Source organism: Camelus bactrianus, unplaced genomic scaffold (assembly GCF_048773025.1).
Source record: "Camelus bactrianus isolate YW-2024 breed Bactrian camel unplaced genomic scaffold, ASM4877302v1 HiC_scaffold_41, whole genome shotgun sequence".
Taxonomy (NCBI): domain Eukaryota; kingdom Metazoa; phylum Chordata; class Mammalia; order Artiodactyla; family Camelidae; genus Camelus; species Camelus bactrianus.
In genome coordinates this window covers 155,360-227,448 of record NW_027413957.1, presented here as the reverse complement: position 1 = coordinate 227,448, position 72,089 = coordinate 155,360, and the positions used below count along the sequence as shown (strand labels likewise).

At 41.8% G+C, this 72,089-nt stretch overlaps 1 long non-coding RNA gene across 1 annotated transcript; it reads right to left on the bottom strand.

Moving 5' to 3' along the window:
• Positions 1 to 36,920: 36,920 nt before the first annotated feature.
• On the bottom strand, positions 36,921 to 71,800 carry LOC141576834 (uncharacterized). Its single transcript, XR_012505269.1, has 7 exons — positions 71,245 to 71,800; positions 67,564 to 67,749; positions 64,866 to 65,090; positions 61,638 to 61,809; positions 58,500 to 58,699; positions 58,074 to 58,197; positions 36,921 to 41,155 (listed from the first exon to the last, which is right to left on the bottom strand). It is a non-coding gene; the product is annotated as an uncharacterized LOC141576834 (long non-coding RNA).
• Positions 71,801 to 72,089: the final 289 nt, after the last annotated feature.

Sequence of the window (72,089 nt, the reverse complement as noted above, 5' to 3'; positions counted from 1 at the left end):
CCTAGCTTTTTGGGAACACAAAGTTTCTTTTCAGTTGCAAATTCCACTCAATAAATATATATGGGGATGTACTAGCTCCAACACGGTTTTCCACTGAAAACTGCAGGAACTTCAAAACGGCACTAGGAAACAGACTGAGAAACCACAGTAAAATTTTGTCCTGCAACCCATTCCCTTTGTGGTAGATGAACGAACGTCTATCCATATGCTAAGTTCTGAGTTATAAGTGTGTGTGAAAGCTGTCCTTCACCTAGCTTGTTGGGAACACAAAGATTCTTTTCATTTGCAAACTCCACTCCATACATATGTATTGGAAGAACTAGCACCAACTCGGTTTTACAGTGAAAACTACTGGAAATTCAAACCGGCACTAGGAAACAGAGTGAGAAAGCAGAGTAAAATTTCTCCTGCAAATCTATCCCTTTGTGCTAGATGAACGAACGTCTCTCCACATACTCAATCTGTGTGATAAGTGTGTGTGAAAGCCGTCCTTCACCTAGCTTGTTGGGAACACAAAGTTCCTTTTCAGTTGCAAACTCCACTCCATACATATATATGGGGATGTACTAGCTCCAATTCGGTTTTCCAGTGATAACTGCAGGAACTTCAAAACGGCAGAAGGAAACAGATAGAGAAACAATAGTAAAAGTTTCTCCTGCAAAACTTTCCCTTTGTGCTGGAAGAACGAACGTCTTTCCACATGCTCAGTTCTTAGTGATAAGATTGTGTGAAAGCCGTCCTTCACTTAGCTTCTTGGAAACAAAAATTTCTTTTCAGTTGCAAATTCCTCTCCATACATATATATGGAGAGGTAATAGTTCCAACTCGGTTTTACAGTGAAAACTGCAGGAACATCAAAGCAGCACGAGGAAACAGACTGAGAAACCAGAGCAAATTTCCTCCTGCAACCTATCCCTTTGTGCTACATGAACGAACGTCTCTCCACATGCTCAGTTCTGAGAGTTAAGTGTGTGTGAAAGCCGTCCTTCCCCTAGCTTGTTGGGAACATAAAGTTTCTTTACAGTTGCTACTCCAATCCATACATATATATGGGAGTTACTAGCTCCAACTCGGTTTTACAGTGAAAACTGCAGGAACTTAATACCGGCACTAGGAAAGAGACTGGGAACCCAGAGTATAGTTTCCCCTTCAACCCATTCCCTTTGTGCTAGATGAACGAACGGCTCTCCAAACGTTCAGTTCTGAGAGATAAGTGTGTGTTAAAGCCGTCCTTCAACTAGCTGGTTGGGAAAAAAATTTTCCTTTCATTTTCAACTCCACTCCATTCATATATAAGGGAAGGTACTATCTCCAAATCGGTTTTACAGTGAAAACTGCAGGAATTTCAAACCGGCACTAGAAAACAGACTGAGAAACCAGAGTAAAATTATCTCCTGCAACACTTTCCCTTTGTGCTAGATGAACGTTCGTCTCTCCACATGCTAAGTTCTGAGAGATAAGTTTGTGTGAAAGCCGTCCTTCACCTAGCTTGTTGGGAACACAAAGTTTCTTTTCAGTTGCAAACACCACTCCATAGACACATATGTTGATAAATAGCACCATCTCGGTTTTACAGTGAAAACTGCAGGAACTTCAAACTGGCACTAAGAAACAGATTGAGAAATTAGAGTAAAAGTATCTCCTGCAACCCGTTAAATTTGTGCTAGATGAACGTTCGTTTCTCCACATGCTCAGTTCTGAGAGATAAGTGTGAGTGAAAGCCGTCCTTCACCTAGCTTGTTGGGAACACAAAGTTTCTTTTCAGTTGCAAACTCCACTCCATACATATATATGGGGATGTACTAGCTCTAACTAAGTTTTACAGTGAAAACTGCAGGAATTTCAAACCGGCACTAGAAAACAGACTGAGAAACAGAGTAAAATTATCTCCTGCAACAATTTCCCTTTGTGCCAAATGAACGTTCGTGTCTCCACATGATCAGTTCTGACAGATAAGTGTGTGTGAAAGCCGTCCATCACTTTGCTTGTTGGGAAAAAAATTTTCCTTTCATTTGCAACACCACTCCATACATATATAAGGGTAGGTACTAACTCCAAATCGGTTTTACAGTGAAAACTGCAGGAAATTCAAACCGGCACTAGAAAACAGACTGATAAACCAGAGTAAAATTATCTCCTGCAACACGTTCCCTTTGTGCTAGATGAACATTCGTCTCTCCAAATGCTCAGTTCTGAGAGATAAGTGTGTGTGAAAGCCGTCCTTAACCTAGCTGGTTGGGAAAAAAATTTTCCTTTTATTTGCAACTCCACTCCATACATATATAAGAGTAGGTACTATCTCCAATTCGGTTTTATAGTGAAAACTGCATGAAATTCAAACCGGCAGTAGAAATCAGACTGAGAAACCAGAGTAAAATTATCTCCTGCAACACGTTCCATTTGTGCTAGATGAACGAACGTCTCTCCACATGCTCAATCTGTGTGATAAGTGTGTGTGAAAGCCGTCCTTCACCTAGCTTTTTGGGAACACAAAGTTTCTTTTCAGTTGCAAATTCCACTCAATAAATATATATGGGGATGTACTAGCTCCAACACGGTTTTCCACTGAAAACTGCAGGAACTTCAAAACGGCACTAGGAAACAGACTGAGAAACCACAGTAAAATTTTGTCCTGCAACCCATTCCCTTTGTGGTAGATGAACGAACGTCTATCCATATGCTAAGTTCTGAGTTATAAGTGTGTGTGAAAGCTGTCCTTCACCTAGCTTGTTGGGAACACAAAGATTCTTTTCATTTGCAAACTCCACTCCATACATATGTATTGGAAGAACTAGCACCAACTCGGTTTTACAGTGAAAACTACTGGAAATTCAAACCGGCACTAGGAAACAGAGTGAGAAAGCAGAGTAAAATTTCTCCTGCAAATCTATCCCTTTGTGCTAGATGAACGAACGTCTCTCCACATACTCAATCTGTGTGATAAGTGTGTGTGAAAGCCGTCCTTCACCTAGCTTGTTGGGAACACAAAGTTCCTTTTCAGTTGCAAACTCCACTCCATACATATATATGGGGATGTACTAGCTCCAATTCGGTTTTCCAGTGATAACTGCAGGAACTTCAAAACGGCAGAAGGAAACAGATAGAGAAACAATAGTAAAAGTTTCTCCTGCAAAACTTTCCCTTTGTGCTGGAAGAACGAACGTCTTTCCACATGCTCAGTTCTTAGTGATAACATTGTGTGAAAGCCGTCCTTCACTTAGCTTCTTGGAAACAAAAATTTCTTTTCAGTTGCAAATTCCTCTCCATACATATATATGGAGAGGTAATAGTTCCAACTCGGTTTTACAGTGAAAACTGCAGGAACATCAAAGCAGCACGAGGAAACAGACTGAGAAACCAGAGCAAATTTCCTCCTGCAACCTATCCCTTTGTGCTACATGAACGAACGTCTCTCCACATGCTCAGTTCTGAGAGTTAAGTGTGTGTGAAAGCCGTCCTTCCCCTAGCTTGTTGGGAACATAAAGTTTCTTTACAGTTGCTACTCCAATCCATACATATATATGGGAGTTACTAGCTCCAACTCGGTTTTACAGTGAAAACTGCAGGAACTTAATACCGGCACTAGGAAAGAGACTGGGAACCCAGAGTATAGTTTCCCCTTCAACCCATTCCCTTTGTGCTAGATGAACGAACGGCTCTCCAAACGTTCAGTTCTGAGAGATAAGTGTGTGTTAAAGCCGTCCTTCAACTAGCTGGTTGGGAAAAAAATTTTCCTTTCATTTTCAACTCCACTCCATTCATATATAAGGGAAGGTACTATCTCCAAATCGGTTTTACAGTGAAAACTGCAGGAATTTCAAACCGGCACTAGAAAACAGACTGAGAAACCAGAGTAAAATTATCTCCTGCAACACTTTCCCTTTGTGCTAGATGAACGTTCGTCTCTCCACATGCTAAGTTCTGAGAGATAAGTTTGTGTGAAAGCCGTCCTTCACCTAGCTTGTTGGGAACACAAAGTTTCTTTTCAGTTGCAAACACCACTCCATAGACACATATGTTGATAAATAGCACCATCTCGGTTTTACAGTGAAAACTGCAGGAACTTCAAACTGGCACTAAGAAACAGATTGAGAAATTAGAGTAAAAGTATCTCCTGCAACCCGTTAAATTTGTGCTAGATGAACGTTCGTTTCTCCACATGCTCAGTTCTGAGAGATAAGTGTGAGTGAAAGCCGTCCTTCACCTAGCTTGTTGGGAACACAAAGTTTCTTTTCAGTTGCAAACTCCACTCCATACATATATATGGGGATGTACTAGCTCTAACTAAGTTTTACAGTGAAAACTGCAGGAATTTCAAACCGGCACTAGAAAACAGACTGAGAAACAGAGTAAAATTATCTCCTGCAACAATTTCCCTTTGTGCCAAATGAACGTTCGTGTCTCCACATGATCAGTTCTGACAGATAAGTGTGTGTGAAAGCCGTCCATCACTTTGCTTGTTGGGAAAAAAATTTTCCTTTCATTTGCAACACCACTCCATACATATATAAGGGTAGGTACTAACTCCAAATCGGTTTTACAGTGAAAACTGCAGGAAATTCAAACCGGCACTAGAAAACAGACTGATAAACCAGAGTAAAATTATCTCCTGCAACACGTTCCCTTTGTGCTAGATGAACATTCGTCTCTCCAAATGCTCAGTTCTGAGAGATAAGTGTGTGTGAAAGCCGTCCTTAACCTAGCTGGTCGGGAAAAAAATTTTCCTTTTATTTGCAACTCCACTCCATACATATATAAGGGTAGGTACTATCTCCAATTCGGTTTTATAGTGAAAACTGCAGGAACTTCAAACCGGCACTAGAAAACAGACTGAGAAACCAGAGTAAAATTATCTCCTGCAACACGTTCCATTTGTGCTAGATGAACGAACGTCTCTCCACATGCTCAATCTTTGTGATAAGTGTGTGTGAAAGCCGTCCTTCACCTAGCTTTTTGGGAACACAAAGTTTCTTTTCAGTTGCAAATTCCACTCAATAAATATATATGGGGATGTACTAGCTCCAACACGGTTTTCCACTGAAAACTGCAGGAACTTCAAAACGGCACTAGGAAACAGACTGAGAAACCACAGTAAAATTTTGTCCTGCAACCCATTCCCTTTGTGGTAGATGAACGAACGTCTCTCCATATGCTAAGTTCTGAGTTATAAGTGTGTGTGAAAGCTGTCCTTCACCTAGCTTGTTGGGAACACAAAGATACTTTTCATTTGCAAACTCCACTCCATACATATATATTGGAAGAACTAGCACCAACTCGGTTTTACAGTGAAAACTACTGGAAATTCAAACCGGCACTAGGAAACAGAGTGAGAAAGCAGAGTAAAATTTCTCCTGCAAATCTATCCCTTTGTGCTAGATGAACGAACGTCTCTCCACATACTCAATCTGTGTGATAAATATGTGTGAAAGCCGTCCTTCACCTAGCTTGTTGGGAACACAAAGTTCCTTTTCAGTTGCAAACTCCACTCCATACATATATATGGGGATGTACTAGCACCAATTCAGTTTTCCAGTGATAAATGCAGGAACTTCAAAACGGCAGAAGGTAACATTTTGAGAAACCATAGTAATAGTTTCTCCTGCAAAACTTTCCCTTTGTGCTGGAGGAACGAACGTCTTTCCACATGTTCAGTTCTTAGTGATAACATTGTGTGAAAGCCGTCCTTCACATAGCTTCTTGGAAAGAAAAATTTCTTTTCAGTTGCAAACTCCTCTCCATACATATATATGGGGAGGTAATAGTTCCAACTCGGTTTTACAGTGAAAATTGCAGGAACATCAAACCAGCACGAGGAATCAGACTGAGAAAGCAGAGCAAAAGTTCCTCCTGCAACCCTATCCCTTTGTGCTAGATGAACGAACGTCTCTCCACATGCTCAGTTCTGAGAGATAAGTGTGTGTGAAAGCCGTCCTTCCCCTAACTTGTTGGGAACATAAAGTTTCTTTTCAGTTGCTACTCCAATCCATACATATATAAGGGAGTTACTAGCTCCAACTCGGTTTTACAGTTAAAACTGCAGGAACTTCATACCGGCACTAGGAAACAGACTGGGAAACCAGAGTATAGTTTCTCCTTCAAACCGTTCCCTTTGTGCTGGATGAACGAACGTCTCTCCACATGCTCCTTACTGACAAATATGTGTGTGTTAAAGCCGTCCTTAACCTAGCTTGTTGGGAACAAAATTTTCTTTCCAGTTGCAACTCCACTCCATACATATATAAGGGTAGGTACAATCTCCAACTCGGTTTTACAGTAAAAACTGCAGGAACTTCATACCGGCACTAGAAAACAGACTGAGAAACCAGAGTAAAAGTATCTCGTGCAACACGTTCCCTTTGTGCTAGATGAACGTTCGTCTCTCCACATGTACAGTTCTGAGAGATAAGTGTGTGTGAAAGCCACCTTTCACCTAGTTTGTTGGGAACACAAAGTTTCTTTTCAGTAGCAAACCCCACTCCATACATATATATGGGGATGTACTAGCTCCAACTCGGTTTTCCAGTGAAAATGGAAGGAACTTCAAAACGGCAGTAGGAAAAAGACTGAGGAGCACATTAAAAGATTCTCTTGCAACCCGTTCCCTTTGTTCTAGATGAACGATCGTCACTCCACATGCTCAAAGTGTGTGATATATGTGTGTGAAAGCCGTCCTTCACCTAGCTTGTTGGGAACACAGAGATTCTTTTCAGTTGCAATCAACAATCCATACACACATATGGAGATAATTATCACCAACTCGGTTTTTCAGTGAAAACTACTGGATCTTCAAACCGGCACTAGGAACCTGACTGGGAAACCAGAGTAAAGTATCTCCTGCAACCCGTTCCCTTTGTGATAGATGAACGTTCGTCTCTCCACATGCTCAGTTCTGAGAGATAAGTGTGTGTGAAAGCGGTGCTTCACCTAGCTTGTTGGGAACACAAAGTTTCTTTTCAGTTGCAAACTCCACTCCATACAAATATATGGGGATGTACTAGCTCCAACTCTGTTTTACAGTGAAAACTGCAGGAACATCAAACCGGCACTAGGAAAAAGAATAAGAAACCAGAGAAAAAGGTTCTCATGCAATCCGTTCCATTTGTTCTAGATGAACGAACGTCTCTCCACATGCTCCTTACTGATTGATACGTTTGTGTGAATGTCGTCCTTAAAATAGCTTGTTGGGAACACAATGTTTCTTTTCAGTAGCAAACTCCACTCCATACATATATGTGGATAATTACCAGATCCAAATATGTTTTACAGTGAAAACTGCAGGAACTTCAAACCGTCAATAGGAAACAGACTTAGAAACCAGTGTAAAAGTTCCTCCTGCAACCCGTTCCATTTGTGCTAGATGAAAGAACGTTTATCCACATGCTCATTTCTGAGAGATAAGTGTGTGTGAAAGCCGTCCTTCACCTAGCTTGTTGGGAACAAAATTTTCTTTTCAGTTGCAATCACCAATCCATACACACATATGGGGATAACTAGCACCAAATCGGTTTTACAGTGAAAACTACTGGAACTTCATACTGGCACTAGGAACTGCCTGGAAATCCAGAGTAAAGTATCTCCTGCAACCCTTTCCCTTTGTGCTAGATGAAAGTTCGTCTCTCCCCATGCTCAGTTCTGAGAGATAAGTGTGTGTGAAACCGTCCTTCACCTAGCTTGTTGGGAACACAAAGTTACTTTTCAGTTGCAAACTCCACTCCTTACAGATATATGGGAATGTACTAGCTCCAATTCTGTTTTCCATTAAAAACTGTAGAAACTTCAAAAGGGCACTAGGAAACAGACTTAGAAACCAGAGTAATAGTTTCTCCTGCAACCCGTTCCCTTTGTGATGGATGAACGAACGTCTCTCCACATGCTCAGTTCTGAGAGATAAGTGTGTGTGAAAGCCGTCCATCACTTAGCTTGTTGGGAACACAAAGTTTCTTTTCAGTTGCAAAACCCAATCCATACATATATATGGGTATGTACTAGCTCCAACTCGGTTTTCCAGTGAAAACTGAAGGAACTTCAAAACGGCAGTAGGAAAAAGACTGAGGAGCACATTAAAGATTCTCTTGCAACCCGTTCCCTTTGTTCTAGACGAACGAACGTCACTCCACATGCTCAATGTGTGTGATATTTGTGTGTGAAAGCCGTCCTTCACCTAGCTTGTTGGGAACACAGAGATTCTTTTCAGTTGCAATCAACAATCCATACGCACATATGGAGATAATTAGCACCAACTCGGTTTTTCAGTGAAAACTACTGGAACTTCATACCGGCACTAGGAAACAGACTGGGAAACCAGAGTAAAGTTTCACCTGAAAACCGTTCCCTTTGTGCTAGATGAACGTTCGTCTCTCCACATGCCCACTTCTGAAAGATAAGTGTGTGTGAAAGCCGTCCTTCATCTAGCTTGTTGGGAAAAAAATTTTCTTTTCAGTTCCAACTCCACTCCATACATATATAAGGGGAGGTACTATCTCCAACTCGGTTTTACAGTGAAAACTGCAGGAACTTCAAACCGGCACTAGGAAACAGATTGAGAAACCACAGTAAAAGTTCCTCCTGCATCCCTATCTTTTCTGCTAGATGAACGAAAGTCTCTCCACATGCTAAGTTCTGAGAGATAAGTGTGTGTGAAAGCCGTCCTTCACCTAGCTTGTTGGGAATACAAAGTTTCTTTTCATTTGCAAACAACACTCCATAAACACATATGGGGATAACTAGCTCCAACTCAGTTTTACAGTGAAAACTGCAGGAACTTCATACCGGCACTAGGAAACAGACTGAGAAACCAGAGTAAAAGTATTTCCTGCAACCCGTTCCCTTTGAGCTAGATGAACGAAAGTCTCTCCACATGCTCAGTTCGGAGAGATAAGTGTGTAAGTAATCGGCCTTCACCAAGCTGGTTGGGAACAAAATTTTCTTTTCAGTTGCATCTCCACTCCATACATATTTAAGTGTAGGTACAATCTCCAACTCGGTTTTATAGTGAAAACTGCAGAAACTTCAAACCGGCACTAGAAAACAGACTGATAAACCAGAGTAAAATTATCTCCTGCAAACCGTTCCCTTTGTGCTAGATGAACGTTCGTCTCTCCACATGCTCAGTTCTGAGAGATAGGTGTGTGTGAAAGCCATACTTCACCTACTTTGTTGGGAACACAAAGTTTCTTTTCAGTAGCAAACTCCACTCCATACATATATATGGGGATGTACTAGCTCCAACTCTGTTTTCCAGTGAAAACTGCAGGAAATTTAAAACGGCACTAGGAAAAAGCCTGAGAAACCACAGTAAATGTTTTTCCTGCAACCCTTTCCCTTTGTGCTAGATGAACGAACGTTTCTCCACATGCTCATTTCTGAGAGATAAGTGTGTGTGAAAGCCGTCCTTCACCTAGCTTGTTGGGAACAAAATTTTCTTTTCAGTTGCAATCACCAATCCATACACACATATGGGGATAACTAGCACCAAAACGGTTTTACAGTGAAAACTACTGGAACTTCATACTGGCACTAGGAACTGACTGGAAATCCAGAGTAAAGTATCTCCTGCAACCCTTTCCCTTTGTGCTAGATGAAAGTTCGTCTCTCCCCATGCTCAGTTCTGAGAGATAAGTGTGTGTGAAACCGTCCTTCACCTAGCTTGTTGGGAACACAAAGTTACTTTTCAGTTGCAAACTCCACTCCTTACAGATATATGGGAATGTACTAGCTCCAATTCTGTTTTCCATTAAAAACTGTAGAAACTTCAAAAGGGCACTAGGAAACAGACTTAGAAACCAGAGTAATAGTTTCTCCTGCAACCCGTTCCCTTTGTGATGGATGAACGAACGTCTCTCCACATGCTCAGTTCTGAGAGATAAGTGTGTGTGAAAGCCGTCCATCACTTAGCTTGTTGGGAACACAAAGTTTCTTTTCAGTTGCAAAACCCAATCCATACATATATATGGGTATGTACTAGCTCCAACTCGGTTTTCCAGTGAAAACTGAAGGAACTTCAAAACGGCAGTAGGAAAAAGACTGAGGAGCACATTAAAGATTCTCTTGCAACCCGTTCCCTTTGTTCTAGACGAACGAACGTCACTCCACATGCTCAATGTGTGTGATATTTGTGTGTGAAAGCCGTCCTTCACCTAGCTTGTTGGGAACACAGAGATTCTTTTCAGTTGCAATCAACAATCCATACGCACATATGGAGATAATTAGCACCAACTCGGTTTTTCAGTGAAAACTACTGGAACTTCATACCGGCACTAGGAAACAGACTGGGAAACCAGAGTAAAGTTTCACCTGAAAACCGTTCCCTTTGTGCTAGATGAACGTTCGTCTCTCCACATGCCCACTTCTGAAAGATAAGTGTGTGTGAAAGCCGTCCTTCATCTAGCTTGTTGGGAAAAAAATTTTCTTTTCAGTTCCAACTCCACTCCATACATATATAAGGGGAGGTACTATCTCCAACTCGGTTTTACAGTGAAAACTGCAGGAACTTCAAACCGGCACTAGGAAACAGATTGAGAAACCACAGTAAAAGTTCCTCCTGCATCCCTATCTTTTCTGCTAGATGAACGAAAGTCTCTCCACATGCTAAGTTCTGAGAGATAAGTGTGTGTGAAAGCCGTCCTTCACCTAGCTTGTTGGGAATACAAAGTTTCTTTTCATTTGCAAACAACACTCCATAAACACATATGGGGATAACTAGCTCCAACTCAGTTTTACAGTGAAAACTGCAGGAACTTCATACCGGCACTAGGAAACAGACTGAGAAACCAGAGTAAAAGTATTTCCTGCAACCCGTTCCCTTTGAGCTAGATGAACGAAAGTCTCTCCACATGCTCAGTTCGGAGAGATAAGTGTGTAAGTAATCGGCCTTCACCAAGCTGGTTGGGAACAAAATTTTCTTTTCAGTTGCATCTCCACTCCATACATATTTAAGTGTAGGTACAATCTCCAACTCGGTTTTATAGTGAAAACTGCAGAAACTTCAAACCGGCACTAGAAAACAGACTGATAAACCAGAGTAAAATTATCTCCTGCAAACCGTTCCCTTTGTGCTAGATGAACGTTCGTCTCTCCACATGCTCAGTTCTGAGAGATAAGTGTGTGTGAAAGCCATACTTCACCTACTTTGTTGGGAACACAAAGTTTCTTTTCAGTAGCAAACTCCACTCCATACATATATATGGGGATGTACTAGCTCCAACTCTGTTTTCCAGTGAAAACTGCAGGTAATTTAAAACGGCACTAGGAAAAAGCCTGAGAAACCACAGTAAATGTTTTTCCTGCAACCCTTTCCCTTTGTGCTAGATGAACGAACGTTTCTCCACATGCTCATTTCTGAGAGATAAGTGTGTGTGAAAGCCGTCCTTCACCTAGCTTGTTGGGAACAAAATTTTCTTTTCAGTTGCAATCACCAATCCATACACACATATGGGGATAACTAGCACCAAAACGGTTTTACAGTGAAAACTACTGGAACTTCATACTGGCACTAGGAACTGACTGGAAATCCAGAGTAAAGTATCTCCTGCAACCCTTTCCCTTTGTGCTAGATGAAAGTTCGTCTCTCCCCATGCTCAGTTCTGAGAGATAAGTGTGTGTGAAACCATCCTTCACCTAGCTTGTTGGGAACACAAAGTTACTTTTCAGTTGCAAACTCCACTCCTTACAGATATATGGGAATGTACTAGCTCCAATTCTGTTTTCCATTAAAAACTGTAGAAACTTCAAAAGGGCACTAGGAAACAGACTTAGAAACCAGAGTAATAGTTTCTCCTGCAACCCGTTCCCTTTGTGATGGATGAACGAACGTCTCTCCACATGCTCAGTTCTGAGAGATAAGTGTGTGTGAAAGCCGTCCATCACTTAGCTTGTTGGGAACACAAAGTTTCTTTTCAGTTGCAAAACCCAATCCATACATATATATGGGTATGTACTAGCTCCAACTCGGTTTTCCAGTGAAAACTGAAGGAACTTCAAAACGGCAGTAGGAAAAAGACTGAGGAGCACATTAAAGATTCTCTTGCAACCCGTTCCCTTTGTTCTAGACGAACGAACGTCACTCCACATGCTCAATGTGTGTGATATTTGTGTGTGAAAGCCGTCCTTCACCTAGCTTGTTGGGAACACAGAGATTCTTTTCAGTTGCAATCAACAATCCATACGCACATATGGAGATAATTAGCACCAACTCGGTTTTTCAGTGAAAACTACTGGAACTTCATACCGGCACTAGGAAACAGACTGGGAAACCAGAGTAAAGTTTCACCTGAAAACCGTTCCCTTTGTGCTAGATGAACGTTCGTCTCTCCACATGCCCACTTCTGAAAGATAAGTGTGTGTGAAAGCCGTCCTTCATCTAGCTTGTTGGGAAAAAAATTTTCTTTTCAGTTCCAACTCCACTCCATACATATATAAGGGGAGGTACTATCTCCAACTCGGTTTTACAGTGAAAACTGCAGGAACTTCAAACCGGCACTAGGAAACAGATTGAGAAACCACAGTAAAAGTTCCTCCTGCATCCCTATCTTTTCTGCTAGATGAACGAAAGTCTCTCCACATGCTAAGTTCTGAGAGATAAGTGTGTGTGAAAGCCGTCCTTCACCTAGCTTGTTGGGAATACAAAGTTTCTTTTCATTTGCAAACAACACTCCATAAACACATATGGGGATAACTAGCTCCAACTCAGTTTTACAGTGAAAACTGCAGGAACTTCATACCGGCACTAGGAAACAGACTGAGAAACCAGAGTAAAAGTATTTCCTGCAACCCGTTCCCTTTGAGCTAGATGAACGAAAGTCTCTCCACATGCTCAGTTCGGAGAGATAAGTGTGTAAGTAATCGGCCTTCACCAAGCTGGTTGGGAACAAAATTTTCTTTTCAGTTGCATCTCCACTCCATACATATTTAAGTGTAGGTACAATCTCCAACTCGGTTTTATAGTGAAAACTGCAGAAACTTCAAACCGGCACTAGAAAACAGACTGATAAACCAGAGTAAAATTATCTCCTGCAAACCGTTCCCTTTGTGCTAGATGAACGTTCGTCTCTCCACATGCTCAGTTCTGAGAGATAGGTGTGTGTGAAAGCCATACTTCACCTACTTTGTTGGGAACACAAAGTTTCTTTTCAGTAGCAAACTCCACTCCATACATATATATGGGGATGTACTAGCTCCAACTCTGTTTTCCAGTGAAAACTGCAGGAAATTTAAAACGGCACTAGGAAAAAGCCTGAGAAACCACAGTAAATGTTTTTCCTGCAACCCTTTCCCTTTGTGCTAGATGAACGAACGTTTCTCCACATGCTCATTTCTGAGAGATAAGTGTGTGTGAAAGCCGTCCTTCACCTAGCTTGTTGGGAACAAAATTTTCTTTTCAGTTGCAATCACCAATCCATACACACATATGGGGATAACTAGCACCAAAACGGTTTTACAGTGAAAACTACTGGAACTTCATACTGGCACTAGGAACTGACTGGAAATCCAGAGTAAAGTATCTCCTGCAACCCTTTCCCTTTGTGCTAGATGAAAGTTCGTCTCTCCCCATGCTCAGTTCTGAGAGATAAGTGTGTGTGAAAGCCGTCCTTCACCTAGCTTGTTGGGAACACAAAGTTACTTTTCAGTTGCAAATTCCACTCCTTACAGATATATGGGAATGTACTAGCTCCAATTCTGTTTTCCATTGAAAACTGTAGGAACTTCAAAAGGGCACTAGGAAACAGACTTAGAAACCAGAGTAATAGTTTCTCCTGCAACCCGTTCCCTTTGTGCTGGATGAACGAACGTCTCTCCACATGCTCAGTTCTGAGAGATAAGTGTGTGTGAAAGCCGTCCATCACTTAGCTTGTTGGGAACACAAAGTTTCTTTTCAGTTGCAAAACCCAATCCATACATATATATGGGGATGTACTAGCTCCAACTCGGTTTTCCAGTGAAAACTGCAGGAACTTCAATCCGGCACTAGGTAACAGACTGAGAAACCAGAGTAAAATTTCTCCGCCAACCCGTTCCCTTTGTGCTAGATGAATGAAAGTCTCTCAACATGCTCAGTTCTGAGAGATAAGTGTGTGTGTAAGCCGTCATTCAGATACCTTGTTGGGAACACAAAGTTTCTTTTCAGTAGCAAACTCCACTCCATACATATATATATGGGGATGTACTAGCTCCAACTCGGTTTTACAGTGAAAAATGAATTAACTTAAAAACGGCAGAAGGAAACAGACTCAGAAACCAGAGTAGAAGTTTCCCTTGCAACCTGTTCCCTCTGTGCTACATGAACGAACGTCTCTCTACAAGCTCAGTTCTGAGAGATAAGTGTGTGTGAAAGCCGTCCATCACTTAGCTTGTTGGGAACACAAAGTTACTTTTCAGTTGCAAATTCCACTCCTTACAGATATATGGGAATGTACTAGCTCCAATTCTGTTTTCCATTGAAAACTGTAGGAACTTCAAAAGGGCACTAGGAAACAGACTTAGAAACCAGAGTAATAGTTTCTCCTGCAACCCGTTCCCTCTGTGCTACATGAACGAACGTCTCTCTACAAGCTCAGTTCTGAGAGATAAGTGTGTCTGAAAGCCGTCCTTCACCCAGCTTGTTGGGAACACAAGATTCTTTTCAGTTGCAAACTCCACTCCATACATATATATGGGTTGGAACTAGCTCCAACTCAGTTTTACAGTGAAAACTGCAGGAACTTCATACCGGCACTATAAAACAGACTGAGAAAACAGAGTAAAAGTTTCTCCTGCAACCTGTTCCCTTTGTGCTAGATGAACGAATGTCTCTCCACATGCTCAGTTCTCAGAGATATCTGTGTGTGAGAGCCGTCCTTCAACTAGCTTGTTGGGAACACAAAATTTCTTTTCATTTGCAAAGTCTACTCCTTATATATATATGGGGAGTTACTATCTCCAACTCGATTTTACACTGAAAATTGTAGGAACTTAAAACTGGCACTAGGAAACAGACTGAGAAAGCAAAGTAAAGTTGCTCCTGCACCCCGTTCCCTTTTGTGCCAGATTAACGAAAGTTTCTCCACATGCTCAGTTCTGAGAGATAATTGGGTGTGAAAGTCGTCCTTCACCTAGCTTGAAGGGAACACAAAGTTTCTTTTCAGTTGCAAACTCCACTCCATACATATATATGGGGAGAACTAGCACCAACTAGGTTTTACAGTGAAAACTGCAGGAATTCAAACTGGCACTAGGAAACAGTCTGATAATCCAGAGAAAATGTTTCTTCTCCAAATCTTTCCCTTTGTGCTAGATGAACGAACGTCTCTCCACATGCTCAGTTCTGAGAGATAAGTGTGTGTGAAAGCCGTCCTTCAACTAGCTTGTTGGGAACACAAAGTTTCTTTTCAGTGGGAATCTCCCCTCCATACATATATATGAGGACGTACTAGTTCCAACTCGGTTTTACAGTGAAAAATGCAGGAACGTCAAACCAGCACTAGGAAACAGACTGAGAAACCAGAGTAAAAGTTTCTCCTGCAACCCGTTTCCTCTGTGCTAGATGAACGAAAGTCTCTCCTCATGCTCAGTTCTGAGAGATAACTGTGTGTGAAAACCGTCCTTCACCTAGATTGTTGGGAACAAAAAGTTTCTTTTCAGTTGCAACTCCACTCCATACATATATATGGGGAGGTACTAGCTCCAACTTGATTTTACAGTGAAAACTGCTGGTACTTCAGTCCGGCACTAGGAAACAGACTGAGAAACCGGAGTAAAAGTTTCTCCTCCAACCCGTTCCATTTGTGCTAGATGAATGAACCTCTCTCCACATGCTCAGTTCTGAGAGATAAGTGTGTGTGTAAGCCGTCATTCAGATACCTTGTTGGGAACACAACGTTTCTTTTCAGTAGCAAACTCCACTCCATACATATATATATGGGGATGTACTAGCTCCAAGTCGGTTTTACAGTGAAAAATGAATTAACTTAAAAACAGCAGAAGGAAACAGACTCAGAAACCAGAGTAGAAGTTTCCCTTGCAACCTGTTCCCTCTGTGCTACATGAAAGAACGTCTCTCTACAAGCTCAGTTCTGAGAGATAAGTGTGTCTGAAAGCCGTCCTTCACCCAGCTTGTTGGGAACACAAGATTCTTTTCTGTTGCAAACTCCACTCCATACATATATATGGGTTGGAACTAGCTCCAACTCAGTTTTACAGTGAAACTGCAGGAAATTCAAACCGGCACTATTAAACAGACTGAGAAAACAGAGTAAAAGTTTCTCCTGCAACCTGTTCCCTTTGTGCTAGATGAACGAATGTCTCTCCACATGCTCAGTTCTCAGAGATATCTGTGTGTGAAAGCCGTCCTTCACCTAGCTTGTTGGGAACACAAAATTTCTTTTCATTTGCAAAGTCTACTCCTTATATATATATGGGGAGGTACTATCTCCAACTCGATTTTACACTGAAAACTGTAGGAGCTTAAAACTGGCACTAGGAAACAGACTGAGAAAGCAAAGTAAAGTTGCTCCTGCACCCCGTTCCCTTTTGTGCCAGATGAACGAACGTTTCTCCACATGCTCAGTTCTGAGAGATAACTGTGTGTGAACACCATCCTTCACCTAGCTTGTTGGGAACAAAAAGTTTCTTTTCAGTTGCAACTCCACTCCATACATATATATTGGGAGGTACTAGCTCCAACTCGGTTATACAGTGAAAACTGCTGGAACTTCAAACTGGCACTAGGAAACAGACTGAGAAACCAGAGTAAAAGTTTCTCCTGCAACCCGTTTCCTCTGTGCTAGATGAACGAACGTCTTTCCACATGCTCAGTTCTGAGAGATAACTGTGTGTGAAAACCGTCCTTCACCTAGCTTGTTGGGAACAAAAAGTTTCTTTTCAGTTGCAACTCCACTCCATACATATATATGGGGAGGTACTAGCTCCAACTCGGTTTTACAGTGAAAACTGCTGGAACTTCAAACCGGCACTAGGAAACAGACTGAGAAACCAGAGTAAAAGTTTCTCCTCCAACCCGTTCCATTTGTGCTAGATGAATGAACGTCTCTCCACATGCTCAGTTCTGAGAGATAAATGTGTGTGTAAGCCGTCATTCAGATACCTTGTTGGGAACACAAAGTTTCTTTTCAGTAGCAAACTCCACTCCATACATATATATATGGGGATGTACTAGCTCCAAGTCGGTTTTACAGTGAAAAATGAATTAACTTAAAAACGGCAGAAGGAAACAGACTCAGAAACCAGAGTAGAAGTTTCCCTTGCAACCTGTTCCCTCTGTGCTACATGAAAGAACGTCTCTCTACAAGCTCAGTTCTGAGAGATAAGTGTGTCTGAAAGCCGTCCTTCACCCAGCTTGTTGGGAACACAAGATTCTTTCCTGTTGCAAACTCCACTCCATACATATATATGGGTTGGAACTAGCTCCAACTCAGTTTTACAGTGAAACTGCAGGAAATTCAAACCGGCACTATTAAACAGACTGAGAAAACAGAGTAAAAGTTTCTCCTGCAACCTGTTCCCTTTGTGCTAGATGAACGAATGTCTCTCCACATGCTCAGTTCTCAGAGATATCTGTGTGTGAAAGCCGTCCTTCACCTAGCTTGTTGGGAACACAAAATTTCTTTTCATTTGCAAAGTCTACTCCTTATATATATATGGGGAGGTACTATCTCCAACTCGATTTTACACTGAAAACTGTAGGAGCTTAAAACTGGCACTAGGAAACAGACTGAGAAAGCAAAGTAAAGTTGCTCCTGCACCCCGTTCCCTTTTGTGCCAGATGAACGAACGTTTCTCCACATGCTCAGTTCTGAGAGATAACTGTGTGTGAACACCATCCTTCACCTAGCTTGTTGGGAACAAAAAGTTTCTTTTCAGTTGCAACTCCACTCCATACATATATATTGGGAGGTACTAGCTCCAACTCGGTTATACAGTGAAAACTGCTGGAACTTCAAACTGGCACTAGGAAACAGACTGAGAAACCAGAGTAAAAGTTTCTCCTGCAACCCGTTTCCTCTGTGCTAGATGAACGAACGTCTTTCCACATGCTCAGTTCTGAGAGATAACTGTGTGTGAAAACCGTCCTTCACCTAGCTTGTTGGGAACAAAAAGTTTCTTTTCAGTTGCAACTCCACTCCATACATATATATGGGGAGGTACTAGCTCCAACTCGGTTTTACAGTGAAAACTGCTGGAACTTCAAACCGGCACTAGGAAACAGACTGAGAAACCAGAGTAAAAGTTTCTCCTCCAACCCGTTCCATTTGTGCTAGATGAATGAACGTCTCTCCACATGCTCAGTTCTGAGAGATAAATGTGTGTGTAAGCCGTCATTCAGATACCTTGTTGGGAACACAAAGTTTCTTTTCAGTAGCAAACTCCACTCCATACATATATATATGGGGATGTACTAGCTCCAACTCGGTTTTACAGTGAAAAATGAATTAACTTAAAAACGGCAGAAGGAAACAGACTCAGAAACCAGAGTAGAAGTTTCCCTTGCAACCTGTTCCCTCTGTGCTACATGAACGAACGTCTCTCTACAAGCTCAGTTCTGAGAGATAAGTGTGTCTGAAAGCCGTCCTTCACCCAGCTTGTTGGGAACACAAGATTCTTTTCAGTTGCAAACTCCACTCCATACATATATATGGGTTGGAACTAGCTCCAACTCAGTTTTACAGTGAAAACTGCAGGAACTTCAAACCGGCACTATTAAACAGACTGAGAAAACAGAGTAAAAGTTTCTCCTGCAACCTGTTCCCTTTGTGCTAGATGAACGAATGTCTCTCCACATGCTCAGTTCTCAGAGATATCTGTGTGTGAAAGCCGTCCTTCACCTAGCTTGTTGGGAACACAAAATTTCTTTTCATTTGCAAAGTCTACTCATTATATATATATGGGGAGTTACTATCTCCAACTCGATTTTACACTGAAAACTGTAGGAACTTAAAACTGGCACTAGGAAACAGACTGAGAAAGCAAAGTAAAGTTGCTCCTGCACCCCGTTCCCTTTTGTGCCAGATTAACGAAAGTTTCTCCACATGCTCATTTCTGAGAGATAAGTGGGTGTGAAAGTCTTCCTTCACCTAGCTTGTAGGGAACACAAAGTTTCTTTTCAGTTGCAAACTCCACTCCATACATATATATGGGGAGAACTAGCACCAACTAGGTTTTACAGTGAAAACTGCAGGAATTCAAACTGGCACTAGGAAACAGTCTGATAATCCAGAGTAAATGTTTCTTCTCCAAATCGTTCCCTTTGTGCTAGATGAACGAACGTCTCTCCACATGCTCAGTTCTGAGAGATAAGTGTGTGTGAAAGCCGTCCTTCACCTAGCTTGTTGGGAACACAAAGTTTCTTTTCAGTGGAATCTCCCCTCCATACATATATATGAGGACGTACTAGTTCCAACTCGGTTTTACAGTGAAAACTGCAGGAACTTCAAACCGGCAGTAGGAAAGAGACTGAGAAAACAGAGAAAAATTTCACCTGCAACCCGTGCCCTTGGAGCTAGATGCACGAACGTCTCACCACATACTCTTTTCTGAGAGATAAGTGTGTGTGAAAGCCGTCCTTCAAATACCTTGGTGGGAACACAAATTTTCTTTTCATTTGCAAACTCCACTCCGTACATATATATGGGGAGGTACTAGCTCCAACTCTGTTTTACACTGAAAACTGCAGGAACTTCAAATCGGCACTAGAAAAGAGACTGAGAAACCAGAGTAAAAGTTTCTCCTGCAAAACTATCCCTTTGTTCTAGATGAACGAACCTCTCTCCACATGCTCAGTTCTGAGAGATAAGTGTGTGTGAAAGCCGTCCTTCACCTAGCTTGTTGGGAACACAAAGATTCTTTTCAGTTGCGAACTACAATCCATACATATATATGGGTAGATAGTAGCTCCAACTCGGTTTTACAGTGAAAACTGCGTGTACTTCAAAGTGGCACTCTGAATCATACTGTGAGTCCAGGGTAAGTGTTTTTATTTCAACCCTTTTCCTTTTTATAAATGAACGAACTTCTCTCCACTTGCAGAATTCTGAGTGTTAAGTTTGTGTGAAAGTCTTCAATGAAATTTTTTGTTGGGAACAGACAGTTTCTTATGAGTGGGTAAATTCACTATATTTGTATAGATTTGGAGATCCTAGTTACAACTCGTATTTGCAATGAAAACTGCATGAACTTCCAACTAGCACTAGGAAGCATAGTGAGAATCCAGTTTAGGTGTTTCTCCTGCAAGCCTTTCCTTTTATGCTAGGCAAATGAATGTCTCTCCACATTCTCAATATTCAGAACTGAATGAGTGTTGAAGCCATCCTTCACCTACCTTGTTGAAAACCCAGATTTTCAGTCCAATGGAAATTACTTTTCTTTCATATATATAGGAACTTTCTAGCACGGATTCGGTTTTATACTGCAAACTGCTTTTATTTGAAACCGGCTTAGAGAAACATGCTGACAACTCAGAGAATCTGTTTCTGTATATCACTTAACCTTCAATGCTGGATGAAAAAACTCCTCTCCACAGGCTTACTTCTGACATCTGTATTTGTTTTGGAGATGACCTTCACCTAACTTGTTTGAAAACCAGAGGTTTTGTTATAGGGGAACTAATCTACTTACGTATCTAAGGGCAGGCGCTCACTCCAAAGTGGTTTTCCACACTAAATCGCTTTTACATTGAAAACAGCGTTAGGAAACATGCTGAAATTTTAGAGAATATGTGTCTGTAATACCTCTGCATTTTATTCTGCATGAAGGAACTCCTCTCAACATGCTCAATTTTCATAACTCTATGAGTTTGGAAGCTGTAATTCACCTAGCTTGTTGGAAACCCAGATTTTCAGTCCAAGGCAAACTAAGCTGCTACCATATATATCAGGATGTAATAGTACTAACTCAATTTTAAACTGCAAATCGCCTTTACTTGAAATCGGCTTTGAGAAACATGCTGAGAAATCAGAGTAATTATTTCTGTATGTCCCTTAACCTTCAATGCTGGATGAAAGAACGCCTCTCCACAAGCTCAATTCTGACATCTGAGTTCGAGTTGGATCCGTCCTTCAGCTAACTTGTTGGAAATCCAGAGTTTCTGGTATAGGGGAACTACGCTACTTACATTCCTAAGGGGAGACACTCTCTCCAACGCGGTTTTCCACAGCAAACTGGTTTTACATTGAAAAAGGCGTTAGGAAACATGCTTAGAAATCAGAGAATTTGTGTCTAGAATACCTCTGCCTTTTATGCTGCATGAAGGAACGCCTCTCAACATGCTCAATTATCAGATCTGTACGAGTGTGAAAGCCGTTCTTCACCAAGCTTTTTGGAAACCCAGTGTTTCAGTCCAAGGTAAACTACGCTGCTTTCCAATATATGGGGATGTACTAGCATGAACTCGATTTTTCACTGCAATCGGCTTTTACTTGAAACCGGCTTTGAGAAACATGCTGAGAAATCAGAGTACTTGTTTCTGTATGTAACAACCTTCAAGGCTGGATGAAAGAAGCCTCTCCACAAGCTCACTTTTGACATCTGAATTTCTCTTGGAACTGTCCTTCACCTAACTTGTTGGAACTCCAGAGTTTCTTGTATAGGGGAACTACGCTACTTACATATGTAAGGGGGGGCTCTCGCTCCAACTTCGTTTTCCAGATCAAACCGCTTTTACATTGAAACCGGCGTAAGAAACATGCTCAGAAATCAGAGAATGTGTGTCTAGAAGTCCCTCTGCCTTTTATGCTGGATGAAGGAACGCCTCTCCACATGCTCAATTTTCAGGAATATAGGAGTGTGGAAGCCACCTTTCACCTAGCTTGTTGGAAACCCAGATTTTCAGTCCAAGGTAAACTTCGTTACTTTCATATATATGGGGACGTACTAGCACGAACTCAGTTTTTCACTGCAAACCGCTTTTACTTGAAACCGGGTTTAAGAAACATACTGAGAAATCAGAGAACGTGTTTGTACATTTCACTCTGCCTTTTATGTTTACTGTGAAACGCTGGTTTGAAAGAAATCACTTTGCTTTGGTAAACTGCTTTGAATCGAGTTCCTCCGCTTTGATATGTAAATTGGGTAGTTCCCGTTTTCCAGAAGCTCTGGTTTTCCAACATGTTAGGAGAAGGACGTCTCCAACACAAATTGAAATGTCAGAAGTGATCTTGTGGAAAGGCGTTCTTTCATCCAGCACTGAAGGTTAAGTGACATACAGAAATACTTACTCTGAATTCTTAGCATGTTTCCTAATGCCAGTTTCTAAGGAAGAGCGGTTTGCTGTGGAAAACCGCTTTGGAGCGAGAGCCTCTGCTTAGATATGTAAGCAGCGTTGTTCCCCTAGACCAGAAACCCTTGTTTTCGAAGAAGTTATGTGAAGAATGGCTCCAACTCACATTTAGATGTCAGAAGTGAGCATGTTGGGAGGCGTTCCTTCTTCCACCATTGAAGGTTAAGTGACATACTGAAACACTCACTCTGATTTCTTAGCATGTTTCTGAAATCCGTTTCAATTAAAAACGTCTTGCAGTGAAAATGAGAGTTGGTGCTAGTTCATTCGCATATATATGAAAGCAGCGTTGTTTCCCTAGTCCAGAAACTGTTGGTTCCCAATGAGCTAGGTGAAGGACGGCTTCCATACATATACAGATTTGAAAATAGAGCATGTGTAGAGGCCTTATTTCACCCAGCATAAAAGGCAGAGTGACATGTAGAAACACATTCTCTGATTTCTCAGCATGTTTACTAACGCCGATTTCAAAGTAAAAGTAGTTAGCTGTGGAAATCCACGTTGAAGCGAGTGCCTCCCCTTAGACATGTTAGTAGCGTAGTTCCCCTAGACCAGAAACAATGGGTTTACTGCAAGTTAGGTGAAGGACAGTTCCAACACACATTCAGCTGTCAGACGTCAGCATGTGGAGATGCGTTCTTTCATCCAGCATTGAAGGTTAAGTGACATACAGAAACATTTACTCGGATTTCTCAGAATGTTTCGCAAAGCCGGTTTCAAGTAAAAGCGGTTTGCATAGGAAAACCGAGTTGGTGCTAGTACGTTGCCATATATATGAAAGCAGCGTAGTTTCCCTAGTCCAGAAATTCTGGGTTCCCAACAAGCTTGGTGAAGGATGGCCTCCACACTTATACAGATCTGAATATAGAGCATGTGGAGTGGCGTTCTTTCATCCAGCATAAAAGGCAGAGTGACATGTAGAAACACATTCTCTGATTTCTCAGCATGTTTACTAACGCCGATTTAAAAGTAAAAGCTGTTTGTGTGGAAAACTGCATTGGAGCGAGTGCCTCCCCTTAGATATGTAAGCAGCGTAGTACCCCTAGACCAGAAACTCTTGTTTTCCAACATTTTAAGTGAAGGACGTCTCCAACACTCATCCAGCTGTCATAAGTGAGCATGTGGAGAGGCGTTCTTTCATCCTGCATTGAAGGTTACATGACATACTGAAACACTATCTCTGATTTCTCAGCATGTTTCTCAAAGCCGGTTTCAAGTAAAGCGGTTTGCAGTGGAAATGCGAGTTGGTGCTAGGACGTCCCCAATATAAGAAAGCAGCGTAGTTCCCCTAATCCTGAAACTATGGTTCCCAACAAATAGGTGAAAGACGGCTTCCATACATATACAGATTTGAAAATAGAGCATTTGGAGTGGCGTTCTTTCATCCATCATAAAAGGCAGAGTGACATATAGAAACACATGCTCTGATTTCTCAGCGTGTTTACTAACGCTGGTTTCAAAGTAAAAGTGGTTTGCTTAGGAAAACCACGTTGGAGCGACTGCCTCCGGTTAGATATGTAAGTAGCGTAGTTTCCCTAGACCAGAAACTCTGGGTTTCCAACAAGTAAGGTGAAGGACACCTCCAACACACATTCAAATGTCAGAAGTTATCATGTGGAGAGGCTTTCTTTCGTCCAGCATTGACGGTTAAGTGACATACAGAAACACTTACTCTGATTTGTCAGTATGTTTTTCAGAGCCAGTTGCAAGTAAATACGGTTTGCAGTGAAAAACCGTTTTGGTACTAGTGCATCCCCATAGATATGTATGTAGCGTAGTTTCCCTACCCCAGAAACTGTGGGTTCCCAATTAACTAGTTGAAGGACAGCTTCCAAACTCATACATTATCTAAAAATTGAGCATGTGGTGTGGAGTTCTTTCATACAGCATAAAAGGTGGAGTGACATATAGAAACACTAACTCTGATTTCTCAGCATGATTCTGAAAGCCGGTTTCAAGTAAAAGCTCTTTGGAATGGAAAAGCCAACTGGAGCTTGTGCCTCCCCTTATATAAGTAAGTACCGTAATTCCCCGAGACCAGAAACTGGGTTCTCAAAAACCTAGGTGAAATTTGGCTTCCACTCACATCTGTTTCCAAAATGGAACAAGTGTAGAAGAATTCCTTTATCTCACCTAAACAGCAAGGCTAAATCTCAAGCACTTACCATGATTTCTCTGCATGTTTACTTGAGTAGATTTAAAGCTAAAAGCATTTTTTGCTCAGAAACCTAGTTAGAGCTTATTCCTGCTATTATATATATTGGTCGGGCAGTGCCCCAACACCACAATTCTGTGTTTCCAGCAGTGTTGGTGAAGGATGGCTTCCACACACATTCGGTTTTCTCTCCTCCTCACTCTTCTGCTTAGACATCAATGCAGGTTGTGTATTGTGGAAGCCAAGGAAATTTTTTTTCATTTAGGATCAACCTCGGAGAAAACTGAGACCTGCTTCTGCTCCTTTTCCCTGCTAGATTTCTTCTTGGTGCATTACCAATCCTCAAGAATGAGTTCCTTTAACCAAGTAATTATTTCAAAAAAATGAGCAGGTTTCCATAGGGCCATTACTTCTTTTATATTCTTGCTTTTTAATACCTCTCTTCCATCTCTTTATCTCCAGGTGTCTTATTTCTATGTCCTTTGGTTTGGGCTGATGTCTAATCAGCATTAGTGTAGAAATTGTTGCTTGATATTACTGATCTACATTCTTTCCATGGATATTTGATTTATCATTGGATTTTAGGGAAGATAGTTTCTTTAAAAAAATTCTGGTAAGTAACTTGTGGGGGACTCTGATTCTGTTGGTCTAGAACTATAATGCTTAATTTCTGAATAAGTGATACTTTCACAGAGCTCAAAATTCCAAAGGTTTGAGTGCCACCACTGTCCCGAAGACTTTCAAATTTTTCTTTGGGGGCACTCAGAACTGAGTGTGTGTGTGTGTGTGTGTGTGTGTCCTTCTGGACTTAGTTTAGCCTGAAATGAGCAAAGGCAAGTACCCCCCATTTTACACAATCAACAGACGACTTTCACAATTTGATACCTTTTAAAAATATATGAACTGTAATGTTGTAGAATTTTACAAGAGGCAGTGACCTTCAGGACTGTCAGCAATGGAAGCAGAACAGTTGGAGGGACAGCAGGTGCTCGTGCTCAGTGGCTGAAGTCACACAACATCCACGGCCACCTCTGGTTAATCTTATAGAGTGGGTGCTGTCTGCAGGCTTTCAGGGCTGTGCCCCCTCCCCACCAAACATAAATATTAGGAAAAGTGGTGAGCCTCAGTATGAGAAACAATAAAGAATTAGTAGGGGAAATTGAGTTTATTCTTTTTAAAAGAAAAATTAGCATCCAGGTAGTTTAATTTCAGCTCCTAATAGACTGATGTGTTGACATTCACAAGGATGCGTAAACACCTGCAAGATCATGGGGCAGGACTGGAGACTCTGAAGCAGCAATCACCACACACAACTTCCACTGCTGTCCTTGACAGCCTTATAGAATTACTTGATTAAGAAAAGGCCATAGATGTTAAATATCATCATTTTGAGAAACCAGTTCTTTTGAAATCTTATATACTAATGTAACTGAATTGGATAAAGAAATGCTAAATGTGTAATAAAGTATCCAAAGAGGTAATGATTACTGAAAACACCACAAATTGAAGAGGACCACAGCATAATGTGCATATATATTTTAATGATCTGGAAGAATCAGCTCAGCAGTGTATTCGAGACATCTAGAGATGATGTCAAAAGTGGGTGTCCTTGGATAGCTTTTTGTGAATGTTAGAGTGAAGTCAGGGTCAGGTACACAAATTTAGTTTAAAAACAAATGGTGAACCAGATTTCTTTTCAAAAATCTATTGTGTCTTGTTAGAAATCATCAAATCCAGGGTCAAGAGAAGGAAAAAAAAAAACCTAGTGACCACATGACTGTTTCAGGAGCTGGTAGTAAAATGACGGTTGACAATTGTGTAAATTAGATATGATCTTGATGTCCAACTGACCCAAAGATTTTTAGTCCATGTGCCAAAAATATATCAAGGAATAAATAGTGATCTATGTTTTATCAGCTCTGTTATCCCCCCTTCAAGCCTGCATTCTGATTGGGAAACTAAGAACTTCTAATGCAGGGAGGGGGATTTTCAAAAATGGAGTGTCCCCCAACCGAGAAAATAAAGAAAATGTAGCCATACACTGTGGAGACACAGGGAGATCTGTTGAGCCAGATGACACTTGCTTTACTGTCAACTAGTGGAGGTGCAGCTTTTTGATGACTTGGGTACCATGTTGCTGCCTTTCTCAAGGTATTGCCCACGGCTCTTGAGAAGCGATGAAGTGGGGCCAAGGAATTAGCCTCCGAATGCCCTTTGCCATGGATGTTGTCTCTATTCTCCACTTTTAAGCTTTAGCTTAGACAAGTTGCCGTGTCTTGCCAAGTGAGCTACAGACAGTAAGTACATCTTGAAGCACACGGCTCTTTCCTCCTCACTGCAGCAGAGAACCTCTGCATTGGAGCATCCTGAGATGTCATCGATGGTCATTTTTCATGTTAGGAATCAGTAAGGATGCTATGTCCACATGGATGAGGAGGGTAAGATTTCAGTCTCTAAAGTGGCAATGATGGGTTGACCTTTTCACTTAAAGAGTCTCACATCAACAAATGCGTGTCTGTTCTGGACCAAGAAGAAACAAGTGTTTGAAAAAGAATAGCTTGAAAGGTCAGTGGGACATGTCAGGCATCTTCTTCATGTCCTCAAGTTCGGGTATCCAAAATGGTTTTCCTATCCTGAGTGATACTGACAATTTGCCATGCTCTGTGCCTCATGTATACCAAAGGCTTTCCTAAATAAAATATCTAGAAATGGTAACATTCTTGATATGTGTTAAACCGGGGGAGGTGAAGGATTTAAAATTAGTCCCTAATGTGCATTGATTTTTTTAAAGACATCAATTTTATAGTAACTTTTGAAGAATTAAAGCGACAGAAAATTACAAAGCACCTTTTCCTTCTGGTAAGAAAGGGTTCTGTATTCCTTTATTGATGAATCTAACATAGAATCAGTACTAATATTGTTTGTATTGTACTTAGTGTTTACAGAGTGATTCACAGATATTCTCCTATTTCATCTGTGCAATGACCTCTGGAAGATAAGATTTCCTAGTTATGCTTTTTAATGTCTATTTTTAACTCTGTCTAAAAGCAGAATGATTGAGCCCCATTTGCTCAATTTAGAAGGCTGGACTGATTAATTGTGTCAGAACATTCCAGGAGGCAGAGCAAAGGAAGAGACAGGGGTTCTACACGATGGAAGCTGCTCCTGAAATGATTTGACCAGCAGTTTTATCCATTTTTCCCAAGGCTGGAAGCAAAACATAACCCAAGACAAGGAAAACAGGGAGCCCATTTGACTCCAGCCTTGGCACGTAGAGTCACGGCTGTCTTTCTGTGCCTTGGAAAGGAGGATGCTTTGGGTCTCTGTTCTACAAACTCTGTTTTGCTTTATCTCCACAGTGTCTAGTTTTACTGGCATATGCTGAAACTTGATTTACACTTCATAGCATTAAAACAAAAATCAAGATCTCTTTATCATTTATTAACTATTTGGTAAATAGTTTTTGGTGAATATTTAACTTTATTATTAGGTCTTACCATGACAATGCACAACACCTAGTTCCCCAGATAACAGCAGTGGCTTAAACATGCTAAAATTGTATTTCCCTCTTACATAAAGAAGTCAAGCAATCGGTAGCCCAGGGCTGGTTTGCATGATGGCCCCTGGGTCAGAAAACAAGATGCCAGTTATCTTCAGCCCATCAACCTGATGGCCCAAAGTGGCTGCCTGAGGGTCCACCATCAGGTCCACATTCCAGGCAGCAGAGAGGAGGGAAGAAAGGTGATTCAGTTCCCTTTTGGGATGGTTCTGTAAAGTCCCAGGTATCTTTCCTTTTATCTTGCTTTAGACAGAGGGCTGAGAGACAGCTTGCTATGAGGTAAGCTCAACTCAGGACCAGCCTTCTCCCTCGAGGGGAGGGGAGGGAGTGGGCGGGGAGGAACCGATCATCCTGCACATGGTGTAAGACACCACGATGAGCCGCCGGGGGCCTCTGCAGTCCGCCCATTGCTTTGGGCTGCACTGAGCGGTTGGTAACGGTTGAGATTTTCACATAGAAGTGCGTGTATGCTTGAACAATTGCTCGGTTCATTTAAACTAGTGGCTACTAGAGCACGTTGGAGAACACATTTGTTCTCACCTTCTAGCCAGTGACCCTCCCGCCAGGTTTCTGTCCTGCTGTTCATTTCCACGTTATTTTCCAAGACTTCCAGAGGAAATGTAAGCAGCCTGATGCTCAAATGCTTTTCTGTGTGATTCCCCTCTTGTTCTTTGAAGGAACAACAAATTGCTTAGAGAAGAGTGGACAAAATTCCAACCCTCCATTTCTTTAAAGCTCTGAGATTTGGTGTTAGGAAATAGAAGAAAATTCCAGAAACACCGTTAAGAAACATTATTTCTTTCAAATGTGATTTGGAACAGCAAAGGACAATATATTTTATAGAACAAGTTTTAAGACAACTGAATTGGTAGTAAGTTCACATAATGAAACTTCCAACAAGTCTTTATATTTCTCCTGGAAATTCCTTGGCTCTTGGTGTAAATTATTAATAATTAATATCAGTTTTCTATTCTTTCTCTTCCTGTAGTTGTAGAGTTAACGTGAAAATAGCTTGTTGTGTCACTGAGAAAGCCCCCTGGTCAGCCTTCTAGTTACACAGCTTGTGTGCGTTTCGGTGGCAGGTGTGCCAAATAGTAGTTTTCAGGCACTTGGGGGATGCCCATCACACCAGCACTGTGGGAGCCTATTTCTCACCCACGACCAGGTGAGACCCTCCTTTCCTCCGCTGCCTCGCCCAGCCCCCCGCATTCTGGTTCTTTCTCATGACCCATTTTCATCAGTTTCAGCCCTGCACAAGCAGAGCAAGTCTTGGTTTCTCAAAGACCAGGATCTTAGTTCTAGGCTTTCTGTTAAAGGGCAGTGTATAAAATCAGGCAAATTTATGTGTCTTTTGAGGCCTCGGGATCTCTGCAATTAAAACAAGAACTTGAGTTACAATACTATTCTTTTCCACTTCTGAATTTCTATAACTCCACACAATAGCTTTTTTATTAACTAGCTAAAAATTTTTCCAGAATATATTTTCCTAATTTTCACAAATATCTGTTAATTTATATTTAAAGATGCTATATTTAAGAAATGGAATAATTATATACTTTTAAAAAGTAATTTAAGTCAAGAAATGTTTGATACTGAATGTTTACTATGAGTTCAAGTATGTAAGCTTAATTTTTGTGGTACTGTCGATAAACCACACAACGTGAGAGTTGTGGGTTAAGTTTTATCTGGGGCAAAATGAGGACAAGAGCCCAGGTGTCAGCATCTCAGAGAGCTCGGAGGAACTGCTCTGAAGTTGAGGGGGAGTTCAGCATTATATGAGATTTCATTGAATGGGGACGTGCAGTCAAGTATACGTTGTCAGAGGCTGCTGCTAGTCGAGGAACAGGTGTCTCTGTTAATGATTTTAGTGCTTTTCTAGATAGGAGGAGATGCAAGAATTTGGGCTCATAAAATTTCCTGAAAATGTCTAACTATCTGAAAGATTTTCTGCCCTTTTTCCCAGAGCACAGAGCGCCCCATTCCTGATCTCCACCCTGAACTACCTTCAGAGGGTGTTCAAGGTCAGCAGCTGCAGCGGCTCATGACTTAATCAAATCAGAGGCAGATGACAAGTGCCAATTTTTAGTTGACAATATGTATATATTGTAGGAAAAATGTTACTTTCCAACCCTACCCTTTTTTACTTTTAGTTAGAGCTCAACTGATAACTGTTTGATGACTTAAGTCAGATGAGGGGTGAAGGAGACGTCTCGTGAGCTGGCCAGTGCTCTATGTCAGCCTCCTTGATCACATTCAATTTCCTTTCTGTTCAAACAGCATGCATCTGATTTTATGAAGTTTGGAGCCTGTCCTGAGCACATGGGGTCTGGAGGTGGCCCTGTTCCTGTGGTCTTTGTTTATTCTGTGAATTATGGTGTGAATCTTTATGTGCCCAAGCTTCATCATAATTTCAAACTTTAAGGATTTAAATATGGGAGATGGATGCCAAGTTCTGGGAAAAGATTTTCAGGATAACAGCCAGGATTGGTAAAAAGTAGGGAGAATGGATACAGCCTTTAAAAAAGAAAAGTTATTTTACAATTTCTGGCAGATAAATTAAAGTCCTTGTTGGGATTCTATCAGGAATGCTTAATTGGGAGACCTACGTCCCATTTTCATGAAATAAAATAATTTTATTATTTGTTTAGTGCCTACTGTCTAACAAATAAGTATCCCCGTTGCATATAGTTTTATCATTTAATCTCTACAAAGATTCCCTGGAGAACACACGTGTCACAGGTGAGGGAACCAAGATCATCCAGGGTAAGTGGCTGGAAGGCAGATGGGTTGGAGGGCTTACCCTCCTTCAGGCTGAGACAGAGACACCAAGGTTTATTGACAAGTGTGTAGCTGAAGTTGTTTATTTAATACTTTGCTTCCTTGATGAATTGGATCTCTTGTAATTGTTTATGTCTGGCTTATCTTCCCCTCTCTCCTCTGCCTCAGGACTTCTCCTCGTAAGTAGTATGAATTCAGCCTGAGCTGATTCAGGAAAATCAGAAAATAAAAAATTAGCCCACACAAATGACTGCTTAGTCCTTGTAATTCAGTACTTCCTAAAACTCTCAGAAACGCAAGGAAGGTGTGTTACCTCAGGGACTGAGTGCATTTGAAGAGTGAGAAATGTTAAGTGTGATCTGGTAAAGGCGCAGGCTCTATAGACAAAGATCCGGGTTTGGATCCTGGCTCCATCAAGTACTGGAAACATGACGACCTAGAGCCTCAGATTCTTCATGTGTTAAATGGGCTGATGGAGCTCACCTCCAAGTGGTCAGGTCAAAATGAGATGGTACGAGTGACTCTCAGGCAGAATGCTTGGCAAAGTGCTAGTTGCTCTTGCTGCTTTATAATGTCCTCTTAGGTAATTCCGTTGTCCATTGGCTTGAGAATACCTCCTCATTTGATTTAAGAAAAATAGCATGCCTTAAGAATTTTTAAAATAAGGAATGAAGATTTACTGATTAATGCTGGGTGTATTTTTATAGGTCATTTATTTAAAAAAAGTAGGAATTCTCTAAAGAGAATTTATTCAGTGTGCCTAGAATATGATTCAGTTAAAAATGATTTTCCTTTAAATACTTTTCAGAAATTTTCTGTGATATTTTTCTTGAAAAGTACTTGAAGATTTCTGAGGAGGTTTTACATTTAGAAAAGTTTATTCTTGTAACAATTGACACATTAAATTAATGATTCAAACCCTGGACAGCATAAAGCCCTGGCTTTTTTTTTTAATATATATAATTTTGGTGGTTAGTTCTATGACATTTTATTGGGTAGAATTATCTCCCATTTCCATTTTACAGGCAGAGAAGATGAGTCATACGATACTCACTATACAAGAGAAGCAGAGGCTGATTAATTTGGGCAGAAGAGTAAAAGGGTGTGGAGAAAAAAATTCTTGACTCGCAAACTGGACACATTCTGTGGTGCTGTGCAGCTGAAACGGATTTGATTTTGCTTCTGGGTTGTCCTAGGTTTCGGCGCATGTACCTGGAAATGTCTCTCGGGCAAAGATGCTTATTTAAGAAGGTTGTCATTGTAAAAGTTCTTAAGAGGATTAAACAAATTCCACAGCAAATAAATGAACATGTTTGGAAGGTTTTCCACCCTCATGTAATTTCCAGGAAACAGACATGATTCACTTGCTGAACCAAACACACAGGTACAATAATGAGCCTGGCTCACATGACTGGACAGCACGGAGGGAGCCTCATCTATTGGCGTGGGTTACGCTGCAGTAACTGCACCTGAAATTTTAATTAGAATTTATTTACAGCGAGTGCTGCTTCCGCGTTTTTCTCCCCAAAGTAAGGAAGCGCACTCCATGCCCGGCCATTAGTCTGCAGAGCCCCGCAACTCACACATTCCCCTGCTCATCAGGAGGCTGATTGAGCCAGTTAGCTTAGACACACTTAGCTACACTCGCAGCGGGGATCATCAGTCTCTTCTGTGTGTTGACCTCCAAGTGCAGGGGAGAAAATCGACTTTTGCTGCCGACAAACGCTAATTGACTACCAGTTGTTTCAGAGGGACTGTGATGTTGAAAACTGGTGTCCCATTCATTTTTATATGTTGGATGCTGACAAATTTCACGGCAACACCTGCACAGTAAGTACACCCACCAGGGAGGGTGTCAGAGTTTGAATCTGTGTGTTTTAGTATTCAGATCCTGTCACTGGTCAGTTTTCAGTGTTCTCGCTGGGTTTGGGTGACTGTTTCTGGAGCGATTTCTTTGGCTTCCAATAAATTTGCAAAGCCGTCTCCTTCAGTCAATTTCTGATGAGTTGAGTTGGGAGGGGCATGTAAAATTGGGGCGGGCAGAGAGGTGCAATTAAAACTAGCGACCATCTGGTTACCTTTCATTTTTTGTGGGCCAAAAATGCTTGTCTTCTTTTCTTTTCTCCTCCATCCATCCCTTCAGGTCAGGGAGTCGTCTTCAAGAATTTCTTCCTAAAATGTAAAGTAATGATGAAGGCAGTGTGTTTCTGTGGTTGATTTCATTTGATTTGCGTTCATTGTTAAAGATTTTCTGGTGAGGTTCTTATGAGCTCTTAAAAGCTGTAAGAGCAGCAATACCAAGGAGAGAAAGTCAGAGAAACGAGTCAGCGGCCCCTGTGAGGTCTAGGGGACGAGGGCAGGAGGTGGGGCAGAGGCAGCACCGTGGCCTCCCCTGCAGCCCTGAGGGCAACGTGCGCATGTAAAGCCAGCGTCTCTTGTCACCATGTGTTCTAACAGGACTCCCACTAAAGGAATGCGAGGAGATTTGGGGAGGCCTTACCTTTTACCTTCTTGTCAAACATCTTTAATGCTGACTGTATTTATTCAAGATGACACAGAGATCACCTGCAGAGTGTGAGGTAGCGGTGCTTGCTTCTTGTCTTGCCTGCCCCAGGCTCACTCATTAGACACCTGATTCTTGCAGGCACTGCAGTGCCCGTGGGGGGAGCTCTGCTCCTGGGGGTTTCTGCTATTGTGGGGGGAGCTCTGCTCCTTGGGGAGCTGGGCACGGGAGTGCGCATATTGGAGCCAGTCGCACCATCGCTGATCCCACTCCAAATGGTGAGATGAGCCCTTTGTGTAAGTAGTAGAGGTGGGATACAGAGTCTTCCTGTGTCTAAGGAGTTCTGCAGTAAAGCCAACTTGGAGGAAAGAAAGAAAATGCCTACTGTTCCATGACTGTGTCCTAAGGGTTTAAAGCTCACTGTGGAGCACACATGAGATCTCATTCAGTAAATACTCTGGGGTCTTGACTCTGTCTTGTCTTGAATTTGGCATTCTCATGTTATTTCTCTTAAAATATGTCTAAGCAATAATTTTTGTGTGATGGTTATGTGTGTGTAAGGGTCCTGAAGGAACTGTTGTGGATTGAAGTGTGGGCATCAGTGGTACCAGAAGGCCTGGTGACCCTGGGGGCTGCCCGAGTTCTACACCATTTGTTACCAGCAGTCTTTCAGATTGCATCTTATTCCAGAGCTCATCGGGGCTCCCATCTCTCACTACGTGTCTTGAGAGAATATTTGTTCAGAGGGGTGGGGATGGGGTGCTTCCAAGTTTGGGTTCTGAGGTTCCCTGTCTAAAGGTGGCACTGGCACAAATCCTTTATTCATGGAGTAATGAAGCCCCCCAGTCTCGTGGCTAATTGGGACTCCCTGTCCTTCTTCATGTTAGGAGCTGGAGGGCTTGGGTTAGGCCCCCAAACCTGTTTTATGGTGAGCTTTCAGTCTTATAACTCCACCTGGGTTGTCCTGTTTCAGTCACATGACTTTGATTTTTGCAGGTAGGTGTGAATCCTGGATAGTGCCTGGGACTTCCAGGTTTCCCCTACAGTAGGGACACTGAAGAAAGTTCACCCCATAAGGTGTGTTCAGGGGCCTCGAGGACAAGTAGGGACCCACAGACAGATGTCTGGATGGGTGGCGATCAGGCCCGAGTCTTGGAAGAACAGAGATTCCATTACTGTTTTAACAGTGAAATTGAAGGAGTAATTCTGGAATGTCTGATGCAACTGAGATTAAAATTATTATATGGTTTTTATTGTTAGCAGGAGTGGTTTTTAACCCTTAGACCCAGTCCCCCCTATTTATAATAAATATTTTGTAACCTTTCTTTTTTGGTGCCCGGAAGTGAACATCATAGAAAATGTAGCCTAACTATAAATATGATAAACAAATAGACAGGTAGATGGAAAGATGTGGTGCCTAAATTCTTATATTATAGGGTATTTTATATTCTATGCTAATTAGTGACCTCTCAGGACAAAAGGCACAAAGGGAGTCACTTCTAATAAACTATTTTTCCAAGCCTTACCTAACTGGGAAACAAGTGGCTTCAGAATGTTAGAGCACCTCCCATATCCCCGGGGAAATCTCCTTGTCAGAGTTACACTTGCTGATGGTGTCCTGTGCTAAGTGCAAGCAAATGCGGTTCGGAAGCTGCCCGGAGGCTGACTCTAGGGATTCCTTCTCCATCGCAGCTGTGAGGGAGCCTTGTCTTTCCTGACCACAACCACAGAGGCGATTTTGAATCTCTTAAAACTGCCATACCAGTGTATATCACAACCCTCACAAGATACATTGAATAAAGTAGAAAACTTTGTGTCTCCTTTAGGATAGAAATAGGGTATAAAAGAAATAAATTAAAAAATTCTAGTGCCTGAATAAGTGCTACATTACACTGGCTGCATTATAAGGTTACAAAACTTCATTACCGCTTTACATACCACATCTTGTAGTTAGATTTTATTTATCTTTTTTTTCCCTAAAGAAAAAACAATCATTTGATGAGTTCTTGTGTCAGAGGTGACGAGCAGAGAGCAAGTGTAAAACCGGGAATCGTGGTGCTGGTTAGTATAAGACCATCTCCGTCACTGCGCAGATCATCTTTACTCATTTTACTGCACTTTTTGGAATCACCTTCTCACTTGGAAAAACCCCTGTGTCAGTTGGATTTGCTAGTAAAACGATTATTTTCTTACCTAGAACATCAGTGATGTTTTCAAGATGATAAAAAAAAATTTGCCCATGGCATTTAAACAGTTGCTTGTTCTCGTAACTCATGGCTCACGGTCTCGTATTTGTCACAATTGGAGAACTGTGTTTTCTTTGTGCAAATTCTCATTGCTTTGGCGACGCAGGGACACTTGTCCTTACTGGATGGAGTATGATAGTAGTTTTTTGCATTCTCTCCCTAAATCTGGAGTCCTGTGTTATGTTTCCTATTAACTTAAAAAATAGGAATATTGTTATTTACCTAAATATCTAACCTCACACCAGTGGTGCATATCAAATTGGTCCAAATAGGAATTCCAATATTAAATGAAACAGTAATTTCACAACCCACTTTTCCAAAAATTTGGATTGATGGTTCAATTATAACAGAGACATTAGCTGTTTTAATTGAATCAATCATTGCTTTCTTCAATAAAATTTTCCATTCTGTCTGCTCTTTTGGTTTATTGTTCTTCAGTGTTTCATTTGCTTTCTTTCCCAAAAATATATGATTTTGGCTTTTGTCATTGAAAACCCTTACTGGTTTTGCTACCTCATGCTGGAGAGGAAGGCTTGTGACTGTTTTATAGTCACTGGTTTCATGGTTGTATGAGTGCTTAATTCCACATTGCAGGGGTGTGGAGACCTAATGAATTGTGTACATAAAAGGCTTACTCTACACTGAGTGCAGGGTTAGTGTTTGCAGCCCATGTCATCAGTATCATAATTAATCCATTACAATCATCCTCTATTAATCAGTGTTTTCCTTCTAACGTCTCCAGGAGAGGAAATGCAGTAGTCTAAATGCAAATCTTTGCCAAACTTTCAGTCAATTCAAAACCTTTAAAGCTTTGCTGTCAATAGGACTGTGTGACTTCTATCCCTAATTCTGCTCCTCCTGACCCAGGATGCGGTCTCCACAGCTGGTGATCCGTGAGACACTGGATTCTTGATCCCATGGCTCTGTGTATTCTGAGACATCTGGGGACTTCAGCACTGTTTTAGGGGCTTTGGGTCCCACCTCTTCATAGAATTGCTGAGATGAGATCTGTGGGTTCACCCTCATTCTTGAGTGTATTGTGCATGTTTTCTAGAACCAACACAGGCCACCGTGGCAGCACTGCTTTGACCACGTGCTGGGACAGCGTGTGCTTCAGTTCTTGGGTTTAAATTTTCTGTTTTAATTTCTATAATGGGGTATATTGACAGATACACTCCATGTAAACAGAAGCTCTGTGGGGTTTTCAGCAACTTCTAAGAGCATAAATATTCCTGAAGCAGCTAATCTTCCTCCCAACAAGTGAGGAGCAAGCCGGCAAGTCCTGGGTGCCTGTGGCGGCCAAGCTGTGCAGCCCAGGCTGCTCACCGAAGAGCAAGGAGAAAATCTTAAAAACCTACTTCCATGCTGTCTTTCACAGAATCTCAGAAATGAACGTTTTAATATCTAAAGAGGGGTGATTTTTTAAAATAAATTTTTTATTTTTTTCCTTTTTCAGTTTTATCAGGTAGAATTTTTACAGTTCAACGTCACATACACATATTGCATGTAAATACATGTATAGAGCATACTGCATTTTTTAGTTTACATATATGTACTAATTATTGTTTCTAAGAACAGATTAGAGCTTTAGATTTTTAAAATTAGTTACCAGAGGAATAAGGACATCTACAAAAGAATAAACAGAATATGGTAATCCAATCACAAAGGACAGTCAGATGTGCTTGCATATATTCAAGAAATCAAAACAATATTTAGTTCATTTGTGGTCTTATTATTATTGCTATTAATTTTAGATTCCCCATAAATGAAGTCATATGGCATTTTTCTTTCTCTTTCCACCCCACTTCACTTAGAATGACAGTCTTCAGGTCCATCCATGTTGCTGCAAATGGCATCTTTTATGGCTGAGTAGTATTCCATTGTATATATGTATCACCTCTTCTTTATCCAGTCATGTGCTGATGGACATTTGTGTTGTTTACATGTTCCTTGTTCTATGTCCCTTCTGGCAACAATTACGGATTTTAAATATTTTCCACCTTAAAATCCTTCCTGAAGGAGATGTGGTAACTGAAATCAAAAACAGTTACAGCACAGGGTTGTTTGTGATGGGCCCTGGGGGCTTGGTAGTAAGGTTGGCAGAAAGGATTTCAGATTCTGATCAAATAAGCCCTCCTCTTGTAGCCCTGCTGACCGCCTCTTTCACGGCCTGCCCTACAAGTCTGACCAGTCCCTTTTGTGGATCCTACTGTATTGTGCACAAATTTTGTCCAATTGGTGTCATTCAGTAGGGACCTTAAGTGAGGCACCCAAGCTCCTGTGTTGGTTTCTTCCATCAGCCCTTAACTTCCTTGGGAGCCAGGACTGTCTCATTGCCCCAAGGATCCCTAATGCCTAGTGAGATGCCTGATAAAGCTGGTACTTAAAGAGCACATGGGTCAAATGGAAAAACCTGATCAAAAAAGGCCCTAATTTTCAGACATGACTACTTGAGCACATAGGGTAAAATGACATGTCTTCTTGGATTTGCTGTCAAATACTTCAACAAAGGACAAATAAAAGAACAAAGGTATGAATAAAGGAAATATGGAAAAGTTTGTGAATTCCTTAATCTGGGTGATGGGCTGATTGTACTATACTTACTGATATATACTTAAGTTAGTTTATAATTTTACTGTCATTAGCTGAATAGCAAGTATTAATACGTATTAATTGAAATCCTTAGAACTGAACAAACTTACCCCACACAAAATCCTTAATATCCTAGTAGTTTGTCTTTCAGAAATCTTTTCCCACAAAGACAAGAAAAAAGGGAAAGGCAGATCCGTGCAGTATTTCCACGTTGTCAAAAGACCAAAGGCCGATACAAAAGAAGAGATTGTAAAAAAGATAAAGAGGCTGAAATCAATGTCCTGAAAACCTAGCTAACAATCCTAAATGGCCCAACTTAACTAACCTCAGCACTGCTGCATCAAGAATGGGGCAAATAGCACCTAGTGGATTTTTTTTTTTAATAAATAAATAAATAAATAATAATCCAGTTCCTACCACAGGCAATTATGAGAAGACTGAGTATAATTTCTAACACCAACTAGTGTACAAATGATAATTTCTACTTGATTCAAACTGCTTGTTCTATAAAATTTGAATCTTTTTATTCTTAAGACAGATTTGTGGCCTATGACCTAGTGATAAAACTTTCAACTGGCTTGTATTAAAAAAGTTCACCATAGTGAGAGTTTATTACATCAAGTATTCCTTTTTGGGAAACCCATGTGCCTTGTCACTCTCTTTCATAAAATTTCCTGTGGAAAATTCAATCCTTCATTCAGGAAAAGGCTGAGCAATATATCTCATGGAAAACCTTCATAAACTGCAACACAAGAAAATGAAAATGACAGTGAGCAACCCCTGAAGCTGGCAGACACACCGTGCACGGCTGTGTTCCCGCCTCGACTTTCTGTAACCAGCAGGGAAAATGTGCATTTCAAGAAATAGACATAAACACTTTTCAGGACCTGAGCACACAATTTCCCTTTCAGGGTTTAGTGGGCTTCCATTTAATTCTATGAGAAATGTTTAAAACAACAGAACAACAGCTGAGATAGGGTTTAAAGTAACTTTTATGTCTTAGTGAAAATAAAGCCAACTGATAGTTATCATTTTTACTTTATTTGATCTCACTGTCTTACTTTACCTCCCCAACCTCCTCCACAAAATGATGGTGAACATCCCCTCCTGGGTCAGAAGGCTAAGTAGAAAGTACCAATCAAATGGAGTTGTGCTTTGTTGTTTTATTTTTCAAAACAAACAAGTTTCATTCATGTGATTTAATAATTAACATGAGAAACAAAGTCTACTCAATAAATGGTAGCCAAAATATGTCATCATAGCTGCTCATCAGGTTTGGCCCCACGTTACACACTTTTACATGGACATGTGCCATGTCTTGTCATGGGAAACGGTGAGTGGGGACAGGGCCTCTGCTCTCACAGGGCACACAGCCTGATGGGGGAGGTGGTGTTCAATCATTGCCCTTTTCTTTTTAATGTACTTACAAATTATGGGAAATGCTATTTAAAAAGAACAAAATGAGTCAATGAAAGTGAAAAATACAAGGACATTATTTAGCCTGAGGGAAGACAGGAAACCTCTTTGAAGAGCTGACACTCCACTGAGACCCAAAGGACAACTCCGGTGCTGCAGGTGAAGGGCAGGGACACATTGATAAAGGGCTGATATCCAGAATATACCAAAATCTCTTTAAACTCAACAAGGATGAACAACCTGATTAAAAAATGAGCAAAATGCCTGAACACAGACCTCATCAAAGAAGAAATCTAGATGCCAAAGAAGTCTACGGAAAGATGCTCCACAGCATCTGTCATCAAGGGGATGCAGACTGAAACAGCGAGGTACCACTGCACACCTGTCAGAACTGCCAAAACGCAGAACACTGACAGCACCGAATGCTGGTGAGGATGTGGAGCGTCAGGAATTCTCATGCATTGCTGGTGGGAATGTAAAATGGCCCAGATACTTTGGAAGACGGTCTGGCAATTTTTTACAAAACTAAACGTACTCCTAACATATGATCCGGCTACTGTGCTCCTTGGTGTTTACTTGACAAAATGGAAACTTATGTCCACACACAAAACTGCATACAGATGTTAATAGCAGCTTTATTCATAATCACCAGAACTCAGAAGCAACTAAGCTGTTCTTCAGTAGGTGAATGGATAAACTCTGGTCCAGCCAGAAAATGGACTATTATTTGGTGCTAAAATGAAATGAGTTATCAAGGCATGGAAAGACATGGAGGAACCTTAAATGCATATTACTAAGTGAAAGAAGCCAATCTGGGAAGGTTCCGCAACTGTCTGATTCCAACTGTATGGTGTTCTGGGAAAGGGAAAACCACAGAGACTAAAAGATCAGTGGCTGTCAGAGGCTAGAGGGGAAGGAGCAATGAATGAGGTGCAGCACGGAGCATTTTAAGGTCACTAAGACAGACTACTCTGTATGATGCTGTGACGGTGGATACATGTCATTGCACATCTGTCCAAACCCACAGAGTGCACACCACCAAGTGTAAATCCTAGTGTCAAGTCTGGGTTCTGGGTGATGATGACGTGTCAGTGTAGGTTCACCCATTGTCGCAAATGCACGCTCTGGTGCAGGCGTCAATAGTGAGGAGGCTGTGGGGACAAACTGCAGTTCATACACCGAATCCAGCCCCAGCCACCGCTGTTAATAACGCTCTGTGGGTGTGTGGAATGACCGGCTGCTCTGGCGTCTGAACAGCAGAGCTGAGCAGCTGCACCAGAGATCAGGAGGTTTGCAGACCCTGAAATACTTACTCCCAAGCCCTTGACAGAAAAAGTCTGCTGAGCCCTGTTCTAAACGAATCAGAATTCACCCTGATGAGACAGGACAGCAGGGCCCAAACCAGGCATGGTTAATGGGACTGAAGCAATGTTTTAGTTCCAACACCTCTGCTGAAGTCCTGCAGATCCAGCGACAGACTGTAGCCAGGAAGCGTCTGCAGAAGGAGTCTGTAGCAGGCCTTCCTGCCAGGCTGTGGGATGCCGGGGGCCGCCCACTTGAAGAAGGCGGACTTGCGGTGGAAGCCGATCAAATCATAGAGCTCGGAGAGGATGCTGCACTGCTGAATTCTCTCCTAGGAATGCTGAAGCACAGGGAGAAAAGCAACAAGCATCTGAACGAAACATGTAATTGAAAAAAGACCCCTAAAAAATTTTCCCTTAAAACAGAGACCCAACGACACAGGAAGGAAGAGGAAGGCTGACTTCATGCACTGATGGGACCGGATGCAGAAATGCAGGGAAGCAGCGCTGTGCAGACGCTCCAGACCCCCTCTGGGCCCCACCTTTCTGAGTTCCGCCTCTCCTTTTACTAGAAAAGTCCGTATTCCCTGAAACAGAGGAATCTGCTACCTAAACATGGGACACAGAGATGGGAAAGAGGAAAAGGAAGGGAAAGTAAAGGAACAACAGTTCATCCAGACCCTAGGGTTTGGGCGGGACTTTCACCAAACACACAACCTCTCAAAGCACAGAGCACAAAGTGAGAGGCTGACAGAGTGTCTGCGACTTCTGCTCCTTAAACACCAGCTACCTGCCAGCACACGCAGTGCCCGTTACTGAATCATTACCGTCATTTCAGAAACTATTACTACCCCGGCTCACAGGCAAGGAATTCTGAAACTCGGGGAGGAATTATTATCATCCTGGACAAATTCCCACGGCCCAGAAGTGTCAGAGCCTCCGGCAGACCCTGGACTAAAATGCTCCTCATCACCACGGGCCCTGAGCCTCAGGCTGAGGCCACGTCAGGTCTGCACGGGCCCAGAGCACTAGTCTGTGGGACAGGGAGTGGTCCCACTTGAAGTGCCAGGCCAAGGCCCTCAGGAACCTATGTAATGAAACCAAATCCCCAAACTCATTTCCAACACACTGCCCTGTCCGGGAGGACTGCTCGGCACATCTGGCTTATCACCTGTGCACAGGCTGTGCAAGGGGCCCAGACAGTGACGTGACGTCCCAATGGAAGTGGCTCGGAGACCGCTTCATCACAGGACAGACTCTCCCGGCTTCCAATGTTAACTCTCCATTCCATTTCCAACTGGAAAGTAAGTTTAGACTTGTTTTCCTCTCCAGAAACAAAGAGAGTGGTAACATCAGTGGGAAACTCAAGACTGAGGAAGAGTCTCCTGGACATCTGGAAGGATAGGCCGGGGAGGGAACAGAGACAGGGATCAGAAAGACCCGTGTTCCAGTCCAAAGTCTGCACATCACTCGCTTTGACAGTTTCCTTATTAATACAGGTGATAAAATCTAATTATGATTGTTGGGAAAACTAAATGAAATAACGTATGCCACTAGCATAGGTGTAAAATCCTCCATGAGTGTTCCAGAAATGGACGTGACCATGGTTAGATACTGTCTGCCAAGTCTTGTGTGCTAAGTTCACATCAGCCAGCCAGAGATGTGCCAGAGAATACCTCAACAGCCAGCTGCCTTCTCCAACTTGGAAACTCACAGTATCTGAAGAACAGGCAGTGGTGGATGCTTTGGGACACTCTGGAGGTAGCACTCCAGTGATGACTTTAAAAAGCTGGGGAGAATTTAGGGGACCATACAGTTCAAATACAGAAAACTCATTCCATGTCTACAAATATTCATCTCGAGCCATGATGATTCAGAGAGGAAATACATATTCAAACGTACATCATTTTCCCACATAAGTGCATCAAAACAATTTGGAAAGAATGTAACTTTCTTCTCTAGATCACACAGTGGGTATTACAAGGTTTGTACTGAAAGCCCTACGTGTAAATCATCTGCAAACGTAACTGGGTCCATTATCAGTCATCATCATTCGAAGGGAAGGATGGAAAAGAACAAAGCCAAGCTAATACGCTCCGGTATTTTGTTGGGTTATGATGTCACAGAGGAGACGGACAGGTCATCAAGGAACCACTCTGCCGTAATCACGGAGCCGGGGAGCGGGATGGGCAGCAAGATGTATGGCGCAGCCATAGCTGTGCCCACGCTTCTAGGCAGGTACCCAGTCACTTCGACAAGGTGTGAAAAGTGTATGCCCACGTCCTCATCACCTGTCATGCATTAAAGAGAAATGGAAACCTATAAGCGGCCAATAACCTCGGTGGGTACACCGTCCAAAGAGCAAAGTCACAGTTTGACAACTGGCCATCCCGGTTCCCTGGGATTCATTCTTGGAGAACCTTAAAAACCACTCCTCTGTCCTCAAGTGCTGCCTACTTTTCCGATCTTTGGCTCAGGGATACAGCACGTTCACGTGGACTTTAATGTCTGCACAGATTTGACTGTCTTTCTCCAGGTTCACTTGTCCCTTCTGAAGAGGCCTGAGTTAAGTCCAAATTCCATAAGATCAATTCCCTCCAGTGACAACTCAACGAGTCTGCAATTACAAACCAACTGAACAGGACTGTCCTCAGCTAAAATTGTCACCCACCCTTCACTGTTTTCTTAATCTCCTCTCCTGGCTAATTGCAACAGACTAATACCACCCTCCACCAAGTTCCCCAACTATGTCAAATAGAAAGTAAGGTCCATAAAAGAGGAGACAACTCCATAGTCACCTCTGAATTCCTAGCATATATTAATGTCAATAAATAGAACTATGATTATGGCTTCTTTCCTTTAAAACCTTTCTGGTTATTTAAATGAGACCATGGAAGGGAGGAGTTTGGGTCCAGTATCTTGATCCAGAAGACTCTGGAGACCTTTTTCAGAATGGCTGCCCACTGATTCATTCAAAACACAACTTCTCTTTCCGGGAGGAGCTGTGATTTTCTGCCAGGAGTTTGTTGTCACTCTCATGCCAGAACAGATTTAAACTAAATACTTACATTGGATATGTTATTTTTCCCCGCTTCCAAAAAAATTGACTTTCCTTACTTCCTTTCCTTGAGGAATGCTTTTTTACTTTTCTTTCTAATTCACCCTTTTATAAAGCAGGATTCAGGATGTGCTTGGCCTTACATAAAAACAGCCATCCAACTCCCAGTGTGAGACGCCTGGGGCTCACCTCCTGCCCTCCTGTCAAGGCAACTGAAACTCAGTTCAGGAGCCAACTGGCCCCCCAGGGCTTCTAAGGCTAGCGTATCTCCCAGAATCCCTGCTTTCTGGTTTGTCTTGGCTTCTGAGGATTTCCCCTCACTTTCTTGACAATTAGCTGTGCAGCTTGAAAGATGAGGAAGGAAGGTCTTATTTCTTAATCAGCATTTTAAGGAACTTATGTAATGAAGGTTTTCAAGAGTTTCTAGAACCCTCCATTGTCGAGACAGAAAACACACTATATATTTTCTAAATCTAGCTATCATGTGCATTTTTTCTTTGCTTTTGTTTTCTTAACTGCTAACAGAAATTTTTTAATTAAAAAATAAAATAAGGCCCCAAATAGGATAGAACATTGAAGAGGAAACAAAATTAAAGGGCAAAGACAGAAAAATGATAAGTACTCTACAAAGTTAATAGAAAACATACACTATGGATCAGATCAGCAATTCTCAGTAACAGCTAATTGAAACCTGACCATGAGGTAAAATGTCTCTCCTGTCAGGAGACAGCCAACAGAAAACAGAATTAAATCAACAAACTAAAATTCTAAGTCTGGCGAGGTAGAGAAGTCTACCAGCTAAATGTGTTTTCTTCTGGAAAAGCGGGAGACACACAAGATCTTTTCTGTGGAGCCTGAGCCCAGGTGAGGACGGTGAAGTGAGCTCTGTAAGTACCCAGTTAGCAAAGTGAGTGATGAATAAAGAGACGTGAGCTTTGATGACAGAGACGATACTACTATTCCCTTGTCCTGTAAGTATGTCTTCACGTTCAATGATCAATACCTCGGCGTCCTCAGGGATTGAGATTATAGGAAAATGCACAGCCCGGTCCTAGACCTCCTCTATGATTGTGGCACTGCACTTAGATGTTTCAAGGCCACCTCCAACTCCACCTGCAAATAGCTGAATTCACGGTGCTCCTCCCATAGCCGTCCTGCCCAGGGCCCCTTGTTGGGGGGCAAGGTCTCTCTGCCTCTCCCAGCTCAGTCCCATCACTCATACATGTGACTGGACCCCTCCTTCAGGGCCCAGATTTCCTCAGTCAACGAGTCCCACCACCCACACCTCACCTACCAGATTCTCACTGGCACTCCCTTAGCACTGACTCTGTGCTGGGGACCACGCTGCACATTGTGCACACGTTATCTCACTGGATCTCCAGAGAAGTCCTGGGAAGTCGGTATATCACTGCTTCAATTAATAAGATAAATTGTTTCACTTCCTTGAGTGTGTCATCCAAAGTGACACGGCTACTGAGCCACAAACCTGGGACTGAAAATCACTTGAAAATTGAACACTGCTACACCTCACAGCCACCCTACTCTGACTTATCACATCACCTCCTGCCGAGCCTTCTAAATGTTTCTAAGCATTCTACAAGACAAAAGTGATCTACGAGAGCACCCCTCTCCCCTACTTAAAATCTGACATTGATGTTCCAATTCCCTTAGGAGGAAGCCCCATCGGGCCTGAGCACAGCCCAATGGCCTGGCATCCGCGTTCCCTGTGCGGCCACGCCGCCTCACCCACCACACAGCCCTACATGTACAGTGTCCAGGACAGGGATGCTGACTCCGTACAACCCGGGGCTCGTCTCACTCAAACAATGATCACCCTCTTCAGTGCTGACTCTCAGAAAAATGTTTTCTCTGGATGAATCAATATCTTTTTCCTTACAACTTCCCATCATTGATAATGAGCTCCCCCCAAATGAGAGAAGACCTAATCCTCAGATTCCTTATCTGTAAAGAGTGAATAACAAGGAAATATGAGAGGTTTTAAGCGAAATAATATTCATGTGAAGCTAAAGGACAATTCCCAACTTACAGTAAGCACTCAATATGTGCTTACTTAATATTAATAAGAATATATTGCATTCCAGCAACCTTAAATCAATGTTTTATGGCTTTGTCCAAAAGACTACCGACAAACTATTGGACGAACCCCTTTGAGCAGATCCGCCCAAGCGTACTGGGATAGGTAAGCCTTGACTCCAGTTACAGCTGCAGCCAACCAGCACTACGGGGCGGGGGCAGTTTGCTCAAACTCTTACATGTTGCTTGAGCATTTAGTTGTCGTTATTGAATAAAGACAGGTATTATATAGTCAAAGTTCCTGAAACATAAATCTTCAAAGATTGAAGCAAATTAGTTTCAAGTACAACACTCCCACTAGAAATTATTTGAAAATTATAGTCTTAGCTCCTCCACACATCGAAAGGGCATTTTCTTAATGTATCTGACTATATACACTGAGAGGATTGTTTAAAAGAAATTAAGATGAAGCCATAATGAATAAGCTTTCAGTATAATCTGCACAAAGTCCCACCCAAGGGTCTCACTTCTCACTTCCACATAGGTGTTCAGGTAGCTTAACCTGGGTCTTGGTTTCTTATGACACGGGGGTGGGAAGAATTGTGGATAGATTTATGTAGCAAATATAAATCTAGGGTATTTGCTGTGTAGGAATCCTAGAAATAAATAAATTGATATATAGTCCCACCCTTAGGAAGCTCAGCCTTTCCAATTACAACAGCATTAAAAATAAAATGAGAGATACATTTAACAAAATTTTACAAGATTTGCACATTGAACATTTTGAAGTATCACCAAAAAAAATTAAAAGATCTACATATATGGAAGGCATCCCATGTTCATGGAATGGTAGACAATATTGTTAAAAATGTTAAGACTCCCCAAAGTGATCTACAAATTTAATGGAATCCCTATCAAAATTCCAGGTGACTTCTTTGCAAAAATTGAAAAACTGATGCCAAAATTCATATGGAAGTGCAAGGGACCCAGGTCAGCCAAAACAATCTTGAAAAAGAAGAGCAAAGTTGGAGGACTCACTCAAAGGTTACTACAAATCTATAGTACTCAAGTCATTATGGTACTGGCATAAGTTTGGATGCATAAATCTATGAGACACAATAAAAAATCCAGGGGGGAAAGTTACATTTACAGTCATTTTTCCAGAAATGTGCCAACAACACTCCATTGAAAAATAGTCTATTCAACAAATGGTGCAGAGACACCTGGGTATCTGAAGGCAAAAGAATGAATCTGGAATCTGGACCCCCGTATTTTATTTAACAAATAAAATATTAATTCAAAATGGATCACAGACGGAAATGTAAAAACTAAATGTATAAACTTTCTAAAAGAAGACATAGTTTAAATCTTTGTGGTCCTAGGATAGGCTATGGCTTCCTAGATACAATACCAAGAGCACAAGTGAAAAAAAAGAAAGATAAAATGGACTTCATCAAAATTAAAACCATTTGTTACAAAGGACATCATCAAGAAAGTGAAATGAAAGGGGAAGGGGGTAGCTCAAGTGATAGAGTGCGTCCTTAGCAAGAAAAATAAAATGAATAAATCTAATTACCTCCCCTAGAAAGAAATTGTTTTAATGTTTAAAAAAAGTAAAGTGAAACGACAATCTGCAGAATAGGAGAAAAATTTTGCAAAGCATATATCTAATAAGAGACTAGTATCCAGGATATAAAACAAATGCTTACAACTGACCAATACAAAGAAAATCGACCCAAATTTAAATTTTCCAAGGATTTAAATAGATACACAATTGGCCAATAAGCATATGAAAAGATGCTCAGCATCACTAGCGAAATCAACATCAAAATGAGATCTGATTTTACACTCACTAGGATGGTCATAATCAAAACATGGACAATAACAAGTGTCGGTCAGGAGGCAGAGAAATGGGAACCCTCAATACGCAGCCGTTGGAAAGGGGCAATGGTGCAGCTTCTTTGGAAAAGCCTGGTGTTTCCTCAAAAGGTTAGAATTATATGGCACAGCAATTCCACTCCTACATATAGAGTCATCCCTCAGTATCCTAGGGATTTCGTTTCAGGAAACCCCCACCCTGGATACCATAATCCAAGGATGTTTGAGTCCCTTTACAATCAGCCATCTGGATCCATGAAGTGGAAACTACAGATATGGCGGGCCAACTGTACAGCCAACATAATGAAAATATATTCTCACAAAACTTGCACATCAATATTCATGGCAGTATCATTCAGAGTAGCCAAAGGTTACAAACAATATCCATCCATCAATGAACGGATAAACAAAATTACCAAGAATAGTCCCACAAACTTTTGGTCATTGAATCTTTGACAAAGGAGGTGAGAACATACAATGGAGTAAAGACAGCCTCTTCAGAAAATGGTGTAGGGAAAACTGGACAGCTACATGTAAATCAATGAAGTTGGGCTACTCCCTCACAGCATACACAAAAATAAATTCAAAATGGCTTAAAGACTTAAACATGTAGACAAGACACTATAAACCTCTTAGAAGAAAACATAGGCAAAACATCTGACATACATCTCAACAATGTTTTCCTAGAGCAGTCTACTCAAGCAATAGAAATACAAGCAAAATAATACAAGAGGGATCTAATTAAACACAAGCTTTTGCACAGAAAAGGAAACAAAAAGCAAAACAAAAAGACAATCTATGGAATGGGAGAAAACAGTTGCAATAAATGAAACTGACAAGGGCTTAATTCCCAGAATATGTAAACAGCTTTTACACTTAATAAGAAAGAAAAACAAAAAATTCAATTCAAAAATGGGCAGAAGTCCTAAAGAAACATTTCTCCAATGAAGACATACAAATCGCCAATAGGCACATGAAAAAAATGCTCAATATCATTATCCAAGAAATGCAAATCAAAACTGCAATGAAGTCTCACCTCTCACCAGTCCTAATAGCCATCATTTAGAAGTTCACAGATAAATGCTGGAGAGCCTGAGGAGAATTGGGAAGCCTCCTACACTGTGGTGGGAATGCAGTTTGGTGGAGCCATTGTTGAAAACTGTATAGAGGTTCCTCAAAAGACAAAATATTGACCTCCCATATGACCCAGCAATCCCACTCCTAGGCACATATCCAGAAGGAACCCTAATTCAAAAAGACACTTTCACCCCAATGTTCACAGCAGCACTATTTACAATAGCAAGACATGGAAACAACCTAAATGTCCACTGAAAGATGACTGGATAAAGAGACTTTAGTATATTTCTCCAATAGACTACTATTCAGCCATAAAATAATAAAAAAATAATGCCATTTGCAGCAACATGAATGGACCTGGAGAATGTCATTCTAAGAAAAGTAAGCCAGAAAGTGAAAGAAAAATACCATATGAGATCGCTCACATGTGGAATCTTAAAAAAAAAAAAAAAAAAATCAAGAAAGAAAGACACAAAAAGAAAAACTTATCTACAGAACAGAAACAGACACAGAGACATAAAAACCAAACTATGGTTACCAGAGGGGAGAGGGTGTGGGAAGGAATATATTGGGAGTTCAAAATTTGAAGATACTGACTATGTATAGAATAAACCGCAAGTTTATACTGTATAGCACAGGAGAATATATTTAATATCTTATAGTAACTTATGTTTAAAAAGAATATGAAAATGAATACAGGTATGTTCCTATTTAACTGAATTGTTGTGCTGTACACAAGAAACTGACACAACATTATAAACTGACTAGACTTCAATGAAAATATTTTTAAATAGACAAAAAATGAAAAACAAGAAAAAGGATATTATGAAACCAAAAGAATAAAGTACTGACTCAGGCTACAATATGGATGAACCTTGAAACTTTAAGCCAGACACAAAAGGACAAATAGTGCCCTTTAAGGTGAACTGTATCTAAGCATTTACTGTACTACTTCTGTAAATTTTCCGGAGGTTTGAAGTCTATCAATATCAAAATAAAATGTATTATTCATTAAAATCATAAAACGCTTCCTCACAGGAGGGCTTTAATTATTAAATGCAGAAATGCATGTAAAGCTCCTGGAAAAACACTTTGCACGTCCACACACAGACACTGCTGTCACTGCCGCTCAGAGAGTGGTGCCAGCGCTGATGAGGGCTGCCTCCACTCGCTGCCTTGCAGACAGGAGTGAGGGCCTGGGCTCTGACAGGCAGGGTGAGAGTGACCCTGGGTCAGACACAGCCATGCCCCAGACTCTGCGTTACCCAACTTTCTTATACAAACTGCAACATGTAATGTAAACACGCTACAGGGATGTATCTTACAACACAGGGAATACAGCCAATGTTTACAGTAACTATAAATGGAGCATCTATTGTACACCTGAAACATATCATTTTAAATCAGCTATATCTTTGTAAAAAATTAAAAAATAATTTAAAAATGTTATCACTTTAATATTCAATTCAGTTTTTAAGTAACTACAAAACAGCTTACAATGTATAAAAGAATTTAAGTGTGCTGTTTGTTTACATATTTATTTACTTTCAGCCTCCTGCTAAAAGAGAAATTAAACAATTTTTTTAAACACACTTTAACAACCATAACAACAAAAAGGCAAAATTGAGAGTGAAGAGAAATTGGAGATTCAATACTTAAATGAAACCAGGGGGAGGTAAAGTCATAAAAATGGATTCCCTGGAGTCAGGGCAAGTGTTAAAGGCCGACTAGAAATTCAGCTGTAAGATTCTTGGCAGCTAAAGCAAAAAGAAAAGATCATGGGGGGGTGGTAGAGCGTGTGCTTAGCGTGCATGGGGTCCCGGGTTCAAGCCCCAGGGCCTCCACTAACAGATAAATACACCTAATTACCTACCCCCCCAAAAGAGTCCCAAAGAAAAGAAAAAGAGAAATTTCTTTCCAAAAAAACCTGATATTAAATTTGGATTAAAAAAAAAAGGAAATATAGAAAAGATGAGTGACACTGTGAAGGAAAAGCCCAGCTGGGCTAACGAGCTAAGTCACAAATCTAAGTGTGATAAGTGTCGGTTTACTGATCTAAGTATTGCTGGGCTAACTCGTAAATCTGAAGTTTAGTGTCAGTTTCCTGGGCTAATACGCTAACTCGTAAATCCAAGGTCAACAATTGTCAGTAACGTGATCTGTTTTAAATTCATAAGCTTCAGTGTACTGATTCCTTGCTTTTTGTTGTTTGAGCCTTATTGGCTAATAGCCCCTTACTTGTAATTAACCCTATAGAACCTCATGTGCAGGTCTTGGAGGTGCTCAGAGCTTCGGAACAGGAGCCCCTCTTAGCCCGCCAGCGTAATAAATCTCAGTGCTTGTTTCTTGGCTGGCCTGTTCTTTCCGTAACAACACAAGCGATAATGCCCTTGAGATAAATCTGTGATGGCTGCTGGCAGGTCCCCATGTCTCACGTGGCAAAATCTGAAACATCCTTCTCACCACTCAGAGTCATCATAAGCCCACTCCAAACTTCCCGCTGTTAAATGCAGGAGCACAGGCAGGGCCCGGCCTTTGCTCTCTCTGTGTCATCACAGTGAGACAGGATGGAAGGGGCAGAGCACAGCCATTCAAGGAAGGCCACAGCAATTAACATCAAAATGGTGAAGGATTCAACCCCCAGTAGGCCTTGAGGCTCAGGATGAAGAGATTTAACTTCTAGCAGAGCTTGAGCTTCATTATACACCCATTGTAATAGTAACATGGTGAATAACATGCCCCAAGGTACCATGGCAGTCCCAAAGCTAGCCACAAAAGGTCAAAGGGTGGGAAATGGCCAACTGCCTGAGAATCCCAGCCCCTTGCTCTTAGGCTGGTCCTTCTACATATTAGCAAATGAAACCACCAAGCCCAAGAAAATGAGCAACACAGCGCCACTTCGCGGTCACCCCTCTCTCTCCCTCTTCGGAGAAAGCCCACACTCTGTGGAGTGTGTACCTACTTTTAATCTGAGCACCCAACCCCCACACCTCGTGGCCTTTCTCTTGCCTTTCAATGTGTCTCTGTGAATAAATCTACCTTTTCTCAACACTGGCTTGCTCTTGAATACTTTACTGCACGAAGCCAAGGAACAAAATCTGGTGGGACACATCCCAGGGGCTCAACCAAAGCCTGGGACACAGCCCTTCTCATGCCTCACGTTTTTTTCCTTGTATCAACAGGACTGGGTTGTGAAGGGAGCTCTGAGGCCCCAGCTAAGGGACAAAAGCCGGCCCCAGGGCTCGAATTGGCGGGCAGCCTCTTCCCCAGCAGGGGCCTTGGGGTCTGCCCGGTTCTCTGTGTTTCTCTGTTGTGCTGACTCCCCAGCCACAGAGCGTTCTCCCTAGGCCTGTCCCCACAAAACCCTTCTCTCCAAAATACAAGCACATCATGTCACAATCCTCTTGTTCAACCAGGAAATGCTTAACCCACTTTTTCCCTCCACAGTAAAGTACCTAACTGTCCTCCCTCCCATCCCAACACTTCTTTCTTTGTGAGAACTCTGCACTCCCCACACACCATCCTGAACGCAGGTGCCTTGCTGGCTGGGACCGAGATGATTCAGTCTCACACAGCCTGCATCCTTTCACTTTCCCCTTGTTACCATAAAAAAGCCTTTCCTGAGTCACCCACAAATCTGATTCTGAACTTCATAAAGTGCTGAGGTTGCAGTCACTGTGTGCATACCTCCCAGGTTTTGACTAAGTTTCCTTCACGAGATCTTCATTAAGGAGCTGCATCAAGAAGTTGAAAGAGGATATTCTTACATCTGAGCGGAGGAGCCTGCAAGAAATTTAAATGGCTTTCAAGAGAGAGTTAACCAGGGACAGAGAGGTCGCAGGTCCTAGTCAACAGTGTCATGAGGCAAAATGTTCTTCAAAGACTCAGAGTGGCTTCTGAACGTGAAGTCGGCAGGGAGGAGGTGACACGCAGTGAGTGGGGTGAGTGACACAGGGTACGCTCCCCCAGCTGGGGAAGAATTGGATTTTGTTCTAGTTTTCCAAACAATTTCTTAATACCTTTTTCTCCTATTGTCACATACCATTTCCTATGAATTAAGAATATCAATGTCAGTCATTTGGGCCACTTGGGAGAGGCAACATGATGCCATTCACAGGGCTGGGACATGACAGCCACACCAGTCTAGGTTGAAAGACCAGTGGGGGTATTTCCATGGTGATCACGGGCATGCAGCAAACTCCCCAGCTTCAATGACCTCATCTCAAAGGTGGGGCAATAAAACTACCAAGAAAAGTGCTTGATGATTATGGAAGACATCTGTTTACTAGGTAAGTGCCCGTGACAGCTGCAGCTTAATGGGGAATGAGTATGATTAACAAGGCCCTGTCTACCTGGCCACACTCTCCCTGCCTTCCTGCCTTGGTGCAGCAGCAGAGTTTGTTTAGCTGAGATGAACGCCCCCAGAGCAGCCCCAACGGGAAAGCTCGCAGCTCTTCATTGTGAGGCGTGTCCCTTTCCTTCTCAGTGCTGATCACTGTTTGCTGTCATCTGTTTTTATGTTTATCCCTTTTGTAACTTCCTCTCCTCCGGAGTTTTTGCTCAAGCAGTGCAGGGCCAGGTGTGTCTTGCGGCCTGCCCGAAATTCTGGGCTGGGAAACAGCCGACCACACATCTGGCTCTGGTGCTGAACGGAGAGGGCAGAAGGCCCTGGGGCCCATGCTGAACCGAGGCCCATGCACCCAAAATTATGGTCTGACTTTGGGCAAATTACACAGTCTTCTTTACCCTGAGATTCATCATCTGTCCATGAAAATAACTGCCCATGGCACACAGAGTTACCAAGATTAAAGGAATTCACCAAATTCACAACATATTCAAGGGGCTACCAGTGCATCCTCAACAGACAAATGCTGCCTTTACGGCTCTGACACACGCCAAGCGGGGCGGCCACACACAGTGAACACTGCTAAGTGCTTCATGTGTGCTACAATACTCTTTAGAACTTCCAACAATCCCAGGAAGAAAAGAATATTATCATGCCCATTTCACAGATTTACTAACAGGTTAAGAGAGGTTACATTCTAGTCCAAGGCCGTATGGTGAGGAAATGGCGATTTAAACCGGAATCTGGGCCCAGGCTTAGGCTCCATCTCTCTCCCATCCACCTGACCACTTGCCTATGAATTCCACCTGTCCAATACACAAGTTTGCAGCCGGCCAGCTCTTAAATGCAATGTGTGCCACCATTTGTCAATGTTGGTTAGTTACCATAAACTGTTCTCAGAAACCACTACAGAAAAGAAAGGTGGACTTAAGGAATTCTGCATTGCGTTCTCCTGTAATGTGCAGAAACCCTTCACTACACCACCAAATCCAAATGTATGCTTCCTCCATGTTTATGTTTCCACACGGCTTATTAAAGTAGAAGGTACCTGCAGTAATTCCATCTCGGTTGCTTTCCAAGGTTGCAGATTATCCATAATCAGTCCGTGAATGAAAATGCTACAATGTGAATGAAAATACTGCAACCATGTCAGTAAACAAAGAATGCTGAAACCAAGTCATCAGCGGCTGCTGCCACCCCCCAGCGAGTGCATGCCTGCAGCCCAGCCTCTCAGCCACTCACAGTGGTGCCCTCTGAGCGGACTCAGAGTAAGAAAGGACAGGATACTGGCCCTAGATACCTAGGTACCTGCCAAAGGGATGAATTCAATGACACAAAAGTTTGCTTCCTCCCATACATAGAAAAGCACTAAATATTTGATCTTGAGATATCTGGTTTTCTTTAGATAACAAGCAATATTTTATTGTTCCAACTACCTGGTCTTTCTTGTAAAACTTCTATATATATGCTAGCTCCTCCCCTACCTCTTGGGAGCAGTCCCTCAGAGTGATCTGAGAGGTTGCCATCCCGGCTCGAGTCCTCCAGCCAAATAAAACATAACTCTTAACATTTAGGCTGAACGTTTATTTCAATGAAGTCCCAGAATAGACAGAACTCATCAATTCTATAATGGAACACACTGGATCATGAAACAAAAGCGTGTTTTAGTCTGGAAAAACTACGGTTTCCTCTTTCTTCCTGTCATTATACAATCCCACCAGAACTCATTAATTTGCTGTCTGCTCATCTGGCAACCAAACTCAGAGAAGAGTCAACTCAGCAGAGTGCTCTACTCGGGAGAACAACCCGCAGCAGCACTGAAGGCTACCTGTCCTCCCACACGCTCTGCTGACCCTTGGTGACCTCCGTGACGACCAGGACAACAGAGCTGTTCCCAACAGCTGCGAAGTCCCACACGTTAAATAAATCATTTTATTTTATACGATATTTTACGTATATACCCATCTCTGAAAACAGCTTTGCTAGAAGCCCAAATCTTCAGCATCAATCTGCAAAGGCAAATCTGGTCCGCAAGGGAAAACAAGACTTAGAGGAAGCTAAGGCGTCCAAAGTACTCTCCACAACCTAAGGCCTCCAAAGTCCCCTGCAGGACCTTCAACCAAACTGCCTGCAGGCCTGCAGATGCAGGCGGCAACATGTCTGCTTTTAAAGCAACCCCTTCCTGCCCTCGGGCACTACAATGTCCCTCTACGCACTCCCATCTCAGGGTAACAGCGGCCGCTGCAGAACCTTGCAGGGCAGCACTGACAGGACTGGACAAAGAGGATCAGAGCTAAACTAAGCCTTCTGATGACACGAGCTTGTCACTCTGTCACTATACAGATGAAGATATATATATAGAGAGGTGGGGTGATCTTGCTCAAAGTCACACAGCTAATAAGTGGCAAAGTCTATAACTCTGCTCCTCCCTCCGGCATGACGCCCCAGCTGGGACGCCCACAGGGTTCTCTCCTGCCTGCCGGACCAGTCCTTTACTTTCACTCATAAAACACCACAGGGTCTGACCCTAGCCTACCTTTTCAGCATCTTTTCCCTGCAGTCTCGCAGGAACAAGGCGGTTCGGGCCATTGTATGACTTCTGGCTCCCAGAATCCTCCGTGCTCAGGCTGGTCTTGCCTGTGCATCCAGCACCCTGCTCAGAGGCTCTTCCTCCCCTGCAGAAGCACGTTCCCACTCTCCGCATGACACCCCCTCAGGGAAGCCCTCTTCTCGCCCTCAGCTCAGCAGGTGTCCCAGGCCACATCCCGAGCTGCCCCATTAGGACTGCGGGTGCCCAGGTTTGCTAGTCAGACCAGCAGCCTCAGAGCCAGGGATTATGCCCGGGTCACCCTGCAAACCTACTGCCCGCCTCACAGCCCCCAGCCAGCAGGTCACCTGGAAGTCGCAGCAAGTGCCCCACCCAATCTCAAAGTCTCTTCATTTGCCAGCACCGCTGATGACTGGTCTCCAACCTTTGGTCAGTTTTGCACAAAACAGCAGCTTCCACTGTGAAGCAGGGGGTTTTCTCTTCTGCTCCCCATCCTTACTGGAAACGTCTAGGGAAATGAAAAGGCCTTTTCTCAACCCTTTTCTGATGACACCCTCCCACCCACAATACTCACATGCTCAAGAGCTTTGGGTAAACCTGATTTTGTTTCCCTTACGCTAAGGGGCTCAAAACACTGCGGGATTCTTTCTCTTTTGAGGGTATTTTTACTCAGTTTATCGGCTTTAATCTGTTTTTGTCTCTCTCTTCAATATCCCTAGAAGTTGCCACTTCTTATTCCCTTCAGCAGCCTCCCTCCCAACATCTAGTCTAGGAAATCAGCTGTGATGAGGGGCCCAGGGGCAGTCACAGAAGATGCAACTAAGGAACAGAGAGGCGGCATAATTTGCCCAAGGTGATCAGCTGCAACCCCTAACAGTGTGTGTCACGTCTCTCTGTTTAACTCTTATGCTAAGCAAGTTAACTTTTTGTAGATTATAGTTATAAACAGATGAGGTATCAAAATATATACAAGGACACACATCAACTCTAAGATGTTCATTAACTCCACTATTTTGTTTCTATTTATTTTATTTCTATTAAAAAAATTAAGAACCTCTGCAGTCAATATAGCAAAATGTTACTGGGCTTTAAATACAGAATATAGAGGTTTTAAGTGTGTCATTACTCATCCTAATTTGTATGTTCACAAGACAAACTGATTTGAAAGTCTCTCTCCCCTCCCCCTACTCACTACTGGCTCTCACCTGAGCTCCCAAACCATACATCTAACAGCCTTTCACTTTACCCACAGCTGAACTCTTCAGTTATCCCCCAGAAATCCCTCTACAGCTTTCCCTCCTCAGAGCACAGCAGGACCATCATTTACCTCATTAATCCACCCAGAAACCTGTTCCTTACTCCATCCTACCTTCACAGACATCATTCATCCTTTCCTTTTTACCATCTAAACATGCCTTCAATCTGTTCGCTTTTACCCGCTGACCATCCCACCGCTCAAGTGGAAGCCACCAACACTGCCCACCTGGACTCACGAGTCTCCAAAGTGGCCCCAAAGCCACTCTCCCCTACTTGAGACAAATGGGATTGTGTCACTCCCACGCTTTTAGGACTGTTTTCAAACCCACTGGTCTTAGAAGAAACTCCAAGTTCTTCACCCGATGAATGTCTTTGCCATCAAATTGTCAGCTCAGAGAGGGGAGGACACGCCCTCTCCCCTAGGACCTGCCCTCTGCCAGAGCATCATCTTGGGAGGACCTGCTGAGCTACACCAGCCTGTATTCTAACCCTGGTCTTGAGTTCTTAGCAAACTGCTTCAACTATCCATACAAATCCAAGGTAGATTAGAAAGATTTTAGATGTTGAGCTAGACTATTGATTTGGGGATTTTGCACTATCAACCTGCAAGTACATGTTCTAATGATTCTGTCTTCTTAAAACCACACCCAGATTTAAGTAGTATTTGTGGAATGTCTTCGGAATAAAAGGGACTGTACTTTTACAGACTTTATGTTTTATACCATGAACAACCCAGACAGGGTCACAAATGGAACCACCTCACAAGTGACAGAAGACAGGTGACAGGCATATAGCAATAGGTCACAAAGATGGTAAGAGCAAAGTTGTTTCTCCAACCCCCCAAAAAATTTTTGAAAGAACTGAAAACTCTGAATTTTGAAAGTAAAATACTATCATATAAAGAAATAAAATAATCCTCTTCATCAGGGTTTCAAGATCTGACTCCAGAAATTTTAGCATGCCATATTGAATCCTAGCACAGAAAAATCAGATGGACTAGTGGTGAGTAAGTTCCAGGAAAACTGCAGTAATTCCTCCACTTCTAAAAGGACATAAACTCACCTGTCGAAGATGAATGTAAACCGCATTCTGGAGAAATTCGGAAGCTCCCAGGCTCCGCTTCTGGATGGCAAGGACACGGACAGCTTTGAAGCATGCTTCTAACTCAGTCACCAGCATTCTTACACTGCAGGGGGAAACGGAGGCCCTCAGTCAAGAGCAGAGGTGTTCCTGTCGTGTCTCGCAGGCCGTGCCTCGGGGACTCAGTGCCCTGCAGCAGCCCGGCCCCAGGCGAGGACCTGCAGCGTGGCCCACCCAAGCAGGAGGTGCACTGGGCTTGAGAAAGCCCATCCCCAATGGGGGTAAGAGTGGCTGGTGGGTTTGAGTGAACATATAAATGCCCATAGAAATATGCCTGCATTCATTCAAGTGATACAAGCAACAGTAGTAGGCTATTTAACAAAATTTCAACTGTCAGTGGAAATTTACCATTCCTTTCCGCTTGTCCCCTGCACTCTGAGACAGGCTTAGGCTCTCTCACACCGGCAGCTCTGATGCAATAGTTGTGAAGTCGTTTTACTTTGCTGCAAGTGTCCTCGCTCCCCGTGTGGCTGTGACTGTCATCTCTTAACACAGTCAGATGTCTTCCTGGATCTCTCCCTGCGTTCCTTGCTCCTGCTCCTCAGATCCTAAGATAAAGGGCAAGTGAAGACACATGACCAGAAAAGGCACCGTGGACTTGAACAAAGTCCTCAGTGATCCCCTAGGTGAGTGCTGCCCACCCCTTACCTTCGATTCTCAAGATTCTGCCCAGGGTGACATCCAGACAGGAGAGCGTCCTGGGCCAATTAAAAGCTGTGTGACTTGGGCCCTGGGACAGGTGCAGGAGCTGGTTCCAGAGCCGTGCCCCACCCCACCTCTGCTCCCCTCTCTCCCAAGTACCCACTGCCAAGCCCCGAGTTTCCCTGATATTCTGTCCTTCTTTTCTAATCTAATCCAAGCCCTTTTCCTCTTCCTTTATTCCCTAATTATCACCAGCTGAAGTGGTTTTTCAGTCACAGTGTCTGAAAAAATTTCCGGCAGCTGAAAAAGAGGTCTCCAGAGGTCAATGCCCATATGCTGGTTCCTGAAGAGAGCCCCTGGTTATGGGGTCCCTCACCAACACCCATGGGGCATCAGACATGTTGCAGAGTCGACCACCCCCAACAAGAGTTTGCTGTGACCCCAATGCTCGCACAGCATCCCTGCTCTCATAAATGTATTTGGCCCACTTATCCGTTACTAAGAAGGAAAAGTAAAAAAATTGCTCATGTGTCTTACTAAAATTATTTATGAGGTGGAAAAAGAAATTGTAATAGAAAAGAATAAATTTGACTGCATGTTAGATCTGTTCCTTTGGCTTTAAACCTTTGCTGTTTTCTAGGCTCAGACTTGGTAGCTCTGTACCTTTTGTAAAAGAAAGTTGCCTTTAGCCTGAAATACCCAGGAGAGCCTATTCTCCGGGCTCTGATCTTTCACGATGTTAACTCTTCTGCACTTATGTAGAGATGGCAAATTGCAAAATACAGAATCAACTTTGTTTTTTTTTTGGAGGTTTTAGAGGGGCACCATGATTTGACCCACGTAGACAGCTGCAAGAACAAAGAATTCCAAGGAGAAACAATTCATACCGCAAGAAGTTTGCAACAAGCAACCACATCCCCACCCCTTTTTAGTATAAAAGCGGACTGATTTCTGACTTGGGGGAGACGGTTCTCCAGCATGTCATTCTGCCATCTTCTGGGTCTGCCAGCTTTTCAAATAAAGTCACTATTCCTTGCTCCAACACCTCAATCTCCCGATTTATTGGCCTGTCATGCAGCAAGCAGTACGAGTTTCAACTTGGTAACAAGATGACTGCATTGGAGGTAGTATGTCTCCACTCTTTCCTCGTTTCCAATATGTAACATGCACATCATTTATGATCTAGTGCAAATAATTCATCAAAGACAACCACAAAAAGAAATTACACTCACCTAGCTATCAACACTGAAGTCACAACCTATCAATTTTATATGCTGTTTAACAACACAACTAAAAAACCTAACATAGGGAATTGATTCCACAGAAATAAAATTATTTCTACTCCTTCAAAACCTTTTTTTCTTTTCAATTTTATATTGTTTTGCATATTGAAAAGAAAATAAAAGACAAATCATTTTATTTCATGTATTTTGTTATAGCTACATAATTTAAATACTACAAAGAGATTTAAATTGCAATAAAAAATTGTTCATATATTGGACAAAGATATATACACAATCAATGTGGATAAGGAAAGGAATGGACATTTACTAAAAATCCACTGCACATCCAGTCTTTTACAAGCATATCCTGGAATATAAGCTCTATGATCCAGGGGTCCCCCACCTGCATTCTCACTGCTGAGTCCCTTAATAAACTTCTACCAAGGCACCAGCATAGAACAACACAATCAGTATTTTAGGTATAAATGAGGGAATTAGCTCATTCAATTCTAAAACAAAAACCCTAAAGTAAATACTGAACTTATTTACAGATAAAGAAAATTGGACACAAACAAGTACAGTTTCTTCCCCAAGTTCACAAAGCTAATAACTGGTAAAGGCAAGATTTGAACTCATCTGTCTGATTCTAAAAACTAAGGTGGAAATCCCTTATGACTGGGGAGGGTCCAGCAGCACAGCCTATCACCCTATCTTTGTTCAGATCTAGCCTTAGACAGCCTGAGACAGCACCCCATTCCTATGGAACTTGAGGGCAAATGATAACAATAAGGATTTTATATCCAGTAGTTTCTTAGGTATCATTTATATAAACTGTCAGCAGGACAGCAGAAATACTCTGGGAAATATGAGTGGGTCCAGGGCTTTTTGCTGATTAGAAACTCAGTCTATCAGGATAGAGTGACCTTCCCATGAGAGGCCACATGGACCTAAACTAAAGGCAGCTGAGCAATGAAAACTAGCAAGACCCTGGAACTCAAGCAAGAAGGATCCCTGCCATCTCCCGCCCTGTTGCCTCTTCATCCACGTGGACACGAAGACAGAAGACCTAGGTTCTTGTCCAAGTTACACTATCATGAATTCTCACCCATAAAAAGTTACGACTCTATGCTGTCCTAAGTCCTTTCCAACTCAAATATGTTGACACCAATATCTCAGCAGAATGTATATGTCTGTACATCCTCTCTTCTATAAGGAGAATAGTTCTATGGCCACAAGGCAGAAATCCAATTAAAAACACCATGCACTAAGCAAGGTGAAAATCTGCGTAAGAGACTTTGCTCTCACGCTCAGTGAATGAAAACTCAGAAAAATTGGTCCTTCTCCCTCAGCAAGTGGGAGGTAGGCTGATTGTGTGTGTGTGTGGGTGTGCGTGTGTGTGTGTAAATCAAATACAATGATGTCTGGTATCTGTACAGATTTTTTTTAAGTTACTGTCATTTCATGAGGATGAGACACCCTTTAAAGTAATTTGAATCTAGTGTTCTGAGAGAGTCTCAGGATCTTTTGGTGGAGGAGGGGAAAGGAAAGGAGGAAAGAAGTAAATGAAGCAAAGGAGTAGTAATACTGCAAGGGAAAGGCAAGACATTAATTTTGTTCCTACTTGCATCACAAACAAATTACGGACTGGCTTTGCCCCGATGTCCTGTCGAGCACTGAGTTGCAGATGAAGAGGTGACAGCCCATTTCTCACTGAGCTTCTGACTGTACGTGGCATCTTATAGACACAAATCATTTATCCTGATCAAACACTCTAGCAGCAGGCCGTAATTCTCCTATTTTGAGAGACAAGAAAATAGGAGTTCAAAGAGGGTAGATAACTTGACAAAAGTCAGAGGACCAGTAAACAAGAGAGGATGAATTCAAACTCAGATCTGAATGCAGAGTCTCATCTTCCCACTCCCAGGACTGGAAAATCCTTAACACACAGACTGCCCAGCTCCCCTGCAGTGTTCCTGGCACCAAGCATTTCCCATGGTGATGGACTCCAGTTCTTACAGACACAGCGCTCTGTGCAGCCAATGACCTTGATCAGACCTTGATCATCTACCTGCCACGCCCACCAGGCTTCACCATAAAGGTAGGGAAGCTGGCTTTCAAGTGCATACAAAGCCACCCCTGGTCTAACGTGGGCTCTTCTGGGGCTTCTCCAGCCTAAATGCAGCCATGAAAGTGATCAGAGTTTGTACATGAGCCACACTACCTCTCTCCATCTGTCTCCACACCTATACTTCTTAGCTATGACCATTTTGATAATATTGGAAACAACTTTTTAAAAACACAAAAGAAAGGATCCTCAAACAATTACTTAATACTTACAATTTTAAGTGATTTGTTACAAAGTGAGTATTTACAAACCGAATCTGCCTTCCTAGGTGTCAGTTTAAACAGTTAAAAAATATAAAAGCAAAAAATGCACTTAAAAAATTAACAAAAACATCAACAATAATCTGGAATAAACTCAAAATTAATGCCCATATTGTACATGGAGAAAACTACAGGACTGTACTGAGGGATAAATAAGAGGTGTGAATGTAGAGACATCAACATATTGCATGGAGGAAAACAGTTTTGTAAATATGGAAGTTCTCCTAAAAATAATTCAAAACTTAATAAAAATCCCATGAATACTCTTATCTGATTTTTTTTTAACTTGAACAATATATTTTAGAATTCTTCAGGAATAATAAAGTCATAATAATAGCCAAGAAAGTTTGGGATGGAAGAAAGAACAAAAAAAAAAAAAATCGCACTGTCACATAATAATTAATTTTTACAATATGTAAGATATAGCACTGGAGTAAGGAAGTAAGATTGACAGAAATAAATCATGAGCTCAAAAAGAGACTCTAGTGTACATAAGTATTTTATACATGTGGGATTTCAAATCAAAGAGCAAAGTATGAAGTCAATAATTGTCCTGGGACAATCAGAGTATCACCTGGAAAGAACAAATTCTATTCCTGTCATAATGACCACAAAAAAAATTACAGATAGTGATGTAAATATTAAAATTCTAATAACAGCAAATACAACACTTTGCTCACATTAATTCAACTTCTCCTCACTATAACAAGTACTATTATCATCTCCATCTTAGACATTAAATAAACCTACCTAAGAGATTTATACCATTATAAGAAAGTATTTCTAAGAATAAGAACAAAGATAAAACACAAAAGGAAGACATTTACTATCTTAAGAATATTTTGAGCCACAACAAAAATAAACCTACTGAACAAAATGAAACGAAAGAAATGACAAGGAAAAACTCTGTGATAGATGTTGATGAAGACAAGGGATTAATGTTCATAACATACAAAGAGCTGTCACAAAGCAAAAAGAAGCTTCCTCACTTAAATTTGTGCAAAGGACAAAATGGATCATTCACTTTTCAAAAGTCAGATGGCTAATCAGTGAAAAATGCTCAATACCTCACTGGTCATCAAATGCAAACTAAAACAATGAAAAAGCACTTTTGCTCATCTTATTGGTAAATATTTTTAAAAGATATTGTAGCTAGTGTCCATCTGTGGGAGAAAAAACTGTGAGCGACCTTTTTGGAGGATGACATGTCAATTTATATGTAAACTCTGAAAAACGTGTGTACACACTGATTCAACCCCACTTCTAGGAATCGTTTCTTTTAGAAAAAAAATCAGTTCAAATAGATGTACTGTTTACACTGGTGGGAAGAAAAGCTGAAGTGAAATCATATCCAGCGATAGAGAATTGGTTACATAAGTTATTCTACATTTCTCATTCCACACTGGAGAAGGAATTTCTAGTCACTTGAAAGTAGCCTGTGATGAAAGTAAATGTCACATCCAGGGACTAAATTTCCAGAAGACTTAACTAAAGGCATGCTTATACAAGATCACAGGAATGTCTGTTAAAGAAAGATGCCAGTCAAACATCCTTTCTGACAGTGGAAATTGGAGAAAAGTTAAGTGTCCACCATCAAGACAATGATGCGGTAAATCACGGTGAGCTGTGGGCACTGAGGGGCCGGCGTTTCCCTGTGGCCCAGGGCCTTGTCCACAGCACTCTCCCACCAAAGGTGTCCTTGCACAAGAGACCACACCTGCACATCAGGAGACCCCTCCACTCTATCTGAAAGGACTGGGTGAGTCTGGAGTGGGAGGACGTCTATGATATACCCTTGAGTGAATAAAGCGAGCTGCAGAAAACATATAGTATGGCCTTATTTTTCAAAAAAGAATATATACACACATATACATAGATTTCTCATATGTATGTATGTATGTATGTATGTATGTATGTATGTATATATGGGTATATATATATGTCATAGGCATAAAGGTCGTGAAATATATACACCACATTGGCAACAGCTTTTAGACTCAGGAAATAAGGGGAAGGGAGCTAGGGCTCTTTCGGTACCACCACAGTTCTCTTTTCAGTATTTCAGTTAAGTATACTTGGAATTTAAAAGTTTATTTAAGCCCGAAGTAAAATGGACGATGCCTCCACAAGACATAATGCTATACTGGTCATTAAAAATCATGCCAGGGGAGATAGAATATTGTAGAAAAATATGTAATAAGCCGAATGGAAAATGGAGGTCTCCACACAGTAAACAGGCACAGAGTACTCACTGGTTTTTATGACAGAGCTGATACACACTGATGAAAAGAACAGAAAGTAGATGTTAAAGTGTTAATTATTATTTCTGAGTAGTGGGACATGGATAGCCTTTTATGTCCATTTTTTCAGACTTATTGTATTAAATATACATTATTTTTCATCTGAAAAAAGCATTTTTAGATGTGTAGTACCACACATTGGAGAATAATACACGAGTACTTACAGAAACAAATAACTAGGAGACACTGCAGCAGCGCCACACAATGTAGAACGGGCGATCCTGATTAACACCGCGCAGTTACATAATGACCCACAAAGTGAGAGCACCTGCTGTAACAGGGCGCGGCCCCCTTTTATTTGTCACTTGTGTCTTCAGGGCTGAGGCAGTTCTGAGCATGGCCAGTGTCAGTGTTGGTGTCTGGATGGATGCCACTGGATGTGAGGGCACCTGCAAGCCGAGAGGAAGAACAGAAATCATCCTCTGCCTTTTCTGTCTTGTTTCTTTGTTACTTTAAAAGAGAGGCATAAATAAGATAAACTGTGTATCTTCCCTACTGAAATTTCAGTAATGAAACCGTTTTCAAAGTGTTCACAACTTATATTCTGCCTATAACCGTCTTTTCATCAAAGCTTCATATTTATTAAATGTTAATTAACTCAGTTAATTAACTCCCTGTTGAAACCTTCTACTATAGAACATGAAATGCACTATGTGAAAGGACCACTCCTGCAGTGACTAGCTTGGCTGTCTTGACGGCAGTGCAGTCAGCCCCCAACATCCCATGGCTCTGAGCTCCTTATGCTGCTAAGAGAGCACGCTGCCACCTCAGATGGAGAGAAAGTGTGAAAGCATTTCCTGAAATGTACAGCACTGACAAAACATAACTGACAAATCCCAGGCTCCTTTGAAGCTGTCATTTTCGGTTTCTGGCCAACCCCCGTCAATGAGCAGAACCACCTCATTCCCGAGCAATGGCACTCACTTGGTAAGGAGTTCTGGAGAAATTTCCAGGTACAGAATGTAACCAACAATACGTAGAACTCTGACAAAAGAAACAATGCAATACTCTGATTTTGGAAGACACTCGAAATATTCTCCTAAGCCTATGTAGCTGGAAAGGTTGGGCTTCTCCTGAGTCACTTATTTATTTCACAGCCAGTGAGCATCTCCCACAAACCCTGTTACCCTGTGTCTGCTGGGAGCATCAGGTACACTCTTGCTGTCGATCTTATAAGTCACAGGGCAGAGGCGTGTGTCTCACGGCTGCAACCCTCACACAGGCTCGCCTCCTAGCCTCACAGTTTGAACTTGGCCCCATTTTCTAACCTGTTTATTTGGTATCTGTTCTTCTGTAAGCTGCCTGAAATGCTTTTTGGAACAAGTCAGAAGAATGAGTGGGTAGATAAATGGACAGATGGACAGGTGAGAGATGGGCAGACTGAAAGAGAGACTCCAAGAAAAGGAGAACAAATAAAATTTCCTGTGCAAAACCCTCTTCTAGTCAGGGAAGAAAACCACCACGGAGAAGAGTGAAGAGGCAGGTAGCTTAGGACTGTTTCCTGGATTCCATGAAAAGTCACACCAAGAGATGAGAGGGTAGAACTATAAATAATAAAAGAAAAAAAGCACACATGCTTGAAAAATATATCTACAATATGTGCTTCCTAAAGAATAGATTCAAATCAGCAGGGCCCAATACCACAATCCTTGGGTATTTACAGAAATGAGAATCCAATCTCCAAACCACAAGGCATCCCTTTGGAGCACTGAGAGTCTACACGGGGCAGTCATAAAGCCATCACCGCAAAATCTATGCTATCCTGCACTTACGAGGAACGAGCAGTTGTGCACGTGTGACAATTACACCCCACAGCACCTCTACGGGGGAGGGAAGCCTAGCGAGCCCCATCTCTGCAGGACAGAAAACCAGTCCTGGAGAGCCTAAGCCGACCTACCAGTTCTCCATCTCACAGGACTGGTCACTCCAGAGCAGGAATCGAACTCGGACACACGTCTGTAAGCACGATATTATCATGCTTTGTGTAATTTTTGTGTGTATAATACATTTGTTTCTGGCATGAAAGGATATTTAATTAATGATCGATTGTCTTGTCTATCTCATTAGCTCACAATCAATCTTTATACTGTTGAATTGTACTCTTTTCCTCTGGAGAACGGAACGGAAAGAGCGGGGGTCAGAATGAGGTGGAGCTCCATTCTTTATCTGGTATCTCATCTCATCCAAATCCCCAACCAGGGAGGAGCCAATGTTCTCTTCATCTTTTAAAGAGAGGGCTCCACTGATGATGACTTACTCAACCCAAAAACCAAGGCTGGGGGAAGGGCACATGTAGCAACCAGAGCGTATCAGATGTAGGAAAGTGAAAAGAGCTCACGGGAGGGCTCAGGGGGTCAGCCTGATTTAATTTCAATTGATAAAAAATACCACACTGTAAAAATACTAGCATGCAATAGATTTGTTCTTTCTTGACATCTAGCAAGTTTCCACAGCCCCCATGTAACATTATCATGAACCAGTGAAAGGAAGAGTCTACAGACAGGGAAAATCAATCCCACAGGCAGGCTGAAACCCAGGCTGGAGTTTAGGAAGAGAAAGGGCATAGTTAAGAATTGGGGAAAGGCTGGAGGAAAAAATCATCACAAAGACTCTCAAGCATCATCCTACAATCATATAATCATTCATTCAAGAGAGAGTTACTGAGGTCCTATTTTGTGCAAGATTTTGCAGAGGGTGAAGCAAGAGCGCAGAGACCATGGTGGCAGAAAGGGGCGGGGCTCAAATACACTTCTGATTCCAGTGCCTTACACACTTGTCCTCAGTATAAAGGCAAAAAAAAAGTAAAATAATACTCTGTAAATTCAAAGCAATGTTGAAAATAATTAAAGTAGACATAAATACCTGGACAGACACGCCACGTACATTCCTGGATCAGAAGACAGTGCTCTTGGAATGGCAATGCTCCCCAGAGTGATCCGTATATTCTACGTGGTCTCGATCACAATCCCAGCGGGCTCCTCTGCAAAAACTGATTTGCTGCTGTTATAATTCATATGGGAATTCGAGGGTCTCAGTAACCAAAACGATCTTGAAAAAGAAGAACATGAGAGGACTTGTAATTCTAAATTTGAAACTTTACAACTGTATCTCTAGGTGAGATTAGAGGCCATTTTTAAATTATTACTGTGTTTATCCTTATTTTCTAAATTCTCTAGAATGAATATAATTGTTATAATAAGGAAAATAAAAAGTAAGGTATCTTTTAAAACATGCACACCGATTCATTCATTGGAAAAAAAGTATTTTAACTATAAAGAGGTAAACAAATATCTAGTGAAAAAGGACTACTTAAAAACAAGAGTGCATTTACATTTTTAAGAAATTGAAAACTGAAAAGCACAAACACATCAAGTTTCTAGGGAGACCTGTGAAACATATTAGTAGTTATTTTCAAAAATTCTAATTGAACAATGAAAACTCAAGAAATGGAAAATCGCGATTGACAGCCAAATGCAAGCACATGGAGAGCAAAGGCCTAGAAATCACAGTTCCTTTAACTCTGCTACTACCTCAGTAGAGGAGGAAATTCCTCACTGAGGAGACAGTGGAATCCCATGCATAAGACAGGATACACAGTACAAACTGCGCTAGAATGGGGGGTGATTTTCTTAGAAGAATTCTAAAGTGACAACATTGCTGAAAAACTATAAATACACTGACAGACAGATTAAAACACACAGTCATATATATTATATAGAAACATATGAAGTCTGCTCCCATGTTGCATAGAAATACAAACATATTTGTTCATTTATGGGCACTGATTACTTTTTCCCAGGTAGAATATTTCAACTAAAACAAATAATCAATAATACACACCTCTTGTCAAATCTACTTGATAAGTTACTCTGCTATGTAATCATAATATGCCTAAGATAGATCTAAAATTAGTGAAAAAGATCTTTGTATGGTTTCTTGAACTCTTCTCAACATTCCAAACTTAATTTTAAAATAGATCTGAGCAGTATATCTATATTATCTTTTCCCTCGTGAAATGACCAATACAGTCTGTTGTCAAAATTCTGTCCTTACAATGATTCACGAACACCGTATCCTCACAAAACTGCTGGACAGCAAGCCACTATCCAGACACTGCGACCAAACAAATGAAACACAAGGAAGACAGTGACCCTATTCTGGAGGGCTTACCGTCTGTGTCAACACCGGGGTTTTTATTTGATTGGTTTGATTGGGTAGCAAAATAAAATCAATCAATTATTTTCTTCTCTGAGCATTCTGTAAGTCATGACTCTTTTCAGTGTCATGAGCAGGAAAGACTTAAGCATGACTTGATTAGGTCAAATAGCAACAATCATCACCGGAGAGTGAGTAATAAAGAAGTTAACTGATAGCAATGCTTCTGCCTACATGAGACCTAAAATAAACCTACAATGATATCCGAAAGGAAATTGAGGAGATGAGGTTCCCAATGAGAAAACAAACAAACAAGAAACCAAAAAAGGAAAGACTTTTTCATTAACGATTCCAGGCAGTAGTGGAGCATGGTGCTGAAGAGCACAGATGCTTGGGGACAATCATGAGGCTCTGAACTCCCACAGCACTGGGTAGCTTTGACAGTCATAAGTCAGTGAAATTTTCTGCATCTCAGCCTCCTATCCATAGAATGGGGACAACAACAGCACCCGTCTCCTAGGACGGTCTTAAAAATTAAGATATTTTATATGTAAATTTTAAATAAAATACCTCAGATTTTAAATATTGCCCCAAAAGCACAAGGAAAAAAGAAAACAGAGATAAATTTGAGTTCATCAAATTTAAAACTTTGCTTCAAAGGACACCATCCAGAAAGTAAAAAAACAACACTCAGGAGAAAATATTTTCAAATAATTTATCTGATTAGGAATTTGTATCTCCAAATAAAAAAGAGCTCCTACAATTCAACAAAAAAGACAACTAAATTAAAAAATGAATAAAGGATCCGAAAAGGTATTTTTCAAGGAAAATATACAAATGGCCAATAAGCACAATGAAACGATGTTCAAAATCATTAGCTGTAAGAGAAATCATGTCAAAACTACTAGGAGAAACCGCTTCACACTCACTACATTAGGTTATATTTAAAAAAAGAATAACAAGAACTAATGAGGACACACAGGAATCAGAGATAGCAGCCCTTGCTGGTGAGATGTAACGCTGGGTGGCTACTTTGGAAAATAGCCTGTCAGGACCTCAGAGAGTTGAACAGTTGGTTTCTGAATGACCCAGCAATTCTTCTCTGTGGGCACACACGTAAGAGAACTGAAAACAAATGTCCACATAAAAACTCCTACAGGAATGTTCACGGTGCCATTATTCATCACAGCCAAAAAGAAGAAACAACCAAAATGCCTATCACCTGATGAATGGGTAAACAGAGGGGCCCAGCCATTCAGTGGAATATTATTCAGCAATAGCAAAGCATGGAGTACTGACCCAGGCAACAACATGGACAAACATTGAAAACGTTACTCAGTGTGAAAGAAGTCAGTCACAATAGACGGTTCCATTTACATGAATTGACTCGATTTACATGAAATGTTCAGCACAGGCAAATCCACAGAGAGAGAAGAGTGGCTCCCTGGGGCTGGGGGAGGATGGGGAAGATGGGAATGAGTGCTTATGCATATGGGGTTTCATGTTAGGAGGATGAAAATATTCTAAGATTGACTGGGATGCACAATTCTTGGCATAGAGTAAAAACCGGTGTAAATATTAATGGGTGAATTGTATTAAAACTGTTAAGAACAAAAGCACCTCGGGCCAGTACCTTCCCATAGTAAATGCAAATTGCTAACTTTTATTACAGGAAGAAGAAACTGCCCTCAGCATGTAAGCAGGAGATCAGCAAATGTGAGTTAACCGAAATTGGACAAGAGCAGTTCACTTGAAACCGTTGCTGAGTGTATACGAAATATTCAGAATGAAGAAAATCAGTTTGACATCAAGATGAAGCATTCTGCTTCAAATGCAGATCAAGGTTTCGGCAAGCCCACCTGCTAGAAATAACCAGAGAAGAAACCTGGTTCTTAAAACAAGCACCACATCCAACAAGGAAATGGTGGTGAGGAAAGCAGTCAGCCAAAAAACTGGAACAGTTTGCTACAAATAATTTCTCCACTGAAATTTCAAAAATAAAATGAAAGTGATGTAATGCTCTGTTGACCTCACGTGAATGGGCTTCCTCCGGTTCTCGACAGTTTTGTAACCCCGAATGAGAGACTCAGGAGAATCAGCATGGCTCCTGGGAGTCCCCAGGTGACTGCCCACCAGCACACTGACCACCATCACATCTGCCAGGGTTGAATTGCAGAGAAAAGACCAACTTCTGAAAGGCACAGGAAATGTTGGCAAGGGAAAAAATGGCTGCAGTCAGTCCTGGGACAGAGGCCCTGACAGCAGAGGCCAGAAGGCTGCAGGTGAACTGGAGTGGCCCTGGGGAAGGAAGGGACCACAAGGGAGCAGATCTCAATTCTCTTCTCTCTCTCCCTTGGGTAGGAGAGATAAAGCCTGCATCATTCTCACCTGGAACTGTGGGTTATGGCTGGCAGAAGTCGTACCGACACGGAATGATTATTCAAGACTCTGTGGGAAAAGTCCAGAAAAAGAGAAGGAGTAGGGAGCCAACTCCACGAGCCTCTCAAATGCTCCTATATTTACTGTGTATAACGAAAGGAAAAAGTCATTAACAGTTGTGTGATAATAAGTAGGAACTTGAGGAAAGACGGGAGGAGACAGAGATTGTGGAATCCACAATGAGTACAAAGGCTTAGTGTATCTTTAGGGAAGTCATGTGGTGAGGGGAATAAGATACATCCTTTAGATATGTGAATTACAAAGCAGACCACGAGACCAGCCAGGTCTTTGTTTTGGGGATAATAGACTATCTAAAAGCACACAAGCCCAGCTTTTATAGCTGAGGGCCTGGGTCCTTGCTTTGAAATGAGCAGAGTTCTATCTAAAGCATCAACTATGCAAGCAAAGCATTGTCTCTGCTTTTTAAGGCAAGGAGACAGGAGTGAGGATGCACAGGCTCCTGCTTGCAAAGCAGTTACTAAGCACACATTTTTCTTCTGAACATTGACAGGCGGCTGGGGTCTGTTACAATTTGTTAACCTAATCTTGGGCTCCCGCATGTAACCATTATGGAACCATTATGGAGGACACCCTAGGATAACAAATCCTAGCTATGGGTCTTTTCCTGCCAGCTTCAGACACTCTAGCAGGATCTAGACACATCCCTGACTAACGATCCCACAGAACCACCCAGACTCTTAACTGCTGGTGCTTGAAACTTAATTTTAGCTCTACACAACTTAACAAAGAAAAGTTTCAGAAACAGAAGATATTACATTCTTTTATATCTCATC